This window comes from Helianthus annuus, chromosome 8, assembly GCF_002127325.2.
Source record: "Helianthus annuus cultivar XRQ/B chromosome 8, HanXRQr2.0-SUNRISE, whole genome shotgun sequence".
NCBI lineage: Eukaryota > Viridiplantae > Streptophyta > Magnoliopsida > Asterales > Asteraceae > Helianthus > Helianthus annuus.
Window position 1 is genome coordinate 9,751,534 of NC_035440.2, and position 72,089 is coordinate 9,823,622.

The window sequence follows — 72,089 nt, forward strand, 5'->3', positions numbered from 1 at the left end:
CTCAAGGTTCATGAACGGAACTACACGACGCACGATTTAGAGCTGGGAGCTGTTGTTTTCGCGCTTAAGATATGGCGACACTACCTGTACGGTACCAAGTGCACGATTTACACCGATCACAGGAGTCTCGAGCATATTCTTAAGCAAAAGGATTTGAATATGCGTCAACGGAGATGGGTTGAACTTCTGAACGACTACGAATGCGCCATCAAGTATCATCCAGGCAAGGCCAATGTTGTGGCTGATGCCCTCAGTCGGAAAGACTCTCTACCTAAGCGCGTGCGAGCGCTACAGCTTACCATTCAGTCCAGTCTTCCTGCACAGATACGAGCAGCTCAGATAGAAGCACTAAAACCCGAAAACGTCAAGGCTGAAGCCTTGCGCGGTTCAAGGCAACAAATGGAACAAAAGGAAAACGGCGCCTACTATGTAACGGGGCGTATTTGGGTCCCACTTTATGGCGGTTTACGCGAACTTGTAATGGATGAAGCTCACAAGTCTCGCTACTCGGTACATCCAGGGTCGGATAAAATGCACCACGACATCAGCACTACTTATTGGTGGCCTAGTATGAAGGCCCACATCGCCACCTATGTTGGCAAATGCTTAACCTGTGCGAGAGTCAAGGTTGAATATCAGAAACCAGCTGGTCTACTTCAGCAGCCTAAGATACCACAATGGAAATGGGAAGAAATTTCCATGGATTTTGTTACCGGTCTGCCTAGATCTCAGCGTGGGAACGATACAATATGGGTCATAGTTGATCGACTCACCAAGTCTGCACACTTCCTACCGATCAAGGAAACGGATAAGTTCTCCACTCTCGCAGACGTTTATCTTAAAGAAGTTGTTTCGAGGCACGGAGTGCCCACTTCTATTATTTCGGATCGCGATGCACGATTCACGTCAGAGCTTTGGCAAGCGATGCACAAATCTTTCGGCTCACGATTAGACATGAGCACAGCATATCATCCTCAGACAGATGGGCAGTCTGAGCGAACTATTCAAACTCTAGAAGACATGCTTCGAGCGTGTGTTATCGATTTCGGCAACGGCTGGGAAAAACATCTCCCTCTGGTGGAGTTCTCGTACAATAACAGTTACCATACCAGCATTCAAGCCGCTCCATTCGAGGCATTGTACGGACGTAAATGCCGGTCACCTCTCTGTTGGGCAGAGGTGGGGGATAGTCAGATTACGGGTCCAGATATTGTTGTGGACGCCACAGAAAAGATAGCACAGATACGTCAACGCATGGCGGCAGCACGCGACCGTCAGAAAGCCTACGCGGATAAGCGTAGAAAACCATTGGAATTTGAGGTCGGGGACCGGGTTTTATTGAAAGTTTCACCCTGGAAGGGTGTGGTACGTTTTGGCAAACGGGGCAAACTAAATCCGCGGTACGTCGGACCATTCGAAATTTCAGAAAAGATTGGCAAGGTAGCCTACAAGTTGAACCTACCAGCTGAAGTCGGTGCAGTTCACAATGTATTCCACGTGTCGAATCTGAAGAAATGCCTATCAGATGAGACCCTTATAATTCCTTTTAAGGAACTCACTATCGACGAGCGGTTGCAGTTCGTCGAGGAACCAGTTGAAATCACGGACCGGGATGTTAAGGTCCTCAAACACAAGAGAATCCCTCTTGTTCGAGTTCGTTGGAACTCCCAGCGTGGTCCAGAGTATACCTGGGAACGCGAAGATCAGATGAAAGAAAAGTACCCCCAGCTATTCGAAACCAATGCATCCACTTCTGAGGCTGAAGCTACTACTACTGAATTTCGGGACGAAATTCCAAATCAACGGGGGGATGATGTGACACCCCAGGAAAACCAGTGAACGATACCTAGCTTCCTCAGTAAGTGCGTACCAAATTTCGGGACGAAATTTCTTTTAAGTTGGGGATAATGTGACAACTCGAAATTCCAAGATTTGATTTCATAGGTATTACACGAACATGTATTGACTAATTGCTTAATTGCACATTTGATTGCCATATTGTGAAACTTGTATTATGTGTTAACTAGTTAGTATGATACATGGCCCAACTTTCGAAGGATGTCCCTCGAAACATGATGCATGAATCGAAGGATGTCGAAACACATCCTTCGATCCGAAAGATCATCCTTCGGAATGATGAATCACGAAACATATCCTTCGATATGTTTCGGCCCAGTTATTCTAATGGGCTTGGCCCATTTCTGTGATACGTTTAAATACGTGAATGCATGTTAGACAACAGTTAGTTTCCGGAAAACCCTAGTTCCATTGTGTGTGTTACGGCATATAGCAGGCATATAGCAGACCTACTCTCTGTTCGAAGGAATTCATTCCGTAATCCAGATTTCCGGTTAGTGTGTGGTGTTGTTTACGATGCTTTGATTTCACGATGCTTTGATTCCATGATTTATCTATTGTCTTGCAATCTATCATTGTATGTTAATCGGATATGCATGATTATCGGATCCGTTTTGATGATGTTCAATGATAATATTTTATGAATCGGTTATGATAAACCGGATATGTATGTTAGATAGTTGAACCGAATGATGATTATGTTTACATGACACATAGATGACGATTCGGATTGGTTGATGATTGATTTTGTTACCGTTAAATGATTTCTAGGAATGATAGTAACTGTCGTAGATGATCTTGTGCCTTCTGTGTAATGTAACTGATGTGATGATGATTGTTAATGATGATGACGGCTGTAGATGATTAGGGTTTCTGTTTCTGTGATATTCGTAACTGATGGTGATATACGTAACTGTTGATTGATCGAAAGATGCTTGTAGTCGAAACATAGTTGTGACCGAAAGATATCTGTTGACCGAAAGATATCTGTTGACCGAAAGATATCTGTTGACCGAAAGATATCTGTTGACCGAAAGATATCTGTTGACCGAAAGATACCCGCTGACCGAAAGATATGTGTGTGATCGAAAGATGACATAGGATTCGGAACATAACATTGGCCCGAAGGATAATTGTGGTAATTGTTTCCGAAAGATAATTGTGATTACTGTTGTCGAAAGATAGTGACTGGATTCGAAGGATGTTAGGGATTATGAACATACTTTGACTGATTGAACATATGTTGAATTAATTGTCATGCCATGCTTGGTGGTGAACATATTCGTGTAATACTACGTGTTGTGCCGATATGCAAACTGACTGCTATGTGAACAATTAACTGCATGCGTACAATTTCGAACATGAACTGATTTGTTATACGTGCATACACTAGGACGTGATTAATTACTTGTGAGTGCATAACTTAGCATACCGAGCAAACCAAGGTGAGTTCACACTCCTACTAAGGCATGGGATTCCCGGGTTGTGGGAATGGGTTAAAGGTTGTTATTGAAAGGAACGTACATATGCTTTACTAGACTGTCACCTATCATGTCCTCGGATGTCAGGACGGTTACGTAGGTTGGGATAACACCTACGGGTTCACATGCCATTCTATCCTCGGTTACGAAGGATACGCACGTAAAACCTACGTGTACGCATTACTTACTCCTATCCTCAGGTTACGAAGGATACGTGCGTAAAACCTACGCACACTTTATACACACTTCTGTTCTCGGACGAAGAACAGGGATAATAATACGAACAGTCTAGTGGTCACTTAACATGGGAAGCCCCCACCAGCATAACTTACTATCGGCCCTGTAGAGCCACCTGTTACTTACAGTTACACATTTACTTACTGTGAACTCGCTCAACTAGTTTGTTGACCATTCTGTTACATGCCTTGCAGATCGTTAGGTACTTGGAGCTTGCACTGGAGAAGCGGGTCGTTGTGGACAAGGATTCGTGGTTTCTATGCTGAACTATTATAACATTTGAACTATTTACTAGTGTTGGATTATTACTATGCTTCCGCTACACTTTAAAACAATAACATGTTTTGAACACCTTTTGTATTGAACGGATGGTTTTCTTTTATCTTACTTAATACTATATGCATGTTCAATATGATTGGTGGCTTGATCCTGGTCAGTCACGCTCCCAAGCGGTGATACTCCGCAGGTGGATTTTGGGGGTGTGACAAACACTTAGTCCTCTATTTTAAATACTTTAAATATGTATGAATGTTAACTTGACAAAGTTTTTATAAAGTCGTATTTTTTATATAAAATGCGTATTTTAAATGTTATAATCATGTTATTTAAAGATGGGTCTTACAGTTAAACTTAAACACTAACTATTTTCAGTGTTTATGATAGGCATTCGCAAAGATGAAACCGGACGGACGACCAAGCACGTGAAGAACCGAACACTACTAAACCATAATCTATTCGTAGACGATTCACGGGATAGTTGAAGCATGATCATGCATGGCAAAGTTTTCGGGTTTAAAAGCTTTAATATAGTATAATATAGATCAAGTGTAATAATTCGTTTTGTCGTTTCGTCTAAGTTATTGGTTAACCCAGATGAGTAATTTATTTGTTTAAAAAAATTTGGGACCTAGATATCTGAAATCGTAAAATATTATTGTATTCGGGCAAGAGTGTTACAGTAAAAATTACACTTAATTAAAATGTTTTTTACTACAACTATTATTATTTATATTGTATGTACTTAGTTTTGAAAACCGCGTTTTTAACCCCCATACAGGGCTAGTATACCATTAAAAACAAGTGTATTATCCCTTCAATTTTATAAAAGCTTTTATAAATCATAATTAATTTTTTTGAATGGAAAAGGTTACATTACTGCTTCTTCTAAACTACACCAATAAATACTAGACTACACCCCATACCAGGATTTGAATCCTGGCCTTTTCTCCAAGAGGCAAGAGCCTCTACCACCCAGTTATAGCTCGAATGGCATAAATCTTAATTAATTGGAAGAATTATTATAATTTACAACATACTAAGTGAAATACATGAGATAATGACCCTAAGTTTATCATTAAAAAAGCCTCCCATAATCATATGACGCTGTATTTAAAAATTATGGTCCAATATGGTCCAAATTTTAATTGATCCGAATGTTTTTAAAGGTTATATTAAATAAGACTTCTTCATTTTTTTTTTCTTTAGTTCTTTCTTTTTACAAACTTTATAATCAAGATTGGACTCAAGCTATAAGGATCGACCATCTTACAGCTTTCTTATTTGTATCCGGCAAGAGTCCACTTCCGGCACTCGCGAAGTTGAGTCCGTTGGAGGGGAAAGGCATCCGGCTATCCTTCGCTAACAGTCGGTATACCTCTTGGTATGGCTTTTGGAACTCAATCTCTAAATATTGTGCTGCATAGTATTTGTGATCGCGAGAATTAATAGAAACCATAGAGTATATGTTTAGGTTGTGTAACATTTTCATTTTGTTTTATTCATAATAATAAATGAAAGATTGAAAGATATATGTTTTTTTGCTAGAAAGAGATAAGAGTTACCAATAAAATCCGCAACGGTTCGACCATTGGTGAACCGTCCCGTGGGATGGTTAAAGAAACTCGAACCATAAGGTTTGAAATTGGCTTTAAGTTTGCAATCCTTGAGGTATTGATTGTTACCCGCGTCGAATTGGGAGTCCCCGAACACGAAAACTGACTTGACCTCCGCATCGACCGATGCCAAAGCCGTAAGAAATACACCAAGGAAGATGATCAAATGTGGAAATCTCTCCATCATCCCAATCATACTTTGATACCAATTCTCTTTGTAAAATGGTGTGATTTGAAGCTAAATAGAGCATAAGAAGTTGTGTCAAAAGAATAAAGATGAGAAACAATAAATAAATAAAAGCCACAAAAGAAGTAAACATGCATACATATGATAGAAAGTGACACGGAATGGAACCGAAACGTGAGAAAATTGCAACAAGAGTTTGCCATTATTATCCTAATGCATATGATAAAAAAAGGTAGAGTAAAGATCCCGTATAAAGTATCTTATTGTACAAAATGTAACGTATGAATGACATGTAAAACTAAAAAAATACGGTGGCATTTTCGTAATTATTTTACTCGTAATTACCGTAGAAGATAATTTGTAGAGTAATTACGATACGATCTACAAAATTACCCTATAAGATCATTTTACAAAATTACACTAAGATCGTTTGTAGAGTAATTTTGATAATTACCCTACGAGTAAAATAATTACGAAAATGTCACCGCGTTTTTTTTTACTTTTCCACTCCATTAATACGTTTTGTAAAATAAGATACTATGTATTTGATCTTTTGTCTAAAAAGGTAAATTTAATTCTTTTACATGTGATTGATTATATGAAATAACGGTTATAAAAATAATGAAATATAGGTAGGGGGATGGTTCAAATGAAAACCACTTTTATTGTGAAAACTCGAAAACTAACTAAAAAAAGCCTAAAAAACATACCAATTTTTTTTTCAATTTTTTTATAAAACATCACAGGTTTTTTTATATAAAAAAAAAATTCAAAATTTTTTTTTTGTATTACACATGTGTATGTGTACTACACATGTGCACTAAAAAAAATGTTTTTGTTTTTTTTGAAATTTTTTTATATACTAAAAGTGGCGAAAATTGGTATGCAAAAAAAAATAAAAAATAAAAAATTTTTGTATGTTTTTTTGGCTTTTTTAATTAGTTTTCGAGTTTTTACAATAAATAGTGGTTTTCATTTGAAATAGGTAGGTTATTTTATATAATTAATCAAAGCTTGCGAGTCAAGTTTGTTTAGTTAACTAATTTTTCAATTTGGAGTCCAATTCGTGATAGGATTAAGATAATTTAGTGCATGTCTCTTATGTTTTGAATTTCAAATTGTTAGCATTTGTATTCGAATAGGTTCCTTGTAGAGGGTGCTATATAAACCCTCATCTAGAGCAAGTTCGTGTGTTTAGAGCAAGTTCTACGGTTCATTGTTCTTGGATTGTTTATCGATTTCACTTGTGAAAACATTAAATGATGGTTGATTTCCCTGTTATCGGTGGTGTGAAGAAGTTGAACAAGAAGAACTACAAAACATGGTCAACTTATGAGTTCGTATCTACAAGGTCAGGATCTGCAAGACATTGTTCAACGCATCGAAGCTTTTCAACCAAGGAATGACGTTAATGGAACATTTAACAAGTGGATGATAAAAAGGGTAAATCGATATTCGTATTGAAGACGATGACCGATGTCTAAGGGTCAGTCAAAAATACGAGTAAAAACTTAAACCTAACTACCTTATTACATAGGGTAAGTCGGGTGTCAAACCACGAAGAGTATTGTGAAAAGTGTTGTTGTTTGATTGTTTCTTTACTAATTAATTAAATTACTGAAAACTAAAATTGATTGTTTGAGAGTTAATTGAGAACTAAATTAACTAAACAAACTGGAGTAAAAGTGATTCCTCTAGTATTCAGATTTTCAACAATTCACTAATTCAATTCAGTTTGAGAAATCACATAGACATGACCTGTATAATTCGATTAACTAACTGTGATATGAAAAGATACTTGGCTTGCATTAGCAATGCAAGGCTATCATGAACATATCAGTTTTACAATATCAAACCCTACTCGTTTTCTAATATATCCTAATTGCTAGAAATCTCAGGAATTAGGCTTGTAAACGAACCAAACATTCAGTGAACCGTTCATGAATTGTTCGGCAGGAAATTCGTTCATATTTGTTTATTTAATAAATGAACGAACATGAACAATTTTTTTGTTCATTTAAATAAACGAACAAACATGAACAATGTCCCGTTTGTTGATTTACGTTCATGAACGATCGTTTATGTTCGTTCATTTACGTTCGTTTATGTCTGTTCATTTAAATACGTTCGTTTGTGTTCATTTATATCCATTTGTTTATGTTTATGTTCATCTTTTAAATTTAGTTACTACTAATTAAATTTAAAAATCTACTTAATTTTCTTTATCATCCCAAAACTAGCTTTGACTTTCCGATTTCAAAACTTTCTTTTATATGGTATTAATATATTTGATTTATATTTTCTAATTTAAAAGTATTCTTTTCTATCATATGAAACGTGAATTAAGGTTTACCTATATTTAGGTTATTCTTCTCCTCTACTATTTCTATACAAATCAAAGCCTTGTTCAATTGTGTTTGTTATGATTTGTTATGTTCAATCATGTGTGTTTGTGTGCGTTTATGTTCGTGAACCGTTCGTTTATACTTTTAACGAACGAACATAAACGAACATGAACATGTTCATTTTCTTAACGAACGAACACGAACAAGAAAATCCGTTCATTTAAATGTTCGTGTCCGATCGTTTGTTAGGTTAAAGGTAAATGAACGAACATGAACATGCCTCGTTCGTGTTCGTTCAGTTCATTTACAAGCCTATCAGGAATTGAAAGATAAAAGAAAGGATGTTGATTAAAACTCAACCAATTACAATCAGTTACGAATCACATAGCAAAAAGCATCGAATGCTTAGATTGCTAATCCCAAACATAAAGACAAATTGAATCAGTTCATCTACTTACATAACCCTAGCCCCGGAGGAAACCACAAAGAAATTAGCCGCTTATGCTTGTGAATTGATCATCAATCTTGATGTTGGAAACCTTCAAAAGAAATCCCAAAAATCGTCCTCCTTCCCAAAACTGTTTTCTTCGTAGCTTATTCGTTTCAAGTCCGTTTCCTCACCATTTTCGCCCACGTCTTCGTAATTCAGCCCTCTATCATGCCACATCTCAAGATCTTCAATTCCACTCCATTTGTTTTTCCCATAACATGTCCGATATTCGTGTTTAACCTACAAAACATCGACTTCTCGTAGTTATTCAATTTCACATATTTAAACACATAAATACTCATAAGGTGAATCACTTAAACATGTTAAACACCATTCCAAACCCATTATTAGATGACAAATGGAGAAGAAATTGGAACATATTCAAGACAAGGCGATGCCAAAGGAAGATTGGGATGCCCTGGCAGCCCTCCTCTCCAAGACGAACGACATGAAATTTCAACTCTTTGAGAACAAACTACTACCATAAGTCAGAAATATCTTCTGATTCTGTAATACTTACACAAGGTTAAAACTTTGTGTCGTGAGATTGGAAAGTTTGATCCAGAATCCAGAGTTGGAGATGCAAGAATGAAGTGGATAATAATCCACAGGTTGAAGAACGAGTCAGGAGTTTTGTGTCCGCTATCTGGGGATGGTTGACCCAACCATCTTTATCGGAATTCAAAAACTTGTTAGCCGGACAAGAAGCCTTGGCGAAGAAGATGATTGAAGTTTCAATCTCCACTACTTCAATGACAGAAGAAGAAGCTTTGTGTGCAGGACGAGGCAAAGTTAGGTATCGGTCAAACTAAAACCCAAGCTAAAGAAGTTATGGTGAGCGAAGCCATGAAAAGCCAAAGAGTTGGTCATCCGATGAAGAAGAGCAAAAGAGCTCCAAATCAAGTAGTAAACAGTTCTCTTTTAAGTGTTATAATTGTGGAAGTAAGGGACACATGGCTCAAGATTGTCATTCAGAGCCACAAGAAGAAGGAAACTCTACAGCTGTTCAGAATGAAAAGACATCGAATGTAAAAGCGGTTGTCGCTTAAGTTATCAATGTTGTTGCTTTTACATCCATCACTAACCACGAAGTGTAGAGTCACATGAACAGTAAGACGATAGTAGCTAGACGATGACTATCGGTGATGTTACATCTTTCAAAGATGAAACTCTGGTTTTCGAAGATTAAATTTTCAAACCTGAAAACATGAATATTAACTCGCAAGAGAATGGGTTTCCTAAGGATTTGAGTCAAAATGAAGAAATAGTTTGGATTCGAGATGTGGTAGTCTGGTAGATAATCCTGCTAGGATATTGAAGCAATCGAGATGAGTCAAGGTTTTCTCAATCATGATCGGTTGGTAGCCAAGTTCAAAAATCCTTGGATAATACTCGCAGAAAAGACGAATTGATCAATGAGGAGCATGCAAAGTGAGATGGAGGAACTACGTGTCGTTGATGAGCTGAATATTGATTGCATGCATGTTGGGCTGATTCTTAAAACAACTACACTGCCTAAATACATCTAGCTTAGATGAACGAATTGTTGTGGATGCTATGATGTTTAGTCATGAAGTTAAGAAAGAAAAAGCCTCAACAAAGTACGTAACCAGGGAAGAGCAACTTGTTGTGACAAAAGCAAGTGTGAAAATTAAGCCCAAAGAGATGCAAGTGTTGCGGGGTATGAAAGACTTTGGAGGAACGAGTCACAATCAAGAACTTAAAGGTATGGACGTGAATATAGAATTAAGTGTTAGGAAGAGTGTGGGAATTCTACATTTGAGCCAAAGTCATGAGACGCGACATGTTGCATTTAGTCGCGACTTGCTTCAAGTCGAGGCTCTCCATGTGTTTCACGGCTAAGAACAAGCGAGAGAAGACTAGAAGTCAAGTGAGATGCGAATAGTGAAAAAAGGCACGTGCCGTGACTAAGCAAGATGCGAGATGCGAGATGCGACTGGTATGTTAAGCCGAAGCCTACGGTTTGAGTTACTTGGATACTGTGATGTTGACTATGCTTGAGATCTATTTACTCAACGTTCAACAACCGATTACATTTTCATGGTCGAATCGGGTGCTGATGAAACAATGGTTAACCGGGCAGGGTTAACACACTGATCTCGTCAAGAAGGGTTAATCCCTTCCTCTCGAGGATCGCTGGCTGGATCACCGGTGGTTGATCTCCTGCACAAGGAAACAAGCCGTGACTCGTAACAAGGAGGATGGGGTGGGGGGTGCTCCTTGTTACCACTCTCCGGCGTGAGAATCAGTAGTTTGCTTGAGAAGCAAAGTAAGATAGTAGTAGTAGTGAGAGAGTTGTGAAGAGATACCTCAAACCTGGTTTGGGGTTGGTATTTATAGCCGAGGAGTGAAGGAGGAGGATGATGGATGGACTGACGACGTGCTGCACCTTTGCAGGTGTGTCAGGCTTGTCGGTTGTGGAGGTTACGCCACGTCAGTCCATTGCTTACGTAGCTCTGACAGGTAACTGCCATTGGTGCCACTTGCACTGTGGTGTCAGTCCCACTTGTTGAGTGCATAGGATGCGGTGCAAGCCGCATCGCTGCATGCAGTAACGTCTGAGGTTACCGCGTCTCCTACTTGTGATCAAGAAATACGCGAGATGCGGTGCTGGCCGCATCGTCGTCCGCGGAGACTATTTGCCTGCATCCCTTGTCGTGACGAAAATGCCCATATGGTGCGGTGCGAGCCACACCGTTATGTTCATCTTCTTCTATGCCTAAGGTAAGGCTTCCTTGTATTGATAGAAGTGTTCACTGGACGCGGTGCGAGGCCGCATCGCTGTGAATACTTCCGTTTTCATACACCAGATGTGATGCTATGTCGCATCACTCTACCGTTCTCATGTTCCATGTAAGTCCCCCTTCGTTACTAGATAGATTGGATTCAACCCTTGTGCCGACGCGTTCTCGCATGGGCACAAGTAGGTTGTTAGCTGGTGGGGGTTTTGATAAGGGTAATTGTCACTCGCGGTCGATGCTGACGTGAGATCTGGGACCATACCCCTTCAAGTCCCCCCAGTCTAGTGTTGCTGCCACATACAAGTTGTATGTGGGAGGAGTACTGGACTATGGTGTTTGGAAGGTAGTTTGGAGTCTGGAGAAGATCCTAGACCATGTGTGGTCTTTTCTGTATGTAAATCAAGCTGGAGGTCTGGAAGGGTCATCTGACGCCTCTTCCGTATCGGTGAAGGAATTTCGTCTGATGCGAAATTCTCAGCCGATTTATGTCACCAGGTGGCTTGCCACCTGTTGTTGTGCCGAAGGTCTCTTGGAGACTTTGTTAGTAATGCTGCACAAACTTCGAACCAACCTCTGAGATGGTGGTTTGAAGGTATGCACAGGCTTTCAACCTTTGAGAGGTGGTCTTGTCTTCAAACCAATTGTTTGAATTGGTGCATGAAGAAGAAAAGAAACTTTGGATCAATCTCTGAGATTGGGATCAAAAGTAGTTGATGCTTGTAAGTGCTTTGCTCAAGCTCTATGTTCAGCATCTAGTCATGAGATGACAATCCCTTTTTTGTTGGGTTTTCGTGTTCGTCGTCATAGCTCTCTAGTAACCGCACGTCCTTTGCGGTTACCTCGTTGCGTCATTGTTGGCCATGTTTGGTCGAACAATGTAGATTTGTACTATGGGTAAATAAACATGGTCATAGGCAAGGGTATGCCCACCATTGTTTATTCTATGCAGCCCATAGGCAGGCAAACAAAGTCATAAGCAGACTTGTTACCGCTGTTCGGACGCTTGCTGTTCGACAAGGGCTTGTTTAGAGCGCTTATCTGCGTTCGTTTTGGAGCCACTTACCTTCACGCTCCAATACCGAGTTTGCCTTGAAGTAGCTTCGCTCGGCGATGTGGAGTGAGCTTGGCTCTTCCGTAGCAACCAGTCTGCGGAAGCTATGGTTATGTCCGTAGCTACTCGTGAGTGTCTGCGGTTTTTCATTACCATATTCGCTCGAAGCGGGTGTGTTGCTCGGATGTAGCTCTTGAAGGTTCAGGAGTCACGGTTGCTGATGTGCGCGCGCGTACATTCCCTTCCTTCTTTATGTTAAAGAAGGTGTTCAGGTACCCTCTGCGGTTGTGAACCGGACAGGAGGGATTTGAAGCTTGAAGAGAATGAAGGCGATGCGGTTTACCTGTGTCTGAGATGCGGTTCAGTCCAAAGAACAGCGCTGGTTCTGAGCATCTGACACACCTGAACGGGCTCGTGTGTGTCATGTCCGCATATTCCACGTGTGCTCGTGGGTAGTGCGGATAGGTATTATACCCCCTTATAGTGTAGAGATATATATTTTTACCTATTTTTAGGGGTATGTTAAAAAACGACATGCGGTATGGGTTATGGTGCGGTATACCAGAGAAACCGCATGCCGCTTATTGTTGGATAATGTAGTCGTTTTTTCTTGCCTACGTGGCTGATCTCACGTGTGAGTTGGTGGAAGTTGGTGAGATCTTTCTGGCATGTGCTGAAATGAAAGGACATTTGCACTGCCCGAGGCATTAAATGCACTATAGCAAGGAGTGTAAACGTCTCCTATGTCAGGCGCATGGGCGGCCACGCGCGCGTGATAACCGTCAGCGAAAACGGCGCTTGACACGTGGTGTCGTGCCATTCGCTCTTTTTGAACGTGATGATTCGTTTTCTCCCTCCGCATTAATTGCGATGGGTATATAAGGGGAAACCGTTCGTGGTTTCCCCTCACTTGTTCGAAATTTCAAAAATTTGCCGGTGAGAGAAAACTTGTTCTTTGTCTTCTCCGACGATATTTCTTGAAGTTCCGGTGAGGTTTCTAGTTTTTCCACTCACGTTCTTTCATTTCTTCGATATTTTATGATGGCTGAACCATCAAATCCACACAATGTGGAGGGTGAAAACCCAGAGCCATCCTCGCCGGTGGCGGCGGAGGAGGAGGAGATAACCGCCGGTGGCGGGTTACCGGCGTTAAAGTGGACCAGGAAGAGCTTTGATCGTCTGATGCTGGATGTTCAAATGCCTCCTGAATATGGGGCCTGTTACACATCGGAGGGTGACACCGGTGCCGATGCTCCGGCCGGTTACGTGACCATGTGGGCAGATTTTTTCGGTGACTGTAATCTCCGGTTACCTTTGACTGTTTTTGTTGTCGAGGTTTTGGAGTGGTACAAGGTCCACATTTCTCAACTGAGTCCGCTTGGTATGATCCGGATTCGAAATTTTGAATTCACCTTTCGTGCTCTTGGCATAGAGCCTACCGTTGGAGATTTCCGACGGTTTTATCAAATGACGTGCTCCTTGGGGTTCTTTTCTTTCCGTCAGCGAGAGGGTAGTCCCAAGCTGATGACTCCTCCCAAGGGGATGACGATGTGGAAAAAGAAGTTCTTCTACATCAAGGCTGCTACCATTGTTGCAAAGATGACGTTTCGGAACGTGACCAAGACGATCATAGCAGAGACCATTGGGGTCCCCAGTTTGAAGACGGTGGGGTGGTTTCCGCAGTTGCAGACCATTGAGTCTGTGAAGTTGACCAACACCCAGTTGTGGGTGTTGCACATGATGTTGACACGGAGGAATAAGAAGTCAAAACCCGTGGTGCGGGAGAAAAGTGGTGGTACGTACTTGTCATTTGTTTAACTTGCTAATCCCCGTATGCGTTATTGATTTGTGCGTTTGCTATCAGAGGAGGCTCCTGTATGGAGGATGTTTGCCCCGGACTTCCAGGGTCAGGTGGAAAAAGTTGTTTGTGCGGATGGCGAGGAGGAGTTTAATGTTATCATTCGAGATAACTTCCGGGTGCCTACTGAAGCCGCATTAGCAGTTGAGTTGCCGCGGGGCAAAGGTATGTTTTATGAATCCTTTATTCTTGTGATAACAATAATGGTTGCACTGACTCACCTCTTGCATGGTTTTCATGCAGGTGATCTTGGGGCCTTAGGGGACCCTGATGCGAAGGGTGTGCCTAAGAGGCAGACGGTGAAAGGCGTGCGCTTTCGCCAAAAGAAAATATTGGAGGTCCCTGTTGTGCCTCATTTGGTACCGCAGGCGGCAGGTATCTCTCACTCTTCTTTTCGTAGATACTTGGATTATGTGATAGTATCTGATACCCTTGAGGGTTTGGGTACAGCTGCGGGCTCGCAGTCTAGTGCTGGGAAAAGGCCAGTAGAAGAGACGGCTGCTGGTGCCGGTGGACCGAAACGTCGGAGGTTGCAGTCTAAGAGGACTGTTCTGACATCGAAGAAACCTGCGGTTACTGTTGGTAAGTTTTGTTTAGCTGGTCTCAAGTGTGATGTATAACATGTGTTTTGACAGCTATTTGATTTTGTTTTGCAGAGCTTCAAGATAAGGATTTCTCTATCTTTGATGCTCCAGAGTCACCCCCGCATGATGCGGGTGCGGGTGTGACTGAGGAACCTTCGACACCTCCTGTCAAGGTGGTGCCCGAGTCAACCGTGCGGAAGGAGGGTACCGCAGAGAAGGTTGCGACCCAGATATTCGATACCGTTGACTCGTCCAACAATCTGATCTCTCCCAATGAGGGAGATAATTTGAGTGTGCGGTTTACTGATTCTGGGAAGCAACAGTCTGATGCAGAACCGCAACAAACTGGTGCTGAAGCGCGGCAGCATGATGTTGAGCCGCAGAAGTCTCCTGCTGGTGAGAAGGGTACCGGTTCGTCTGCCGGTGGTGCGGGTTATGATGGGCCTCCAATTCAGCCTGGGGAGTCTGAATTGGAGTATTACTACCGCACTTATACCCAGGGTCGAAGCACTGTGTATCACCGACCCCCCTGGACTGTTATGCAGGGGGATGATATTTCCAACGACCCTTCGGCATGTAAGGAGATTCTGGGTGGTCTGGGCACCCCCTTCGAAGTTGAACGTGCCCGTTCCGCACCTCGTGAGCTGCGTATAAACCAGCTCTCAACAATGTTAATAGGATCTTCCATTGTGGCGAATGCCATTTTGGAAGATTACAAGGTGTTGGGCCGCCGCGAGGAAGAAGCTGCTCGCATGCGGGCTGAAGCGGAAAAGTTGGTCGAGGCTGCTCGTGCGGGTGCGGAGCAGCTTGAGAAGGATAGAGCTGCTTTTGAGAAGCAGAAGCAGACCGCGGAGTGGGCTGCCACTGCTCAGCTGAAACAGGTTCGTACTCTTGCCAAACTCCTTTCTGATGAACGCAAGAGTTGGAACGAAAAGTTGTCCAATGAGCGTAAGAAGTGGAATGAATCTTGGGCTAAGCAGAATGACACTCTGTTTCGTGCTCGGCAGGAGTTAACGAATGCCAAGGCAGCGAACGTTGCCTTGGGCAAGGAAAAAGCTGCAGCTGAGGCCATTGCGGTTAAAGCGCAGCAGGCGAAGCCCGAGGCCCTAAAGGCGCTTGAAGAGGCCAAGGAAGCCGGGGCGCGTGCTGCAAAGGCCCTTGAAGAAGCCGCAGAGAAGGAGAGCCGTTCTTCTAAGGCTCTTGAAGAGGCGAATGCGGAGCGCATTCGTTTGGATAAAGTTGTTGCCAGCCTTCAGGTATGTTTCGTTACTTCTGTTGTATATTTCCTTCATTGTTTTGAAAATGTATATCGAGTAAACTGTTTTCTGTTTTTTGACAGGCTGAGGTTCAGGCCCGGGAGGTCACGGTTACATACCTTACTGCCCGCGTGTCGGTTGCGGAGGATCAGGCTGATGCCGCTGTTGAGGCCAAGGATGCCTTGGTGTCCTCTTTTGACCAGCTGAAGGCTGACCGTGAGTGGTTGCGGACTCACGGTATCGCGCGTGTAAGTATCCGTTGCCTTTATATTTGCTTGGATTATCATCCGAGACTTATGATCTTTTTGTTGCAGATTGTTGAGGCTATCATGGATGCCCCTGAGACCGCAGCTGGCTTGGACTTGGTCAAGCAGCGTGCTCGTGACGCTGGTTTTAAAGCTTGTTACAACCGCTGTATTTCCCATATGAACGTCATGTCTATAGGCGGTGATATCGAAGAGCGATCCGGCTTTCGGGACGTGGATACCGAGTCGCTTCTTAAAGCGGTCGAAGTCTCCTTTTATGATACGTCCCTTGCCTGTGTAGAGGAATTGGACAATTGTTTGGAGGCTGCGGACTATGTTGATCGCCTGCGGAGGCTTTATCCGGATGCGGAAGAGGAAGATCCCGCTGGTGGTGCCGGAGGAGATGCGGGAACCAGCGGTACAAAATAGGGTTTAGGTTGGCTAGTGTGCCTCCCTTTTGTTTTCCTCTTGTATAGAATAGGAACTTTATGTAAATTCATTAAGCATCACGTGGGTGCTTGAATTTTTTGAATATAAAGTTTTTTGTTCAGTTTGTACAAGTGTTTTTAATTCTTGCATGTCTGAACGTATGTATGCGTAACTTTACCCATTTGTGAATGGGGTCAAGTATACTCCATACTTTTGTCGTACGAGTACGCGTCAATTCTGTTATTTACCGCGTTAGGGTTTTAGAATTGTGTAAGCTTTGTAAAAGCTTATATATCCGGAACTCTACCCATTTGTGAATGGGGTCAAGTGTACTCCATACCTTTGTCGTATGAGTACGCGTCAATTCTCTTATTTACCGCGTTAGGGTTTTAGAATTGTGTAAGCTTTGTAAAAGCTTATATATCCGGAACTCTACCCATTTGTGAATGGGGTCAAGTGTACTCCATACCTTTGTCGTATGAGTACGCGTCAATTCCATTGTTTGCCTTTTTGGGCTCAGGAATTGTGTTAAGTGTTAAAAAAAAACTTGTTTATCCGGCCGGATAAATATGCAAGTCTTTTTGCCTTCTGCTGGCCTATTACAATATTTGTGTGTGGTTACCACTTTGTATGGGTATCGCGAATGAAGATTTTGCCAATCTGTTTTCGGGATACCGCAAAGTGGAACACGCATTTGTAATAGTAGTAACAAACAATAATGTATAAAATTGCTTATTTATTTATTTGCAAATGGCCTGCGGCCCGATAGGTTACATAGAGAAATGTAAGAACATGGCTTACATATAACAGCGTCGAAGTTGTTGTGCATTCCATGTTCGTGCGATAGGTTCGCCTTCTAGCGTTTGTAATTTGTACGCGCCTTTCCCTAAGACCTCTTTGATGAGGTAGGGTCCTTCCCACTTGGGGGCGAGTTTGCCTGGGCGCTCGGCATTAGATGCCTCATTGTCGCGTAGGACGTAGTCTCCTGGGTTGAAAGTACAAACGCGGACGCGCGTGTTGTAGTACTTTTCAAGTTTGGATTTATATTTGGCCTCGTTGATGGCAGCGTTTTCGCGCCTTTCTTCCAAGAGGTCCAAATCGATCCTGCGTTCCATGTTGTTGTCTAGTTTTTCAATAGCCAACATTCTAGGAGAGGGGAGACCTACTTCTGCGGGGATCACCGCTTCTGAACCGTAGACTAGGCTGAAGGGTGTTTCCCCATTGCTTGTTTTTGGGCTTGTACGGTGAGCCCATAAGATACTTGGGAGTTCATCGACCCAGCCACGCCTGGCCGTTCCCAACCGCGCCTTGATCCCTTCGACTAGGCTTTTATTGATACTCTCAACTTGGCCGTTCCCTTGCGGGTGTGCGACTGATGAGAATATGTGCTCAATATGTACTAGCCATTTTTGAAATTCGTCGGCAACGAAATTGGTGCCGTTATCGGTGACAATGCACATTGGTAAACCGAAACGGCAGATGATGTGTTCCCAAATGAACTTTCTTGTTATCATAGCGGTGGTTGAGGCGAGCGGTTTTACTTCTACCCATTTTGTGAAGTAATCGACCGCTACTATGATAAATTTAACCGCACCCGGAGCGTCAGGGAAGGGTCCCACCACGTCAATTGCCCATTTCTGAAAGGGCCATGCGGTTGTGACGGGGACTAAGTTGTTCTTTGGCCGCAAGGTTTTTGGAGCATGACGTTGACAGTCAATGCATTTGCGCAACTCTTTGACGGCGTCCAGGTGCATGCCGGGCCAGTAGTACCCGGCATTCATGATTTTGGCCACTACCATGCGTGGTCCAGCATGTATGCCACATATGCCCTCGTGTATCTCTCGGATGAGGTATGTGGCGTCCTACGGGTTGACGCATCGCAGGAGTGGCCCGAGGTATGGCTTTCGGTATAAGATACCGTCTCCCATTTGATAATGGCACGCTTTGTATTGTAGCTTGCGTGCCTCTGATTTGCTTTCGGGAGTCACACCTGATTGTAGATATGCGATAATAGGTGTCATCCATGATGTTGTACCGTATTGAATGACATTGACTTGGCGTAGGAGTACCGAGGGATTTTGCAGAATTTCGATGCGTATCTCCTTTGCCAAGTGTTGGAAGCTGGTAGATGCAAGTTTTGATAGTGCATCTGCAGACTTGTTTTCGCTTCGATTAATATGGCGAATATTGAACGAAGCGAATTTGGATATTAGTTGCAGGGCTTGCTCGAGGTAGAGGATCATGATATCCCCTTTTGCGGCGTAGTCGCCGCGTATTTGGCCTGCAACTAACAAAGAGTCGACGTGTGCTTCCAGGTGTTGCACGCCGATTTTGACTGCTAAACGTAGCCCCGCTAACAGGGCCTCATATTCTGCCTCGTTGTTTGTGCTTCTGAAATCGAGGCGGATTGCATATGTAAGCTCTTGGCCGTCAGGGCTGACGAGTCGCAGACCTGCACCCGCACCTTCCTCGTTAGAGGCACCATCGGTGAATAGTGCCCATGTTTCTGAGGAGGATGGCGTTGGTGCAGGAGTTTGCGCTTCTTCGCATTCTTGGGTGCGATTCACCGGTACTTCGGCGGCGAAATCAGCTAAGATCTGGCCTTTAATCGCGGGGCGCGGTTTATAGTGTATCGTGTGCGCGCCCAGCTCGATTGCCCATTTTGCTAATCTCCCAGAGATGTCGGGTTTGGATAGGATCGGGCCGATCCTGTAATTGGTTAGCACTGTAATGACGTGGTTTACGAAGTAGCGTCGTAACCGTCTTGAAGCGTGCACTAATGCTAGCACCAATTTTTCCATTATTGAGTATCTCGTCTCTGGGTCGTTGAGCATCTTGCTAATGTAATAGATGGGTGTTTGAACCCCCTGTCGCTCCACTATCAGTACCGCACCCACCGCGTTGTCCGCGGCGGATAGGTATTGTAACGCCCGGCTATTTTGTACTTTCCATTTATAGGAAATTTGATTCTTAATTCTATTTTTGGAAACTTTGTATTCTTGTAATCGTTTCTTTCCTTGTAATCTTTATCAAATCGAGACTTGGATCATTAATGAAGCTTATATTTTGTTACATCTATGTTAAACGCATTCTATGTATACTTGTATGTTCGATTTGGTGAATCAGTCTATGTTTAATCGTGATTCTTGGAACTATGTGCGAAACTTGTAATTAAACTAAACTTATGCATTGAACGTGTTTTGAACGAGAACGATACTTGGTTATGACATTTATACGCTTAAACATACTTCGGTTATGATCATCATGCTTAACTACACCTTAAACTATGCTTTTACATCAAAACAAGTCCCTAAACTATCAAATATGCACCTAAAGGGATCAATTACAAACTTCAGGGGCTAAAGTGTAACAAAAACAAAAGTCGGACAACCACACCCGTCGCGCGACGCGAGGGTGCTAGGCGTCACGCGACGCCCTTGTTTCGGCAGAATGTGTTTTCTTGAGCTGATTGTGCACGAAATCCCATTAACCTAAACCACCCAATCACCTTTAATCCACCTCTAATCACCTCCAATCACCTTCTAACTCCTCCATTATAAATACCCACCTTCTCCAACCCATTTGACACTTTCACAACTCTCTAATCTTCACTAAACTACTCTCTAATCAGCTGAGAATCTGAGTTTTGGACAGATTCGTGAAGACTTACAAAAGTGAGTGCAACTTGCTCATTTCTCAACCAAATCACTTGGTTCTTCTTCCTATTGCTTTGTTATTTCCTTGGGTTTGAATCCTTGGTTTTTCCTTGGAAGAATCAGGCTTGGATTTGCCCTAAAATGGACTAAAACTTTCTGTTTTGTTTCAAACTTATGCAAACTTCATCTAACTTGTGTGAAACACATCTCAAACCAATGTCCTAATGCTTACAACCCCTCTCATGGTTGGTTAAGCTTAAAAACATGGTTGAGACATCTAGATCAGAGGTTAAAACCTCATAAACTTTCTGTTTTAATTAGGGTTTTACCCACAAGTAGTGTTCAAGTGTGAAGCTTGATGTATGTGTGATGGTTGGATTAGCTTGGGCTATCCTTCATAAGAATCCACTCATTACTTGATGTTTTACTATAGATTAGTTGTTGTTTATACCTTGATACTTGTATGTTCATGACCCTCCTTGTCGTTTATAACAACAAGTGTAGTGGTGAACAATAGAGGTGCCTAAATGGAAGCTTGTTCTTCCTACCTCATGTATGTATTCTATGACACAAAGAGGTACCTAAATGGAGACATTAATCTCCTACCTCATGCTTGAATCTTAAGACTTGTAAAACTATATAATATCTAAGTTATTCTATACGTATACATCTAAGTAACTAAGACTTGATGATGACTTAATAGTTATTTGTTAAGTGGACGTTACATCATCTATGACCATGCCCTTGTTACGACTCTAATGGATCTTAGAATCCATGAAATCATACCAACTCTTTTGAGTTTCAATAGTGTCAAGAACAAGAGTTATGTGTACAAGATGATTATTTTCACCTATGTTACTTTCTTTATATTTTAAACTCCGAATCTATAATCTTCTGTATACGCCAAACTCACACACCTACGTTTCCTTGTGTAGAAGGACAAGGTGCTCCAAACTAACTCATCTACAAACTTGCTCTCGGAACTTCAAGTCACCACTTGTAAACCGTGAGTATACTCGAACCCATTTCTACTTTTAACACTTTGGGTGCAACATGTATTCTATATTAAACGCACACGACACTTGAAACTTATTTGAAACTTACTCTATCCATTTAAACATGAAACATGAAACTTGTGAATCTTGAGACTTTGTGCCATGTGAACGTTTAATTCTTGTGTGTAGTTCCGCCTTAACAATAGTAGCGCTATAGGAGTAATGCACCTCCCCGTTAGTCTTTGGGGTATTGTTAGGAGGAGACATATCAACCTCCCGTTAAACTTTGGGTTAGGTACTTTAAACGCATTGGGAAACTTGGGCTATCACTTGGACTACGTAAACTAGCACGTTGAAACTATTTTGTTATGTTCATGTTGGATATGAGTTTTTATTCTATTATGCTATGTAAACAAACTTGTATACTCGCTCTTTGCTTTCGCATTGAAACTCTATTTTAATACATGTTGCAGGTTGATTATTGAAGTATGGATGATGCATGAAACAAGTTTAGGGTGGACTAGATACACACCTAGATTAATCTATCATTTTGTTTGTTATGTTATGTTATGAAACAAAGTTGTTATTTCCTTTTGAATTATGTATGACATTTAGTTTTGAAATGAAATTTGAATTTAAATTAATTATTGTCACATAGTGTTACGACGTTTTGAGCAATCTACACACTTCGTCTCATCCCGATGTTTCCGCCATCGGTTGGGGTGTGACAGATTGGTATCAGAGCCATAACTATAGGGAATTAGGAAAAATTGCCATGCTTTTGCCCTAATCTATAGTTCTAGGAATTTTGCCTCTTATTTATTGTTTAAAACTTTGTACCCTACCATGCATGCTTCCTAGCTACACTCCTTGTTATTAAACTTATGCGCCTTTCCTAAGGCTAACACGAATACACTTATGCTATTTTTATACTCTTGTAACACCAACGAGAAGAATTTACCAAAATAGGCGTGAAACCCACAATTTGGTAAACGACTCTCATTCTACCTTTAATCTATTTTGCATGAAATTTCACCATTAAGCTAGGAGTGACATCCACAACTTAATGGTAATTTCCATTTCAACTCTAGTGGACCCTCGTCAAAGTGTCAAAATTTTATTTTGATCGACGAGTACCAACCACATTTAGGGTACGAAATCGTCAAGTTAGGGGTGAAACCCGCATCTTGTCAATTAAGTCCCATTCCTTGATTTTTCTTCTCGCCAAAGTCCCGAATGTTTCAATCATTTAGAGATGTGTAGTAACCGGAAGGGTAAGATACCGTTAATCGCTTCTCGACGAGAGTATCTTACTTATAGGCCAAAGCACAATATCTCTAATTCGAAAGAACTTTCGACCCACTTTGGAATAGTCGACGTTTCTCTACCCGAAACACTCCAATGTTTTATTGAGCCTCTCTTTTATGTATCTCAATTTATATATGATTTTTTTTATACTTGAACGTTCGTTCATTTCAAAATGTCGTTTTAATCATTTCGCACGTTATCGCAATCACAAACAATAATAATCCCTCGTGAACAAACTAAATTTACAATGCTTTCGTTTATTCATGTTATGCTATGTGGAATTCATGACTATGCTATATGAAACGTTTAAACTTTTATGCTATGAAAATCAACTTGAAACTTTATGCTATGTGACCCTTTATGCTATGTGATCAATTTCGTTTTCATAAACAAACATTATGACCAAGTCTCACTCATTTCGTTCTTTAAATCTTAGATGTCTTCTCGTCTCTCCAACGCGTCTAAGAAGTCAAAGTCTCGCTCCACCAAGAAGATGATGGCTTTCATGGCCGATCAATTCGCTCGCGTCGTCCCAAAAGTCATTTCCGAGATTCGTGCATCTGAAACTCCTCACTCTTCCGTCGACTCTAAGGTCGAGATACGCAAGCCCGCCTCGTTCAACTTTAAGCATTTTTCTTCGTGCAATCCCAAGCCATTTACTGGCAATGATGGGGTGACCGCTATGCTTGAGTGGTTTGACAGCATAGAGGTCACATTCATCAATAGCGATTGCCCTGACGAACTCAAGACACGTAGCGCAACCGGGGTATTCCAAGCCCGCGCTCTTGAGTGGTGGTCAAATGAAAGAAACATACGTTCAAACGAGTTGGCTTATGCGTTGACCTGGGAGGAGACTAAGGCCCTAATGATGGATGAGTTTTGTCCTCCGCATGAGCAAAGAAAGTTAGAGGAAGAATTCTGGGTATTAAAACAGATTGGTGATGACAACCTAGCTTACACCACCCGTTTCAAGCAACTTAGTTTCATTGTCCCTCACCTTGTTTCAACCCCTGATCGCAAGAAAAGCAAGTATATCAATGGTTTACCCCCTAGTATGCGTGACACAATCGAGGCAGCCAAACTCGATAGCATCGAAGACATTTACCGTTTGGCCGCGTCTTTGAACAACAATCGCGTTCGCGATAAGCAAGCCGCAAACCCCGTTTCTTCTAAGCCAGCCCATCAAATTACCCAACAATCGAATAATAATAGGGGAAAGAAGCGAAAGCAATCAAACCCCGTTTGTAACGCGATTGTGCCGCCTGTTAACCCAAATCCTGTTGCTCCTGTTGATGCCCCCAAGCCGTACACTGGGATTCACCCCAAGTGTGCCACTTGTAACTTCCATCATCCCGCTAATGCTAGGTGTCGTCGTTGTGAAAATTGCAACCGTTATGGTCATACCATCAACTATTGTCGCCAAGGGCAGCCAGCTCAACCAGTTCAGCCAGCGCAACCAGCTCAACAAGCTCCACCTGCTCCCCAAAACGCAAGACCCGCTAGGGCATGTTTCAAATGTGGGGATGTTAATCATCTTCGTCCCCAATGCCCTCAATGGATCCAAGAGCAGCAGCAGCCTCCTCGTGGACGCGTCTTCAACCTAAACGCAAATCAAGCACGCAACGACAATGATGTCGTTAACGGTACGTTTCTTGTTAACCATCTTTATGCTTCGATACTATTTGATACTGGTGCGGACAAAAGCTTTGTGTCCTTAGAATTCGAATCATTGTTAAAATGTGCACGCTCTAAGCTACCTAAGTCGTTTTCCGTTGAAGTCGCCAATGGCAAGTCTATCCTAGTCGATTCCATTCTCCTCGATTGTCGTCTTATTCTTAACGAGCACGTTTTCTCTATCGATCTCATACCCATGCAACTGGGTAGTTTCGACGTCATCATAGGCATGGATTGGTTACAAAAGAATCATGCTGAAATCGCTTGTCACGAGAAATTCGTTCGCTTACCTCTTCCCTCTGGTGATGTTTTACACGTTTATGGAGACCGACCTTCAAGGGGACTGAAGTTGATGTCCTGCACACAAGCAAACAAGTACTTACGCAAACAGTACTTTGCCTTTTTAGCCCACGTTGTGGAAGAAAAAGGCAAGGGAAAGAGCCTAAGTGATGTTTCAGTTGTGCGCGATTTCCCTGACGTCTTCCCTGAAGATTTGCCCGGTCCTCCTCCTCATCGATCCGTTGATTTTCGTATTGATCTCGTACCTGGCGCAACTCCTGTGGCCAAGGCTCCTTATCGTCTTGCACCTTCCGAGATGCAAGAATTATCTTCGCAACTTCAAGAACTCCTCGAGAAGGGTTTTATTCGTCCAAGTACCTCTCCTTGGGGTGCTCCCGTGCTCTTCGTTAAAAAGAAAGATGGTTCCTTTCGCATGTGTATCGATTATCGTGAGCTCAACAAACTCACCGTCAAGAATCGTTACCCTCTTCCGCGTATCGACGACCTCTTTGATCAACTCCAAGGCGCTACCTGCTTCTCCAAAATCGATCTTCGTTCTGGTTATCACCAACTTCGAGTCCTCGAAGAGGACGTTCCCAAAACCGCTTTTCGTACTCGCTATGGACATTACGAGTTCGTGGTTATGCCTTTTGGCTTAACCAACGCACCCGCTGTGTTCATGGACCTCATGAATCGTGTTTGTAAACCTTACTTGGATCGCTTCGTAATCGTCTTTATTGACGATATCCTCATTTATTCTAAATCTCGAGCCGATCATGAGCGTCATCTTCGTCTTATACTCGAACTCTTGCGTAGTGAACGTTTATACGCTAAGTTCTCTAAATGCGAGTTTTGGATCAAAGAAGTTCAATTCCTTGGGCACGTTGTTAGTGAAAAAGGAATTCATGTCGACCCATCAAAAATCGAAGCTGTGAAGAATTGGACCGCGCCTAAATCTCCTTCTGAAATCCGTTCTTTCTTAGGATTGGCGGGTTATTACCGTCGATTCATCTCGAATTTTTCAAAGATCGCCGTTCCTCTCACTTCGTTGACTCAAAAGGAGAAACCTTTTGCTTGGGGTCCTGAGCAAGAGGAATCTTTTCAAACTCTCAAGGACTTGCTTTGCAACGCTCCTATTCTCGCTCTCCCTGATGGGAATGATGATTTCGTGGTGTATTGTGATGCATCAAATCGTGGTCTTGGTTGTGTGCTCATGCAACGAGACAAAGTCATCGCTTACGCCTCTCGCCAACTCAAAATACATGAGAAAAATTATACAACCCACGACCTCGAGCTTGGCGCAGTTGTTTTTGTGTTAAAGATTTGGCGACACTACCTATATGGTACTAAGTGTGTGGTTTTCACTGACCATAAGAGCCTGCAACACATCTTTGACCAAAAAGAACTCAATATGCGACAGCAACTTGCATCGCCTGATTTTTAGCTGACCCAAGTTGGCGTTGGCCTTGGATCACTGGCTTAATACCTGGCAAGGTATTCAAGTGATGTTGCGCAATATCACGTGGGACCCCGGTCATCTCTGCAGGTGTCCACGCGAAGATGTCTTGGTTCCTGAAGAGAAGCTGCTTCAGGTGCGCTTTGGTGGTCGGGGACAAGGCGTGACCCAATGTGACCTTTTGTTCTGGGTATCTCGCGTTGAGAACCCATTTTTCTGGTTGGTCGTTGGGAGTGGGCCTTACGACCTTGGTCGGACGTACTTCGTCCGACATCATGACGTCCCTGCGGGCATAGATTATCGCGACCCCCGATTCGGTTGGGAAACCGACCGCAGAGTGGGAGACGGATGTAATCATATTGAAATCTCCTTGGGATTCTCTCCCGAGGAGTACGTCATATCTGGAGGTGTGAGGTAAAACCATGAAGTTTACCTCTTCTGTCCTCGTGCGATTTCCGTTGGAAAGACGCACAGGAAAAGTAATTTGGCCCATGGGAAAGACAGTTTCCCCTGCGAACCCAGCCAATGGGTAATCTACTGCTTGCAACCGATCTTTGTCCTCCTGGTCGAACTGGTTGAAGCATTGTTCGTAGATTATATCAGAAGTACTGCCCGGGTCAATGAATAGACGCTCGGTGCAGTAGTGTGCCAGTTGGCCTGAAATAACGACGGCGCGCCTATCGCGCGGTCCGCCTCGGACTTTTGGAAAGACGACTTGCTCGTCTTTCCAGTCACATTCCGGCCTTCTCGCCGCTTTGCGCGGGCTGCCTTTGCCTCCGTGGATCATGTGGGTGGAAGCCACGTACATGGTTCTCTTCCCGGAGGAGGTACCTTCGCCATGAGGGGTGATGCGCTTGGTGGGTTTTTGCCCACCTGGCAAAAGGTGTTGCAGTTTCCCCTCCTTTAAGGCCCGCTCAATCTCCAGCCGGAGACTGATGCAGTTGTTGGTGGTGTGGCCCGAGTCCTTGTGGTACTCACAGTAGAGTGTGAGGTCCTGATTTTTCTTGGACTTCATTGGTTGGGTCGGTCGCAAGAACTGTGGGTCCGCAAGGAGGACCTCACTTGGCGACATGGTGATCTCGGTCTAGTTGCGGTCCCGAGAATCTTTTTTTGATGCCCGACTGTCTCGGGCGGGGTTGTAGTTCCTTGGGTCGAACGTGTTGGTTCGCGGGAAATACGGTTTGGAAATATCACGATTTCCCACGTCCCGGTTGCGTTTATTGTTACGCTTGGACCCTTGGTGGGACGTTTTGGCTTGGGGCTTTGCCTTTGCCACGTGCGGTTCAAGTGACCGCTGTGTCTGGGCGTATGTCTTGACCGCGGTCATAACATCCTCCCATTTTTTGGGCAGGCCCTCCTTGCCAGAGATGGTCATGATCATCTCTCTGTCTTTGACGGCCCGGATGAAGTGGTTTCGTGCCATCTGGTCTGCCACGTCACCTATCTCCAGGCACTCTTTATTGTAACGGACGACGAATGCCTCGAGGGATTCGTCGTCCCTTGGCCAGATGTTCACGACGTCCAACGAATCATGTTCGTGGCGTCGCTGCTGGCTAAAATGGGCGAGGAACTTGGTACGCAAGTCCTCGAATGAATCCAGTGATCCCACTGGCAAAGAATCGAACCATGCCCTGGCCAGGCCCGTAAGGGTCTGGGGGAAAAAATTACACCAAGTGGGTTCATCCCACTGGCCGTTGATGCCCGCGCCCATGAAGATGTTCATGTGGTCGTCCGGGTCGGTCGAACCACTGTATTTCCCAACGTTGAATGGGAACTTTGTCGTGGTGACATGGGCGTTGGCGATCCGCGTGCCGAACTTGGAATTTTCGGCCGCTGCCTTTGGTCTGTATGGTTCATTCGCAGGGCGCTTAGCCGCCCTGAGGTATGTGTTGTGGGGGTGACTGGGAGGAACGTAATTGCGTCCTCCCGGTCTGCTGCTGGTGTCGTGTGAATCCCCGCGGTAGGTACAGTCATCAGGGTCGGTATGACCGTACCCTTCGGTGTATGGTTGTGGCCCAATCGGCTCTGAATGCCTGGGCCGCGTCGGGAGGTTGATCGCCTCCTGTCCTCGCCATGGGGGCCAAGGCGGGTATGCACTGGTCCTCTGGTGTGGGACCCGTATGAGGAATCGTCCTCGTTGAGGGTGTGGACCGAATAGTAAGACGATCCGCGGTCTTCACGTCGGCTTCTTGAAGCCGGGCGTGAATGTATCCTGCCGTCGTATTGTAAAATACGCTCAGCCGGGGTGTGCGGTGCTGGGGTAGGCCCAGCTTGTATATTCGCTTCCGTACAAGCGCGGTTGTATGCTGCTGTCAGCAGGGCTGCCTGCTGCTCGTACCAAGTATGAACGGTCATGCCTGGTGGGATCACAGATGCGAACTGTGATAAGTCATGTCCAAACATAAAGGAGGGACTCCTTTGTGTGGACGTGCCGATGTGTCCGGGTTGGGAGGTCGAGGCATTGACCCCTACCGGAGGTGGGATTGAGGGATTTGGGTTATCCGCAGTGTTGTTTTGGTGATCAGTCATGATCTTGAGAGAGGGAAAAGGATAGATGAGAAAATGCTAAGAGTAGCGGTGGGCGCCAATGATGAAACAATGGTTAACCGGGCAGGGTTAACACACTGATCTCGTCAAGAAGGGTTAATCCCTTCCTCTCGAGGATCGCTGGCTGGATCACCGGTGGTTGATCTCCTGCACAAGGAAACAAGCCGTGACTCGTAACAAGGAGGATGGGGTGGGGGGTGCTCCTTGTTACCACTCTCCGGCGTGAGAATCAGTAGTTTGCTTGAGAAGCAAAGTAAGATAGTAGTAGTAGTGAGAGAGTTGTGAAGAGATACCTCAAACCTGGTTTGGGGTTGGTATTTATAGCCGAGGAGTGAAGGAGGAGGATGATGGATGGACTGACGACGTGCTGCACCTTTGCAGGTGTGTCAGGCTTGTCGGTTGTGGAGGTTACGCCACGTCAGTCCATTGCTTACGTAGCTCTGACAGGTAACTGCCATTGGTGCCACTTGCACTGTGGTGTCAGTCCCACTTGTTGAGTGCATAGGATGCGGTGCAAGCCGCATCGCTGCATGCGGTAACGTCTGAGGTTACCGCGTCTCCTACTTGTGATCAAGAAATACGCGAGATGCGGTGCTGGCCGCATCGTCGTCCGCGGAGACTATTTGCCTGCATCCCTTGTCGTGACGAAAATGCCCATATGGTGCGGTGCGAGCCGCACCGTTATGTTCATCTTCTTCTATGCCTAAGGTAAGGCTTCCTTGTATTGATAGAAGTGTTCACTGGACGCGGTGCGAGGCCGCATCGCTGTGAATACTTCCGTTTTCATACACCAGATGTGATGCTATGTCGCATCACTCTACCGTTCTCATGTTCCATGTAAGTCCTCCTTCGTTACTAGATAGATTGGATTCAACCCTTGTGCCGACGCGTTCTCGCATGGGCACAAGTAGGTTGTTAGCTGGTGGGGGTTTTGATAAGGGTAATGGTCACTCGCGGTCGATGCTGACGCGAGATCTGGGACCATATCCCTTCAGGTGCATACATGTTCACCAAGACTTTATTAATTGTGAAGATACGAGAACTGTGTGAGAGTAATGGCATAAATAATGTAGTGTTTGAAATCAACATCGACTTAAGAAGATACGAGCAGCGGCTAGAAAGAACGAAGGTCGCGGCTGCCAGTCGAGAAGATGCGAGCCACGATTGGAAGCAGCATTAGATACAACATGATACGAGTTGAGGATCAGTTGGAGAGAAAGGGCATGGGTTATTACGAATTAACACTTGGAGCCAAACCGGAGTTAGGGATTATCCACCCAAACCAACGTTGGGTGGATGCGACATGGTGTGAGTCGCGACTAGATGCCTTTCAGTCGTGATTGAGTGGTGTAGTCAAGTTGTTTGGTCACAACTCATGGAAGTTGCCTAGGCCTCATTGAGCTTGAGTCAAATCTAATGGATGTTGCTGAGATGCTTATGGTGATGACAAGTCGAAGCTGAGATGCGATTCGAGCTAAGTCAACACTAGGATGCGGCTGAAAGATATTGAACAAAAGTTTGCGAGTCAAGTTTGCTTAATTGACTAAGGGTAAGGGGTTGTTTGTTTGCCTCTTAATCAGGCTCTTAATGATTCAGACCTCTTACTGGTTCAGCACTTAATGGTTCAGACTGTTTGTTTTGCGAGCAAATGTCTAAATGGTTCAGACATTTGCCTCTGAATGGTTAAGCATTATACTGAGTCTAGATGGTTAAGACATCTAATCTGAATTGGTCAGACATTTGCCTCTGAACAGTTAAGCATTAAATTGGCTCTTAATGGTTCAGACCTCTTACTGGTTCACACTTAATGGTTAGACCTCTTACTGGTTCATCACTTAATCATTCAGAAGTTGCCAAACAACCTCTAAGTTTTGAGCTTGTCCTGACATGGCTTTATTTGTGAAGCATATGGTTTTCGAACTATTTTGTGAAGTGTTTATAATGTATGAGCTCGCTAGTTGAGTAATCATTTCAGCATGTATTTAAGGAAGGTAAAGAAAATTTGGGGCTGTTTGGCAACTTCTGGACGGTTAAGTGTTGAACTAGTAAGAGGTCTGAACCATTAAGTGTTGAACCAGTAAGAGGTCTGAACCATTAAGAGGCAGTATAATGCTTAACCGTTCAGAGGCAAATGTCTGACCAATTCAGATTAGAGCTCTTAACTATTCAGACTCAGTATAATGCTTAACCATTCAGAGGCAAATGTCTAAACCATTCAGACATCTGCTCGCAAAACAAACAGTCTCAACCATTAAGTGCTAAACCAGTAAGAGGTCTGAACCATTAAGAGTCTCATTAAGAGGTAAACAAACAACCCCTTAATTATAGTAAAAGCGGTAGGGATTTGCCTGGTAATGAGAAGAGAAATTTAAGACTTTCTATAGAATTTTGATTAGATTATTAATAAAAGGTGTTTTTTTTCTACTTGAAGATGTAAAGATTTTAGCCTCGTGCCCTCATATTTGTAATAGTTTGAAACTAGGTTAATGCCCGCGCGATGCGTGGCTTCATCCAAAACCATATTATTTACTTGAAATATAACATTTTGTACAAACGCATACATTAGAAGAAAAAAAACATAAAACTATTCAAATGCCGGAAAAAACTTCCTTGTAGACTACATTTGTTGTTTTACTCGTTACATTCCCATTTTTGTCTAGTATAAGCAGAAAGATCCAAAGCTCCCCCTGGAGTCATGACAGCTGGCATGGTGGAGGAACCCCTCTTCGTGCTACAATTGGACTGTAACTGCTAAATTTAAAAAACGAAAAACAATTGATGAACCAAACACTCTAAACCACCCTAAAATTCCATTTTTTATGTGCATATTTCTAAAAGAACTATTGCTTCTATTTTATGTGCTACTTCATCATAAAACATATTAAACACGAGAGCCACGTCGACTTGTTTTGTAAATAAGCCATGTCCAGACCAAGCCAAGCGAAGCTATAAAAATCAAGATATTACCTTTAAAAAGTGGTAGAAGCCATTATTCAGTTCCGCACCAGCATCCATCGGCATAAAACATCATTCTTTAAGTACATCTTCACCTACATACAAAACCCTATACACATTAAAATATATATATATATATATATATATATATATATATATATATATATATATATATATCAATGTAAATCGGCAAGCAGATAAAAAATTAAACATAAAACGCTAAAATCGGTTTGCATATTACTTATTCTTTGTAGTTGGATCACTTGTAAATGAACTGAGCCGCATCGACTTGTTTTGTAAATAAGACATGTCCAGACCAATGCCAGCGAAGCTATAAAAAGCAAGATATTACCTTTAAAAAGAGTTAAAAGTCATTATTCAGTGCCGCACCAACATCCATCGGCATAAAACATCATTCTTTAAGTCCATCTTCACCTGCATTTCCATTTTTCGTTAGATAAGAAAAAGTTAAAAAACACAATAAATATGGAAACAATAAACTTGAAGCAAATTGACCACCCTTTGCTAGAGTAACTGCACCAGTTCTTCAATAGTCTTTATGAAGTTCCTTGAGTTGTTGATTGGCTTGGCTTGCTTGTTTCTTTGACAACAACATCATACTTCTCAACTTCCTTTTTCTTACTTTCAAGCACTACCATCTGCACAAGTAATTACCAATTTAAAAATATGTTGTTCTTCATGTTTAAGAAGAGCATCAATTAACAAATTATTTATTTAAAAAAAATCTCTGGGCATATGAAGAAGTTTGTAATGCTTGATAAATTGTTCATAAAAAATATTAATTAATAATCTTTAAACTATGTTAATAAAATCAAAGATTTCAAAAAATTGTGTCAATATTTAAAAAAAGAAACATAATTCTTGAAACTTTGCTCATCATTTCTTATTTCAGATTCTTGAGAACACTAAACCCTTTTCAGTTCAATATGTATGATAATAACAGTGATGATAATAAATATCAACAAAGGTCCTATCTTTTTTCCCAGTAAACTGCAAACTGATTCATGATTCCACAGAACGCAACAATTCTAGGAAAATAATAAAAAAATACTAATTAAATTGAAGATCTTTAAAGATTATATGGTAATTATAACAAAAAGCAACAATTCTAGAAAAAAATACTAATTAAATTGAAGATCTTTGAAGATTGTATAGTAATTAGGCTATAGGGTGTGGTCACACCATGACCCTCCACGTCAGTGTCATGTCATCCACCTCTAATCCACCATCCAAAACCACTACCATAAGGGTATGGTCATGACCCAAACCACTATACCCTTATTTATTAGTTTATCTTTGTCTAAAAAAAAGAAAATGATTTCTTGAAAAATAGAAAGAAGGACCATGGTTGCCATGGTTTAATCCATGCAAACCATGGTGGATCAAGCAAGGGGTGGTGTAGTCTTTTATTCATGTTCCTAGATGGCGAATCATGTCCCAACCATGACCTCCACACCCTTTAGCCTTATAAAATCAAATATTGCAAGAAATTGTGTCAATATTTAAAAAAAAAAAGGAATCCTAATTCTTGAAACAAACTTTGGTCATCATTTCCTATTACAAATTCTTGAAAACACTAATCACTTTTCAGTTCAATCTGTATGACTATAACCCCACAAAATGTTATACATATAAAAAGACTAATGATGATAAATATTAACAAAAATCCTATCTTTTTTGCCAGTAAATAGCAAGATCACCAAAAAGTTGCAACTTTTGAAAAATCACAAAGAATTCAAATCCAAATAGAAACTAATTAAAAGGGGTCTCGTAATATTGCATCTTATACACATATTCAAACATATTTCAACAACAACTTCAGCATCTTAATCTAAAACACAAAAGATTTCAATAAAGCATTCTGTCACACCCCGATTTCCACGTGTATCACCGGTGGGCCCGGTGGGGGATTACCGTGACGTAGTTGGCAACAATATAGTCAAACCACACAATTATATGAATGCACAGCGGAAGCATAAAGATAAGTATAATTCAACCTTTGATTGTAATATTGAATGTATCACAAATAGTCGAATGGTATCCGCAGGGGATCAAAATAATAATAAAAATATTGTTCAACAGACAAGGCATCAAAGCTTGCGAGACTTCTTAAGATGCCAAGGAGCTATAACCAGCCGATTACGTGTAGTACCTGCACTCAATCTTTTTGGGAAAATACGTCAGTTTACATTGGTAAATACATTCAACCGACACTTTTGTAAAATGTTTATTAAAATTGATTTGAATGCACAAGGCACAAACTCTTTTATAACTTGGGAGAATTATTTAATATTATAATCTTGTGAACGAATTACATGTTCCTTCTTTGCGTTCAGTAGCCCAGATCTAGTCCGGGTTAAAGATCAATAGACACACCACATTACGTAAAACCGAGGTGGGTAAACCAACGGTTACGTCTTTTATTAATATAGACATAATGCCGGGTGTACGCCTACACCCGGATGTCGAGGTCGTGGCCATTTCGTAAAATGATGCCTAGGATATCCGGGACATGGTCATTAACCCCCCAAAGGCTTTTAAGTAACAAAACTGTTTAAACGAGCCGATCAAATTATTCAATTAATCACCAAACGATGGAAGATTTGATGCTCGATCAAGCGGTATTTTATATACACCGTAACCCAAGCCCGTAATACGGAAAATAAGTTAAAAGTATTTACCTTTGCAAGTATTGTCCTTAATTGATTAAATCACAGATATCTTTTACTAGGCTCCTATTCTGGAACGAAGGTTTTAAAATAACCTATTAGAATCCTAACGGGTCTTTATATTAGCCGTAGCCTAGACCGGTCAGTTTCAAAGGATAGATACGGTTTAATCGCGTGAAAGGCGAAAACCGAGAATGGAATGTGATTCTGACCCAACAAGTTCGAAGACTTGTTTTATATGGGTTTAATATTCACACTCTGGATTTTGGGGTCAAAATAATATGGTTTGACCCGTATCGGCTAATTTATGTAAACTAGTTACATAAGCCGAACCGTGCGCGCAATAGGCGCAACGGGTAACCGTAAGAGTCCTACACTTGTTTCCCAAGTCAATATGCCTTAAAGAGGTTGTGGTATCAGTAGGATACCTTCCGTGATGCCCGTAACGAGTTTAAGTTCATTATACGCCCCGTGGTGGTTTTTCGGTCATTTTAAAGACTTTTAAAAGGGTTTTAGAGTTCTACAGGAAATCTGAGTTTCCCGTTCAGTTTATAAAGTCCAAAATACTTTATCTATTATTTACAATCAGTAGCAACTGGAATCGGGTCAAAAGACCTTGTAGAACTCAAGTTTTGGCCGAAAAGGGCATATTCGGTATTTACCGAACCGTAGCCATAACCGCAGGTTATGAGCAGGTTAAAATTAATTAAAGATCTTTAAAAATCACAAAATATTATTTTACAATAGTGAGTAAAAGGTTTGGTGACGAAATCTTGGTTTAGGTAGGCGTTATGCTAATCGCGCCGTTTATTACAAAAGTTTCTTTTAATTGCGCTATTTAGCATAACTCCTATTCTAGACCTCGGATTGGCGTGAAACTTTAGGGACATGCTTAGAATTTAGGAAGCAAGGTTATGGTCCCTTCACGTGTCCGAAATACTCTTTTTATTTTGAAAAGAGCGTTACGGTCAACTTTTAAGCAATTAACGGAAATGCGTAAAAGACTCGGACAAACAACGAACCGGTCACAGAGGGTGATACCATCACGTGACCTGGTCCTAAGAGAGTCCTAAGGCATATCTATATTGCACTAAAACGGGTCAGAACTGAAGTCAAAGCAAAAGTCAAACTTCTGCGACATTCGGCTCCGAACCGGGTCAATATAGCAAATGGCCGTATCAAACGAGTTTAGATAAGTTTATATACTTAATATCATGTTTTATAAGTGTTCAAACAGGTTTCATATCATCTATATTACAGATTATGCAAGAATCGCAAAAATGGCTTTCTGTTGACTTTTTAAGTATACGTCTGACTCGACATTTGAACTAGTTAGAGTGGTGATCAGAGGGAACCCTTTTAGGGGTTTATTACCCACATAAATACCAACACATAACTACTTTTGATTCGACAATTCACTGGACCATTCGTGATTTATCGCAAAGTCAATCGTTAGTTACGACGGATTGACTTTTAGGCTAAACTAAGCAATAACAAAGCCATAGAAGGTTTGGCATACTTACAGAGACTTGTGCATGACTTAGGAATGTTAGAAGAAAGCTTGTGATCTCCAGGAATGATCAGAAGATGTGTTTTGAGGTGTGTTTCATTTGTGAACCAAGCATGCCCTTTTATAGCAAAGTTTGGTGCACAAGATCATCACAACACATCCTACATTGCTCATGGATGATCAACAAGTGTCCTGAGGTGCTAGGGGTCAAGTAGAAGGCGCCCATGCTTCATTGATTGCTCACAAGTTCGTCTACAAGCCAAATCATTGAAGCTGCCCATGTTTTCTGTTACTGTGTGTCCCACGCGGCCCGCGTTAAAGGTTCATGCATCTTGGTCGCGGGTCGCCTGAGTTCTCATAACAGAACGCGTAATGGTAGAAGGCTCGCGGCCCGCATCAACTTACTCATGACTTTTACGCGGCCCGCGTTAGGTCTAAATTTCTGGATTTTTGAATCTTTTATAATCATTGCCAAAATCTTTGTAATTAATAACGAAATCTTTGGTAATTATTAACCTGACCTTTCGGGTTTGAAGGGGTAACTTTGCGATTTGGCCCTTGATTATTTACAACTAAGGGCCTCGTGTTATTTACCCGCATAGTTAAGTCCCCCGTTAGTTTGTTAGTTATCCGGAAAGCCTTAACTTTCATTGTTGACGCTTTTAACCCCTCTCATACGAATTTGATCATAATTTTCTCGTTTTAAAACGGAACTTCGCGGAATTTTTATAGTACATTCTAGTGAGCGTATTTTACTGTTACAAAGCCTCGGGTACGTCAAAGGGTCACTCAGAGGTATAATTAAACATGTTGACACAGTTAACCCCTGTAGCTTGTAATTTCTCACTTTCTTCCGCGTTTCGCTACCGTACGATCCATGATTTATTCGTTTGCAGGTACGAGCATGGTTTAGGGTTACTATACAGTATACTTACCCTTGGTTTACATTTATAACCCTCGAATTTACATACTTTCAAGGTTTGTCAACTTTAGTCCTTTATTTATTATTAAACGCCACGTGTAAACTCAAGACACGTGTCAATACATTATTGGACACAAAATTTCGAGGTGTTACATCCTCACCCCCTTAAAATAAATCTCGACCCGAGATTTACTCGAACAAATAAGGGTATTTTTCTTTCATCGTGGATTCAACTTCCCACGTGAATTCGGGACCTCTCCGGGCATCCCATTTGACCTTTACTATCGGTACATGCTTTCTTCGAAGCTTTTTCACCTGTCAGTCTTCAATCGACAAGGGCTTCTCCACAAACTTCAAGCTCTCATCTATATGCACATCTGTGTGTGGGATCACCAATGATTCATCAGCGAAACACTTCTTTAGATTGCAGATGTGGAACACGTTGTGAATTCCATTGAGCTCTTCTGGTAAGTTCAATTTATAGGCAACCGACCCGACACGTTCGATAACCTCGAAAGGTCCTATGTATCTCGGGCTCAGTTTGCCCTTCTTACCGAAGCGCATCACCCCCTTCCAGGCTGATACTTTTAGTAACACTTTTTCACCTACCTCGAAGTGAAAGTCCTTACGTTTTGGGTCAGCGTAACTTTTCTGCCTATCACGGGCAGCCTTGAGACGTTCCCGAATCTGGACAATCTTGTCCGTTGTTTCGAAAACTATCTCTGGTCCTGATAATTGGACCTCTCCTACTTCCGCCCAACACACAGGCAATCTACACTTTCTACCGTATAATGCCTCGAAAGGCGCAGCCTTTATGCTGGTATGGTAGCTATTGTTGTAGGAGAATTCGATTAGGGGTAGGTTCTTATCCCAACTAACACCTAAATCGATAGCACATGCCCGTAGCATGTCTTCCAACGTTTGAATAGTACGCTCACTCTGACCGTCTGTCTGAGGATGGTAAGCTGTACTAAAATTCAAGCGTGTGCCCAAAGATTGTTGGAAACTCTTCCAGAAATGCGATGTGTATCTAGTATCTCGATCGGAGATAATAGACACAGGTATGCCATGTAAGGCTACAATCTTATCAACATACAGCTGGGCTAAGGTGTCGGAGCTATAAGTCTCCTTTATGGGTAAGAAATGAGCTGACTTAGTCAGTCTATCGACTATAACCCATATTGTGTCATTTCCCTTGCTCGTCCTGGGTAACTTGGTGATAAAATCCATAGTTACACACTCCCACTTCCATTCAGGAAGCTCAGGCTGTTGTAACAAGCCAGATGGCTTTTGATGCTCAGCCTTGACTTGCGCACAAGTTAAGCATTTGGCTACATAAGCGGCTACAGACTTTTTCAAGCCTATCCACCAATAATTTGCCTTTAAGTCCTGATACATTTTATCTGCTCCAGGATGGACAGAATATTTGGAACTATGCGCTTCCTGGAGGATAACATCTCGTAGTCCTCCATAAATAGGAACCCATATTCGTCCATTCAATCGCAAAATTCCATCCTTGCTAAGAGTTAACTGCTCCTCAGTTACTCCTAACTTTTCCTTAGGATAGTTAGCTTCCAACACAGCTTCTCTCTGTGCAGCTAACACCCTTTCAATCAGATTATTCTTTACTTCAATGCTCTTGGCATTGATGCGGATGGGTTTCATCCTTTCTTTCCGGCTTAGGGCATCAGCGACTACATTCGCCTTGCCGGGATGGTATCTGACCTCACAATCATAATCATTTAAGGTCTCCATCCAACGGCGTTGCCTCATGTTTAGCTCCTTCTGATTGAACAAATGTTGAAGGCTCTTGTGATCTGAATAGATCACAAACTTGATTCCGTATAGATAATGCCTCCACAGTTTTAGTGCAAACACAACGGCACCCAACTCCAAGTCATGGGTGGTGTAATTCTTTTCGTGCACCTTTAACTGTCTCGAAGCATAGGCAATCACTTTGCCTTTCTGCATGAGCACACACCCCATGCCAGTGTGTGACGCGTCGCAGTAAACTACGAACTCTTCTGTACCTTCCGGTAGCGTCAACACAGGGGCGTTGCTCAGCTTTTGCTTTAGGATATCAAAGGATTCTTGCTGCTTAGGGCCCCAAACAAATTTTATCTTCTTCTTGGTTAGAGAAGTTAAGGGCGCAGCAATCCTTGAGAAATTTTCAATGAATCTTCTGTAGTATCCTGCTAACCCCAGGAAACTACGGATCTCTGTGGGCGTCTTTGGCTCTTGCCAATTCATGACCGCCTCTACCTTAGCGGGATCCACCTGGATACCACGCTCGCTTATGACATGTCCAAGAAATTGGACTTCTCGTAGCCAGAATTCGCATTTAGAGAATTTGGCATAGAGTTTCTCGCGATGCAGCAATCTGAGAATACATGGTAGGTGTTTCTCATGGTCAGCTTTGTTCTTTGAATAGATAAGAATGTCGTCGATGAATACGATGACGAATTTGTCTAAGTACGGCTTGCAGACGCGATTCATGAGATCCATGAACGCAGCCGGTGCATTTGTGAGCCCAAAAGGCATCACTAGGAACTCGTAGTGACCGTAGCGAGTCCTAAATGCTGTTTTGTGTACGTCCTCATCTCTGACTTTCAGCTGATGGTAGCCCGACCTCAAGTCGATCTTTGAGAAATAAGTAGCCCCTTGTAATTGATCAAACAAGTCGTCGATCCTTGGCAATGGGTATCTATTCTTTATCGTGACCTTATTAAGTTCACGATAGTCGATGCATAGACGCATTGATCCGTCCTTTTTCTTAATGAACAGGACAGGTGCTCCCCATGGAGACGAACTAGGTTTGATGAAACCTTTAGCCAGTAGTTCATCCAGCTGGGTCCTTAATTCCTTCATTTCAGTTGGTGCTAGTCTGTAGGGTGCTCTAGCAATGGGAGCCGCTCCAGGAATGATATCTATCCTGAATTCCACTTGCCTAACGGGTGGCAACCCAGGTAGATCTTCGGGGGAAACTTCTGGATACTCCGAAATGACAGGAATGTCCTCTATCTTTGGTTTGGGCTCTTCTATTATTACCTGTGCCATGTAGATGACACAGCCTCTTTTTAAACATCTAGAAGCCTTGAGCATAGTTACATCCTCGGGCAATCCATACTGCGTATCTCCTTGAATGGTAAGCGATTCACCACTCGGAGTCTTTAGCACTATTTGTTTTCTGTTGCAGACGATCTGGGCCTGGTTGTGGGATAACCAGTCCATGCCCAGAACGATGTCAAAACCAGCCAGTTTGAAGGGAAGTAGAGATAGAGGAAAAGAGTGGTTCTTAATGGATATTTCACATCCATCTAGAATAGTGGAGACGGTTTCTACTGTGCCGTCTGCTAGCTCTACTTCGTATTTCACATTTAGGGTTTTGATAGGCATATTTAGCAATTTGCGAAATTTTTGGTCTACAAAGGACTTATCAGCGCCTGAATCGAACAGTACTCTTGCAAAGATATTATTTACTAGAAAAGTACCTGTGATTATGTTGTCGTCTTGCAAAGCTTCCTTCACATCCATCTTGAAGACCCTAGCGTTATTCTTTTTGGTTTCTTCTGTCTTCTTGGCGAATTTAGGGCAGTTACTTTTAATGTGCCCCTTTTCACTGCAGTTGTAGCAGGTCGCGTCTTTTATCTTCTTGCAGTCCACAGTCTTGTGGTCTTTGGACTTGCACAGTCCACAAGTATACGACTTCGACTGGGACTGTGAGTTTGACCCGAGCCTACACTTACCAAAGCGATGCTTCTGGCAGTTTTTGCACTTGGGCTTCTCTCCCGATTGTTCGACTCGGTCCCTCTCTTGCCATCACCGTTCCCACGGTGTTTCTTGCCCGACCTTCGTGAGGTATCGTCCTCACGCTTCCTCTTCTCGGCCTCTTTGTTCCTCAGCGATCTCAATCGGACCGCGTCCATTGTGAGGGACAAAGAGAGGTCAGTTACAGACCTGAAGGTCGTTGGCCGAGAGGCCTTCACACTTGCCTTTATCGCGGGTTCTAACCCCCCGATAAAACGAGCGATCCTCCTTGGTTCCGGGGTTACCAGATATGGAACCAATCGAGACATCATGTTGAAGCTCGTTAAGTAGTCCTGGCAGTCTAGGTTTGTCATCACCAATGACACAAAATCGGACTCTATCTTCTCCACCTCATGTTGAGGGCAGTAATTTTCTTTGATGAGAGAAACGAATTCCTCCCACGTCATGCTGTATAGCACAGTCTTTCCCGAGGCTTGAACCAACGCCCTCCACCAAGCCAGGGCCTCGCCCTTAAACGATTGCGACACAAACTTCACTACGTCCCTTTTCGCACAGCCACTGATGTCCACCACAGTGTCCATCTCATCCAGCCACGTCATACATTCGACGGCACCTTTCTCCCCTGTGAAGTCTCGGGGTTTACAAGACACAAAGTACTTGTATGTGCAGCCCCTGGCACGGGAAGCATCAGTATACTCCCTTTCACGACGAACACTATTTTCGTTTGACGAGTGATTGTCGTCGTCCTCTTGGGCTTGGACGAGTGGTTATCGTCGTCCTTCTTGGGCTTGGATAGTGGTTTGCTGTGGGATTTTGAGTGTGTCTTCGGCTTAGAGGGTGGTTTGGACATGGTCCTGCTTCGAGATTCGGTATATTGTCGATCTAGAGCTGCCTGAACAGCGTTGTCGACAAGAGCCTTTAGTTGAGCGCCCGTTAAATGCACTTGGGCATTATCATAATCATCTTCACTCGTATGGCTATTTTCTCCATTGGGATTCGCCATAATAGCTTGTATCTGCTGCAGAAGATAATGAAAATTCTATTCAGGAGTTTATTATTGAATTGTCTTTCATGGCAATTCATTTACCATGGTAACGAAGACCATATCTGGTTAATTTGTTACCCACTTTTCATTTTAGGATTTGAACATACTTATCCTAATTACAATATAACATTGTTAGTGGCATAAAAGCCTAGTCACGAGGACATTATTATAATATTAGCCGAGATTTCAGAGAATCAAGGTATGAAGGTTTGAACCGTAGTTCTTTTACCCCCTTCTGACAGGGAGTCATAGACCACCACTGTCTTTTGTCTTATTATGACAACAATTATGGCCCGTAGGCACTACATCACTAATGGATGTTTGATAAGGTTGGCCCGTAGGCACTACATCGCTAATGGATGTTTAATAAGTGATCATCTTCATTGATGATTTAACCCATGATTTATTATATCATTGATTTGGGCTTTGGAATCCTTTAAAGGATTTTTGTATAAGAATGACGTGTGCGATTTTAACAAATCACACCTGCCATGATTGTTAACATGCTTACAGAGGTTAACAGGGAATCTGAATCTTTTAATTAGGTCTTACCATCTTGGCCGGATCTTAAAAGACACCTGGCTAGGTTTCACTCTTAAGATTCTTTACTTAGGCAGATCAAATTAAAAGGAATGATTTTGATTTATTTCATATATAGTAATAACAAAATGAAATTCATAACATAACATTCCAAAACTTCAATACGATTTACACGCTGCCCTAAACGAGACTTTTAAACAAGTACATACCTACATAGAGGTTAAAATAAGAGACAAGTCCACGCAGGGACTAATACAAGATAGATGTCCGTGCAGGGACTAAAAGATAAGTCCACGTAGGGACTGAAATACGATAAATGTCCACGCAGGGACTAAATTGTAAGTACAACAATCCATAAGGAGACTAAGGGTCTCGTTTCTTCTTCTTGCCCTTCAGTAGGTTTGCCAAGCCCTTGAGGAATCCTCGGTGGCTCTTACGTTCTTCCTCGAAGTCTCTTTCCACACGGCTCAAACGGTGGAGTATTTCTTCTTGTTCAGGTGGGGAAAAACGTGGTTGTGGCGCCGGTTGCGGAACTGGAGGTCTACGAGGTGCTGGATACCTATGAGCTGAGTAGTCCGGTATCCCCATGTTTCCAAAAGCTCCGTCTGGATAGCGGGCATTATACCTAGCCGCTACCACATATGGGTCGCGCTCATAGTTGTAATTGTATTGTGCGTGCGACGATGGTTCGAACGGGTTGTATGCCGTTGGGCCCGTGTACGCAGGTATTGGGTGGTCATACCCAAACGGTGGCGAAGATGGTGCAACTGGTGCGGAGTTCGCCTCCTGTACTGGACTTGCAGGTCCTTCTTCTGGTAGTGGCGGGTAGTGGCTACTACTAGAGTGTCGAGGGGTGCTGAAGTGGAAATCCCCTCCTCGTGTGGACATACGAGCATTTGTCCTTCTACGCCTTGGCGGATCAGGCATTACTGGTTGTACCGGTGGCGGAAGTGGTGGCGTAACTGCCACGAAGCGTGGATCCTCGGAGGGATCTTACGGGTGTTGCGGCTGGTGTTGTGATGTCTGATGAGATGGTGTATAGTACCACTCATGTCGGTCGAACAACGCTTGGAAGCTATCTGGGCCTTGATAAGGTGTCCCATGAAAAGAAGACCCATCGGAGATCTCGATAGGATGGGTGGGCGTACCACGAGCAGGTTCTATTGGATCCGTGTCCTCATCCATATGGTCTTCGGAGAAGTGATCCTGTGGTCCTAACGGAACAAAGCCTGCGGGCTCCTGAATGTAGTCAGCTGGGTTAAACTGACCTCTGAAGTATGGAGTAGGATCGTCAAAATTACGGTGCGATACCGAACGTTGTAGAGGTATGTAGGAGGGTTGAGGGTTGTTGGGATCATTCTCGGAATCTGGCCCGAACGAGTGACGGTACGATGGCGTCGAGCTGTGCGAGATGGAATGCCTCGCAGGTTCGAAAAGGTTTCTCCGTCTTTGCGGTTCTTCACTCCTTGTGGTTGAAGGAGCTCGCGTATTTGAAGGTCCAGCTTCGTGATCGTTGTGAGTAACGATCTCTCCTCTGCCTCTGCCTCTTCTTCCTCTTCCTCGGAAAATTACAGGTGCCATATTTCCTGCTTTCAAAACTATTAAAAATCACAATAACAATAAAAGACAACTGGAATAAAGAATTCGAATTTGTCCTATGTTCTTGTCTAGACTCAAGTATGTGCAATTGTGTCACTGAGATTAAACACATTAGGATAGTGTTTAATTCACTCAATGTTGGCTCTGATACCAACCTGTCACACCCCGATTTCAACGTGTATCACCGGTGGGCCCGGTGGGGGATTACCGTGACGTAGTTGGCAACAATATAGTCAAACCACACAATTATATGAATGCACAGCGGAAGCATAAAGATAAATATAATTCAACCTTTGATTGTAAGATCGAATGTATCACAAATAGTCGAATGGTATCCGCAGGGGATCAAAATAATAATAAAAATATTGTTCAACAGACAAGGCATCAAAGCTTGCGAGACTTCTTAAGATGCCAAGGAGCTATAACCAGCCGATTACGTGTAGTACCTGCACTCAATCTTTTTGGGAAAATACGTCAGTTTACACTGGTAAATACATTCAACCGACACTTTTGTAAAATGTTTATTAAAATTGATTTGAATGCACAAGGCACAAACTCTTTTATAACTTGGGAGAATTATTTAATATTATAATCTTGTGAACGAATTACATGTTCCTTCTTTGCGATCAGTAGCCCGGATCTAGTCCGGGTTAAAGATCAATAGACACACCACATTGCGTAAACCGAGGTGGGTAAACCAACGGTTACGTCTTTTATTAATATAGACATAATGCCAGGTGTACGCCTACACCCGGATGTCGAGGTCGTGGCCATTTCGTAAAATGATGCCTAGGATATCCGGGACATGGTCATTAACCCCCCAAAGGCTTTTAAGTAACAAAACTGTTTAAACGAGCCGATTAAATTATTCAATTAACCACCAAACGATGGAAGATTTGATGCTCGATCAAGCGGTATTTTATATATACCGTAACCCAAGCCCGTAATACGGAAAATAAGTTAAAAGTATTTACCTTTGCAAGTATTGTCCTTAATTGATTAAATCACAGATATCTTTTACTGGGCTCCTATTCTGGAACGAAGGTTTTAAAATAACCTATTAGAATCCTAACGGGTCTTTATATTAGCCGTAGCCTAGACCGGTCAGTTTCAAAGGATAGATACGGTTTAATCGCGTGAAAGGCGAAAACCGAGAATGGAATGTGATTCTGACCCAACAAGTTCGAAGACTTGTTTTATATGGGTTTAATATTCACACTCTGGATTTTGGGGTCAAAATAATATGGTTTGACCCGTATCGGCTAATTTATGTAAACTAGTTACATAAGCCGAACCGTGCGCGCAATAGGCGCAACGGGTAACCGTAAGAGTCCTACACTTGTTTCCCAAGTCAATATGCCTTAAAGAGGTTGTGGTATCAGTAGGATACCTTCCGTGATGCCCGTAACGAGTTTAAGTTCATTATACGCCCCGTAGTGGTTTTTCGGTCATTTTAAAGACTTTTAAAAGGGTTTTAGAGTTCTACAGGAAATCTGAGTTTCCCGTTCAGTTTATAAAGTCCAAAATACTTTATCTATTATTTACAATCAGTAGCAACTGGAATCGGGTCAAAAGACCTTGTAGAACTCAAGTTTTGGCCGAAAAGGGCATATTCGGTATTTACCGAACCGTAGCCATAACCGCAGGTTATGAGCAGGTTAAAATTAATTAAAGATCTTTAAAAATCCCAAAATATTATTTTACAACAGTGAGTAAAAGGTTTGGTGACGAAATCTTGGTTTAGGTAGGCGTTATGCTAATCGCGCCGTTTATTACAAAAGTTTCTTTTAATTGCGCTATTTAGCATAACTCCTATTCTAGACCTCGGATTGGCGTGAAACTTTAGGGACATGCTTAGAATTTAGGAAGCAAGGTTATGGTCCCTTCACGTGTCCGAAATACTCGTTTTATTTTGAAAAGGGCGTTACGGTCAACTTTTAAGCAATTAACGGAAATGCGTAAAAGACTCGGACAAACAACGAACCGGTCACAGAGGGTGATACCATCACGTGACCTGGTCCTAAGAGAGTCCTAAGGCATATCTATATTGCACTAAAACGGGTTAGAACTGAAGTCAAAGCAAAAGTCAAACTTCTGCGACATTCGGCTCCGAACCGGGTCAATATAGCAAATGGCCGAATCAAACGAGTTTAGACAAGTTTATATACTTAATATCATGTTTTATAAGTGTTCAAACAGGTTTCATATCATCTATATTACAGATTATGCAAGAATCGCAAAAATGGCTTTCTGTTGACTTTTTAAGTATACGTTTGACTCGACATTTGAACTAGTTAGAGTGGTGATCAGAGGGAACCCTTTTAGGGGTTTATTACCCACATAAATACCAACACATAACTACTTTTGATTCGACAATTCACTGGACCATTCGTGATTTATCGCAAAGTCAATCGTTAGTTACGACGGATTGACTTTTAGGCTAAACTAAGCAATAACAAAGCCATAGAAGGTTTGGCATACTTACAGAGACTTGTGCACAACTTAGGAATGTTAGAAGAAAGCTTGTGAGCTCTAGGAATGATCAGAAGATGTGTTTTGAGGTGTGTTTCATTTGTGAACCAAGCATGCCCTTTTATAGCAAAGTTTGGTGCACAAGATCATCACAACACATCCTACATTGCTCATGGATGATCAACAAGTGTCCTGAGGTGCTAGGGGTCAAGTAGAGGGCGCCCATGCTTCATTGATTGCTCACAAGTTCGTCTACAAGCCAAATCATTGAAGCTGCCCATGTTTTCTGTTACTGTGTGTCCCACGCGGCCCGCGTTAAAGGTTCATGCATCTTGGTCGCGGGTCGCCTGAGTTCTCATAACAGAACGCGTAATGGTAGAAGGCTCGCGGCCCGCATCAACTTACTCATGATTTTTACGCGGCCCGCGTTAGGTCTAAATTTCTGGATTTTTGAATCTTTTATAATCATTGCCAAAATCTTTGTAATTAATAACGAAATCTTTGGTAATTATTAACCTAACCTTTCGGGTTTGAAGGGGTAACTTTGCGATTTGGCCCTTGATTATTTACAACTAAGGGCCTCGTGTTATTTACCCGCATAATTAAGTCCCCGGTTAGTTTATTAGTTATCCGGAAAGCCTTAACTTTCATTGTTGACGCTTTTAACCCCTCTCATACGAATTTGATCATAATTTTCTCGTTTTAAAACGGAACTTCGCGGAATTTTTATAGTACATTCTAGTAAGCGTATTTTACTGTTACAAAGCCTCGGGTACGTCAAAGGGTCACTCAGAGGTATAATTAAACATGTTGACACAGTTAACCCCTGTAGCTTGTAATCTCTCACTTTCTTCCGCGTTTCGCTACCGTACGATCCATGATTTATTCGTTTGCAGGTACGGGCATCGTTTAGGGTTACTATACAGTATACTTACCCTTGGTTGACATTTATAACCCTCGAATTTACATACTTTCAAGGTTTGTCAACTTTAGTCCTTTATTTATTATTAAACGCCACGTGTAAACTCAAGACACGTGTCAATACATTATTGGACACAAAATTTCGAGGTGTTACACATTCACCAAAAAGCTAAACTAAGTTCACGTATTCAGTTTCACACAATAAGCATCATCTGGGTTCTCGGCCAAAACAAATTCAGCCATCATCGACCTTTACCTAAATCAGTCTATTAAAACCCTAAGAAAAAAAGCATAAGTTAATCGATCTTCAAATCATGTAAAATAAAACCTAACGAACATAATCGTTCACAAAACAACATCAACAATGTCGATTAAGACTCAAGGAAATTACCGTAGAGTGGAAATCCTTCAAATCCGTCGACCGTCGCTCCAGTTGAATGACTGATGAAGGTTGTCGGCGATGGTGTTGAGAGAGAGGGGCAGAGGAATTTTATGTTTAGGGTTTTTTGATAGGAAATATGAATGAGAGAATGAGAGAATGAGAGAGAGAGAGAGAGAGAGAGAGTATAATGAAGCGTACAATAGAAGCCTTCTTCAATCCTGGCCTTAGAGCAATGCCACATATATGCTTATGTGGCTGCTTATTTGGCATCAACCATAGGGTGACATGTGTCCCCAATGGTTTGCTTTATTAGAGGTATAGATGTGTAAATCTAACCTAAGTGTCACACCTGGCAAAAATGTAATAATTGGTCTAAATGAAACTAATGAATTATTATGAGTAAAAATCACGTACAGATTGAGTAATCATACAAAACATATGAATGATGTGGAAAAGTAAAAAAGCATGATGCCATTCGTAGTTATTCTATTCGTATGTTAATTATCAAAATTACTCTACAAGTGCATCAAACAACATAAAATTCAAAATTACCCTACGAGTTCATCAAAATAACATAACATACACAATTACTCTACAAGTTTATTAAACAACATACAATTCAAAATTACTATACAAGTGCATCAAGTAACTAGTCATTTAAAATTACTCTACAACTGCATCATAATTACTTTACTAGTTCATCATTAATACACTAGTAAAAGATATAATTCAAAATTACTTTACAAATGCATCAAAAAACTAGTCATTAAAAAAAATTCTAGTCATTCAAAATTACTTTACAAGTGTATCATAATTACTCTAATAGTTCATCAAAATAACATAACATACACAATTACTCTACAAGTTTATCAAACAACATACAATTCAAAAGTACTTTACAAATGCATCATAATTACTCTACCAGTTCATAAAAAAAAATAAACAGGCACATTCACTCTACAAGTTCATCAAACAACACAAAATTTAAAATTACTCTACAACTGGATTATAATTACTCTACTAGTTCATCAAGATAATTACTTTACGAATAGAATAATTACGAAAATGTCACCGCGTTCTTTTTACTTTTCCACGTCATTCGTACGTTTTGTACGATAACCGTATTTGTATTTGATCTTTTGTTGGATTATTTGTGTGATAAATTGCATTTACACCCTTTAAGTTTCAAAAAAAAATTAGGCGTTATTCTTTAAGTAACGAAATTACAACACATATCCTTTATATTTTAATTTTTTTATAGCAGATATCCTTTATGTTTTACTTTTCTTTACAGCAGATGTCCTTTACTTTTATAATCTTTTTGGGAAAAAGGACACTGTTTGTAAAGAAATTAGAACATAAAGGACATCCGCTGCGTTAGTTAAAAGACAACGTCTGAAATTTTGCTGAAACTTAAAAGGACGTAAAACGCAATTTGTATAGATTTCAATAAATTAACTTTATTATATAAAATAGAGTAAATTACAAAAATCATCCTTTATGTTTATACCAGATTGCAAACTATGTTCTTTGTCTTCAAAAATTACAAAAAAATGTACTCATGTTTGCAAACTCTTGCACGTTACGTCCTTTAGCCATAACTTAGTTAGTTTTAATGGTTAAATCTGACCAAATGAACCCCACATGAGGGTATTTTGGTCATTTTACCATATATACTTAAATAAATAAACATAAACAAAACTTATAAACTCTCTCTCTCTCTCTCTCTCTCTCTCTACAAACTCTCTCCATCTCTATACAAACTGTAAGGACCTGCACGAAATTGTCCTAAAACACTCCGTAAGTGAAAACCCGGACCACTAAAGCCCTAAATTCCATGAAAAATCAAGAAAATCAAAATTTATTCGTTGGTCGCGGGTCGCGTAAGAGTTAAGCAATTCTTACGCGGGGTGCGACAGCTTTGAAAATCTCCGGATAAGCCTTAGGCCACGTGTCAGACACGTGGCAGACCTACGCCATGACACGGCAGCCCTAGCCGTAGCTAGGTTGGCCCATGCGGGCCGCGTAGGATGCTCTTCGAGTTTACGCGGGCCGCGACAGACTCAAAAATTTGCTATAAATTGGACATTGCATGGCCTTTCTTCTGTGTTCGAATTTCACTTTCAAAATGTCAAAATTCTGCTTATATACAAGTGTTTAAGGGTCGAAACGCTGCTACGATTACGGGGTAATAAATCGATCACTGCTACGATACAATGTCCGATCGATTGAAACCGATCCGATGGATGTTTAAGTGTTGCCTGAATTCGGGCTATACTTTGTCATTCGTCGTGAGGGTTTTGATTTCGTGAACTTATCGTAAATGTTGTATTAAGTTACTAACCTAGTTTCGTTTGCATTATTTAACTTGGTTACCAGGCTTAATCGGTAGGCAAAATCTGTCCAGTTAAACTTGCAATGTGAGTCATTCTCTTTTTACCAAATTGTTTCCAAAACCCTTTTTATTTTCAAAGTTATAATTACAGGGATTAAGTCTTTGTAGTCTTTAATTACAGCCAGTATGTGGGGTTCTGTATACATTACTTGATAACCGTCACCATTGGACAACAGGTTAGCCAATGGGTGATATGACCATAGTCACAGATACGGTCGAGTGACAAATACCGTTGGGTAGTTGATTGATATATAAACATTGTAATCGCTCTTAATACTGTAAATTATAACAATGTGTCGTTTTGTACCAATTGAATGACTCGCCAGTATTTCCCCGCTGATAAAATCTTTTTAAACATGTTTCAGGTGATTTACTGTGAACAAGGAAAAGTGCCGTGTAGCACTACCAGCTTGGATAAAGTGGCTCAGTAAATAAATAAAAATGTTTTTGTAACCAAGGGATTTCCCAGTGGAATTCCTTTATTGTAAATTACGGGGTTCGTCCCGAAATTTGAAATAAAATAAATGGGTGTTTTCAGTTTAAACGATCTTGTTAAAATTTCTGCTGCCTAATTAAACACCAATACCACGAGTTTCTGTCCCGCGACTTCTGAACCGGGTAAAACCGGGTCAGGGGCCGTGACAGAAAAAGGTGGTATCAGAGCCACTGATTTAAGCCAATTAAGTATTTAGAAATACTTAATTTTCAGATTGCCATTCTGTGATTCTGTGAAAATTTAATTTAACAAATAAAATTTTAATTTAAATTTTGTGTGTTTCTTCATGTGTGCTAACAGCATAAATGAACTGTCGGAGGCACTCCGAAACTTTACAATCCATACCACCGATATGGATACTACAGGAACCCAGTCAGGGTATCAGCGGATACCGAGGAGCCACTAGTGTTTCAGGCCCAGCCACAGGAGAAACCAAAACCCAAAAAGAGAAGAAGGTTGTTGGATTGGAAACGAGGACGCAATAAGAAACCCGTTGCCCAACGGGTAAAGAAAACGGAGGATCCAAAGGGAAAGGGAAAGGAAGTTGGGGAGAGTTCCGGTCAAGCCCAGGAGATGCCACATTGGGAAGAACTTGATAGGAAACTGGCGAATTGTGACCTCATCGGACCTGCTGACGAAACCCTTTTCAATTTCCCCGCCCAATCTGAACTTTCAATTAATTTGGAACCTGCTATTCCGGACCCTATTGTCAATCCCCAACCTTTTACAAGGCAGTTGGAAGAATGGTGGACGAGCGACTAGCATTTTCAGAATTTCATGAATAACCCCAATGTTTACTTTCCCCAGTTTGATCCTGAACCTGCACCATTCCCACCTATGAGCGCGGAACGTTGCCGAATTACGCCGCTACGGCGAGGAACTGCTGGATGCGGGGAATCGGATTCGCGAAGTGGGGGAAAACATCACATGGAAGTACGACGAGAGGGAGCGTCGTTTCTGAAAAACCAGTTGACTGAAGTTAAAAAGTTTTTGTATAATAATAATAATAATAATAATAATAATAATAATAATAATATGTGAAAAAAGCATAATATATAATAATAATAATAATATAGTATTGTACAACAATAACTAAAATAAGACTTTTGTAAAATAGATAGTGTGTATTGATGCATACTATTATAAAAATATATGTCGCAAGGTCGACGATTTTGGCTATATGTGTTGATTTAATTGTGTTGTGAGTACCATGTTGTGTTTAATTGTTATCCAATGTGTGACAATAATTTATATATATCTTGTTAATTATTCAGATGGAAAACACAATAAACCAACCGGCAACCGAAATTAACCAATCTGAACAACACAATGAGGATCATTTTCTTAATAGGCAAGATATAGAAAATATCGTTGCTCAGGGAATAGCCAATGCTATTCCAGCAATTGTTGCTGCCGTTAAGAATCCTGCTGAACCTTCCCAAGCCAACCATAGTAAACGCACTCACGACGATAATTTTAGTAACAGTGTAAATGGAGGCGGCAATAATGACAATAATGTGGTTCAAGCCCCAATACTTAAGAAAATGAAAGTTGCAACACCTGGTTGCACTTATAAAGAATTTCTTGCCTGTAAGCCAGTGGAATTTGCAGGCAATGAAGGGGCGACTGCCGCACTGCGTTGGTTAGAAAAGACCGAAGCAGTAATCAAAATAAGTAAATGCGAAGAGGAAGACAAGGTTATGTACGCATCCCACCTTTTCAAAGAAGAGGCGTTAGAATGGTGGAACACGGTGCTGCAAGCCAAGGGAAGTGACGTGGCTTATGTCATGAGTTGGGAGGAATTTAAGGGTTTGGTGGAAAGAAATTTTTGTCCCGACTATGAAAAGGAACAAATGACGAATAAGTTCCTGAACCACCGGATGGTGGATGTTGACTGTCGAGGGTATACTAGAATTGTACCAACTCTGGCCTCGCCAGAACATGTGCTTATTTCTCGCTATATTTGGGGACTAATTAGCGAAATTCGTGATATAGTCAAAGCTGCGAGGCCTTGCACAATTGACGATGCTGTCGAACTGGCCAACACCTTGAATGACGGACTGATGCGCACGAGAGAAGAAAACAGGAAAAAGGAATTGGCCCAAAAGATTACCTAAGGATTTCGTTGGGGTAATAATAGTAGTAATTTCAAGAAAAGGGAACTGGGCAATCTTCCACACCTCCATTCTGCAGAAACTGTCGAAAGAAATATTTTGGTAAATGTCAAGAGAAGTGTAATTTCTGCAAGGCACCGGGGCACCGAGAGGAGGAGTGCAGGAAGAAATCAACGATTTGCTTCAATTGCAGAGAAGCTAGGCATTTTAGACCAGAATGCCCAAAATTGGTCAAACCAGCTAATAATAAGGCCAAACCTGCTGAAGGAACTAATAAGAAGAATGCAAGAGCCTTCCAGCTGACTACCCAGGAAGCAGATCTGATTCCAGATGTGATAGCTGGTACGTTTCTAGTACATGACGTTTACGCCAAAGTATTATTTGACTCTGGTGCAAACCAAAGTTTTATAAATACTTCATTTTGCCAAGCTCTTAAGCAACCTCTAACCAAACTTAGGCAGATTTATACGGTGGAAACGGCAGATGGAAATTCTGTTAATATAGATAAGGTTCTGCAAGAAGGAAAGATAGAACTTTCAGGCCATAAATTTTCTGCAAACCTTCTACCTATAAAATTAGCAAGATTCGATGTTGTATTAGGAATGGATTAGTTAGTAGCCAACCATGCTCGAATCCTCTGTGATAAGAATTCCATAGAAATTCATACACCCGCAGGGGAAGTAATTGTGGTTACAGGAGATAAGCCACGTAAACCAATGAAATTCATTTCAGTAATGAAAGTTGCTACTTATAAACGAAAACAAGGAATAGTGTATATGATTTCGGTAATTATTAACAATAAAGGTGATGAACTTAAGGAAATCCCAGTAGTATCAGAATACCCTGATGTATTTCCAGAAGAGCTACCTGGATTACCACCAGATAAGGAAGTAGAGTTTAGAATTCATCTGATTCCTAGAACTACACCAATAGCTAAGGCACCTTATCGATTAGCACCCACAGAAATGTTAGAACTAAAGAAACAGTTAGATGAATTGCTAGGCAAAGGATTCATACAACCTAGTTCATCCCCTTGGGGAGCACCAGTGTTATTCGTGAAAAAGAAGGATGGTTCAATGCGGATGTGTATTGATTATAGGGAATTGAATAAAGTTACAATTAAGAATCGATACCCATTACCTAGGATTGATGATCTTTTTGATCAACTTTAGGGAGCTAGATACTTCTCTAAGATAGATTTGCGCTCCGGATACCATCAGCTGAAGGTACAGGAAGAAGACATACCTAAAACTGCTTTCAGGACTAGGTATGGTCACTACGAGTTTACAGTCATGCCATTTGGACTAACGAATGCTCCTGCAGCATTTATGGACATGATGAATAGGATCTGTAAGCCGGTGGATAAATTCGTAATTGTCTTCATTGACGATATACTTATTTATTCTGAAAGCTAGGACAAGCATCGTGAGCACCTACATGCACTCTTAACTTTGTTAAGGAAGGAAAAGCTTTACGCCAAATTTTCGAAGTGTGAATTTTGGCTACAAGAAGTGCAATTTTTAGGACATATGGTGAATCACGAAGGCATTCACGTAGATCCCTCTAAGATAGAAGCAATCACAAATTGGAAGGTCCCGCAATCAGCTACCGAAGTTAGAAGTTTTCTGGGATTAGCTGGATACTATAGGCGCTTCATTAAAGATTTTTCTAAAATAGTTGTTCCATTAACTAAGCTAACGTATAAAACAGTTAAGTTTGAATGGGGACCTAAGCAAGAAGAGGCCTTTAGGATCTTAAAGCAAAAGTTAACAAATGCCCTAATTCTTGCTTTACCAGAAGGGACAGAAGATTTTGAAGTTTATTATGATGCTTCTAAGCTAGGATTGGGTTGTGTGCTAATGCAACGCAAAAAGGTAATTGCGTATGCCTCAAGGCAGTTGAAAAGGCACGAGGCAAATTATACGACTCACGACTTAGAATTAGGAGCAATAATTTTTGCCCTTAAAATTTAGAGACATTATCTGTACGGAAGTAAGTTTACTGTCTACACAGATCATAAAAGTTTAAAATACATATTTGGGCAAAAAGAATTAAACATGAGGCAAAGATGATGGATGGAAATTCTGAGTGACTTCGACTGTGATATTCTATATCACGAAGGAAAGGCAAATGTAGTAGCAGATGCCCTAAGTCGTAAGTACCATGAGAAGCAAAGGCGAGTTCGTGCTCTTAGATTAAATCTCCAATTAGACTTGATGGAACAACTGAAAAACGTCCAGGAAACATCAATCAAGGATGATGCTGAAGGAATGAAAGGAAGGATAACGGAATAAGAACAAGGAGCTGATGGAATTTGGAGATTCCATAAGGCAAGAATTTGGGTACCTAGGCAAGGAAACTTAAGAGATAAGAATCTAGAGGAAGCCCATAAATCTAGGTATACGATGCACCCGATAATAACAAGATGTATCAAGATTTGAGGAACAACTTCTGGTGGATAGGAATGAAGAAGGATATAGCTAGATACGTTTCTAAGTGCCTAACTTGTTCACAAGTTAAGGCAGAACACCAGAAACCTTCAGGGTTACTTCAACAATTAGAATTGTCTGTATGGAAGTGAGAACTAATAACAATGGACTTTGTTACTAAGTTACCCAAAACCAGGAAAGGTAACGATGCAATCTGGGTGATTGTAGATCGATTAACCAAATTAGCTCATTTCCTGCCAATGAAGGAGACCTTTGGCATGGAAAGATTAGCAAAGTTGTACGTAGGTGAGGTAGTATCTTTACATGGAGTCCCACTCTCCATTGTGTCAGATAGGGATAGTCGTTTCACTTCGCATTTTTGGACAAGTTTCCAAGAAACAATGGGGACACGACTAAATTTAAGTACTGCATACCATCCCCAAACAGATGGATAAAGTGAAAGAACGATTCAAACCCTTGAAGACATGCTCAGAGCATGTGTAATCGACTTCGGTGGAAACTGGGATGATCATTTACCCCTAATAGAATTCTCATATAAAAATAGTTATCACACAAGCATCAATGTTGCCCCGTTCGAAGCACTGTATGGACGAAAGTGTCGAACTCCCGTATGCTGGGCAGAAATAGGAGAAAGTCAATTATCAGGTCCCGAGATTGTACAGGAAACACCGACAAGATAACTCAAATCAAGGAAAGACTAAAAACGGCTCGAGATCGCCAGAAGAGTTATGCCGACAATCGACGTAAGCCGCTAGAATTCCAAGTTGGAGACAAGGTACTCTTAAAAGTTTCTACTTGGAAAGGAGTGGTTCGATTTGGTAAGAAAGGAAAGTTAAGTCCAAGGTACATAGGACCATTCACAGTTACCCAACGAATAGGACCAGTTGCTTATAAATTACAACTACCAAAAGAATTAGTCGGGGTACATGATGTGTTTCATGTATCTAATCTCAAGAAGTGTTTGTCTGATAAATCACTGGTAGTACCTCTTCAAGACATAGAGGTGAATGAAAAATTAAAATTTGTTGAGAAACCGCTTCAAATTGAAGACAGAAAGGTCAAGTTCCTCAAACATAAGAGATTGGTGCTAGTCAAGGTAAAGTGGGATTCGAAAAGAGGACCTGAATATACATGGGAGTTGGAATCGGAAATGAAGCGAAAATATCCTCACTTATTCCAGTAAATCTCGAGGACGAGATTTTAAATAAGGTGGGGAGGATGTAAGGACCTGCACGAAATTGTCCTAAAACACTCCGTAAGTGAAAACCCAGACCACTAAAGCCCTAAATTCCATGAAAAATCAAGAAAATCAAAATTTATTGGTTGGTCGCGGGTCGCGTAAGAGTTAAGCAATTCTTACGCGGGGCGCGACAGCTTTGAAAATCTCCGGATAAGCTTTAGGGCCACGTGTTAGACACGTGGCAGACCTACGCCATGACACGGCAGCCCTAGCCGTAGCTAGGGTGGCCCTCGCGGGCCACGTAGGATGCTCTTCGAGTTTACGCGGGCCGCGACAGACTCAAAAATTTGCTATAAATTGGACGTTGCATGGCCTTTCTTCTGTGTTCGAATTTCACTTTCAAAACGTCAAAATTCTGCTTATATGCGAGTGTTTAAGGGTCGAAACGCTGCTACGATTATGGGGTAATAACTCGATCACTGCTACGATACAATGTCCGATCGATTGAAACCGATCCGATGGATGTTTAAGTGCTACCTGAATTCGGGCTATACTTTGTCATTCGTCGTGAGGGTTTTGATTTCGTGAACTTATCGTAAATGTTGTATTAAGTTACTAACCTAGTTTCGTTTGCATTATTTAACTGGGTTACCAGGCTTAATCAGTAGGCAAAATCTGTCCAGTTAAACTTGCAATGTGAGTCATTCTCTTTTTACCAAAATGTTTCCAAACTATTCATTTTCAAAGTTATAATTACAGGGATTAAGTCTTTGTAGTCTTCAATTACAGCCAGTATGTGGGGTTTTGTATACATTACTTGATAACCGTCACTATTGGACAACGGGTTAGCCAATGGGTGATATGACCATAGTCACAGATACGGTCGAGTGACAAATACCGTTGGGTAGTTGATTGATATATAAACATTGTAATCGCTCTTAATACTGTAAATTATAACAATATGTCGGTTTGTACCAATTGAATAGTCGCCAGTATTTCCCCGCTGATAAAATCTTTTTAAACATGTTTCAAGTGATTTACTGTGAACAAGGAAAAGTGCCGTGTAGTACTACTAGCTTGGATAAAGTGGCTCAGTAAATAAACAAACATGTTTTTGTAACCAAGGAATTTCCCAGTGGAATTCCTTTATTGTAAATTACGGGGTTTGTCCCGAAATTTGAAATAAAATAAATGGGTATTTTCAGTTTAAACGATCTTGTTAAAATTCCGATGCCTAATTAAACACCAATACCACGGATTTCTGTCCCGCGACTTCTGAACCGGGTAAAACCGGGTCAGGGGCCGTGACACAAACTCTCTCTACAATCTGGTTGTGCAGCACCTCCATCGAATCACCACCACCATCACACACCCACCACCATCGCTACACCACTCTCTCTACAAACACTCTTTCTCTCCATTTCCCTTTCTCTCTCTCTACAAGATCTAGTAAGTATTCAGAACTAAATCTCTCAAATCGAATTAGAAATCAGATATAAATCTCTCAAATCGAACTACACACAGATTCAAAATCAGATCTGAATATAAACAACACGTAGATTCATCGATGTTAGGGCAGCCTCTGCGCTGTTCCTTCTCGACATTAAAAATTCCAAAGTTGTGGTGTTGCGATGGTGGTGGTAAGAGGATTTTTAGGGGTTTTAGGCTGTGTGGGGTGATGGTGAGGTGACAGTTGTGGTGGTGGTGGGTAGGTAGTGGTGGCTAATGGTGGAGGTTGAAGAGATGTTGGTGGCTAGGGGTGGTGTTGTTTGGTGGTTGTAAGACAGAGATAATATGCGTGTGTTTTAGATATATATATATATATATATATATATAATATGTTTTATTATTTTTATGTTTGTTTACTTGAGTAAATAAATAAAGATGGTAACGGGTCAAAAGACTAATTTGCCTTTATATGAGGTCTTTTTGGTCAGATTTAACCATAAAACTTAACTGATTGAGTTAGGTTCAAAGGAATAATGTGAAAGAGTTTTGTAAACATCGAGTACGTTTTTTATACTTTTTGAAAATAAAGAACATAGTTTCTAATTTAATGTAAATATAAAAGATGATTTTTGTAATTTACTCTATAAAATAATAAGACGTTTTGGAGATCATAAGCAAGTGTTTGGATATCATATCTAAATTTAGAAAGACAAACTTGTTTACAAGTTATGTTTATCTTTCATGAGGGGATATACTATCCAGGTCATGCTAAGACCATGTATAGTGGGAGGGGGAACACTTTTGGGCGTTTTGCTTTGTGACGGTTCAGTCAGCATAGCATTGTGGGGCATTATTTTGAAAGGGGGTGGGGCTTGAAATCTTGTGGAGCATTATATTCTAATAGAATAAATAAAAAATAAAAATAAAAACCATAAAAAATGCTATTGACCAAAGATAAAGTTCAAGGCGTTAAAAAAATAAAAAAAAAACACGCTTCACCCATTTTAAAAAAAAAAAAAAAAGAAAACGCCACAGGGGTGGTTACCGGGCGTGTTTGGGCTTTTTTTTAGGAAAAAGGCCAAAAAACCCTACTACGGGTGATCTAAAAGCCTGAAAATTGTGTCATGGTAGAAAAAGAGAATTTGTCAATGGCAAGACTTAAAAAGGGGTGTTTAAAATTACTTATTACAACAATTTTATACATCTTTGAAGCTATCCTCAAAGGAACTCCTGTAATCCACAACAGAAAATTTAGGTACGAAGGTAGTTCCGTTGCCTAAATTGATGGTAGATAAGCCCAAACTCGATAGGAAAACCAAAATATCTGGCAATAGTGGCTATATGGTTATTCGCGAATCAGGTATGATACGAGAATTAAATTAAATTAAGTTTAATTTTTTGTGTAAGTTTGAGACAAGTCTTTCTATACTAATAAACAAAAATCCTTTTTGGACACTTGTCATTCTCTGGTAATTTCTCACCCTTATTTTCTTATTTATCTCTTTTATTAAATAATAATAATAATATTAAACATCAATTTAACTAAATCTATTTATCTCTTTTGTTTAATTGATTTGTTTTTTAACTCTAAAGTTTTAATCTTTGGCAATTTAAGTCTAAAGTTTCAATCTTTGTTATTTTAGCTCCTTTGATTAATTTGATTTTTCACTTCTAATTCAAAAGTTTTCATCTTTTGCAATTTAATCTTTTAATTTTTTTTACTTTCAATCCAAAACTTTTCATCTTTTGCAATTTAATCTCAACATTTATTTTTACTTTCAACTTTAGTCTCTTATATACTTTTCGTCTTTCATAAGTTCTCCGTTTAACGTGTCGTTCTAAATTTCCGACTTAACATGCCGCAACGTGCGTGTGGGATTCAACGTTTTTCGTCTATTTTTTCTGTTTCTTTAATTTTTTTTACTTTCAATCCAAAACTTTTCATCTTTTGCAATTTAATCTCAATATTTTTTTTTTTACTTTCAACTTTAGTCTCTTATATACTTTTCGTCTTTCATAAGTTCTCCGTTTAACGTGTCGTTCTAAATTTCCGACTTAACACGCCGCAACGTGCGCGTGGGATTCAACGTTTTTTCGTCTATTTTTTTCTGTTTTTTTAAATTTTTTTACTTTCAATCCAAAACTTTTCATCTTTTGCAATTTAATCTCAACATTTTTTTTACTTTCAACTTTAGTCTCTTATATACTTTTCATCTTTCATAAGTTCTCTGTTTAACGTGTCGTTCTAAATTTCCGACTTAACACGCTGCAACGTGCGTGTGGGATTCAATGTTTTTTTCATCTATTTTTTCCTGTTTGACATTTCCGTCGCAGCGCGTCTATTTTTCCCCATTTGATAGGTCTGTCGCAACGTGCGAGTCAGATATCGACTTAGTTATTTTTTTCTCGGTTTTACACACAGGCTCGTGGTCATGTGAGAAATATATGCCTTTCATCTAACATGATATATAGCTATTGAATCCCCCGCCGCATTGCGACAGGTGGTAAATCTAGTATAGTATTATGTATGTGTTACCTATCTGATTAATTTGATTACATGAGACTAGTTTTGTATCTGTCTACCCGACTGACAACCGAATATTTCAATATATTATTAATCATATAGAAATATGATAAATAATGTTTCAAAGTTGTCATCTATGATAACTTTATAAAACCGTCAAATTTCAATATATTATTAATCATATAGAAATATAATAAATAATGTTTCAAAGTTATCATCCATGGTAACTTTATAAAACCGGCAACTTATAAGCACAGCACAACTGTTGCATGCAACCAACAAGTTCAAAAACGTTGTACATATGCTATCAAAGTCATGATATTAGATCTCCACGACTTTGGTTATCCCCGCCATAAACCATACAAATAAAATGCTCAGGAGTAAACTACAATTTTACCTCATGAAGATATAGCCCATTGGCACCCTTACCCCTACCACGAAATTTTTGCTGTCTAACCCCCCAACAAATGCGAAACACTGCAATCTTGGACCTTCTTAACGGTCAACGGTTGTTTGACTATTATAGGTAAGGGTGTTTTTGTAATCTCTCCTTATTATTATTATTAATTAATTAATTAATTAATTAATTAATCAACCATCTAGAATACACAACCCCATCACAAACATCAATGTTATAGCCCACTGCCCGTGAATCCCTACCATTCCGACAATAATAGCCACACCGGCGATGAAATTGGTACGCCCCCACAACTTCTTCTACCCTCTGAACCCCTCTCAATCTCACAACCAAACCCTTCCCTCTTTACCCTCTGTTCATCTCCAGCCAACGTGAACGGTGACGGCTAGGGTTCCGCCACACCATGCGGGTGGTGAAAGGTGATGGTTTCGCGGCGGTTGAGTGTCACCGGAGTTCCACTGGGTGATGAAAGGTAATGGTCGTGTGAGATTTGTGGGTTTAATTTTGTTAATTTTTGGGTTTAATTTGGGTTTCAAAATTGTGGGTGTGGTGAATTTGGGTTTTAAAAAATCTTGAATTGAAGGGGTGGGGGTTACAGTTGTGATGATTTGGGTTACATTTATGGTTTTAATTTTGATAATTATGGGGGAATCTGGAACAAAATCCATGATTTTTTTAGTAATGAATCAAATTTGTGAGTTGATGGTGGCGGTGGTGAGAAAGGGGAAGGAGGTGGTGGCTGAGTTGATGGTGGCGGTGGTCAGAAGAGGTGAAGGAGGTGGTGGTGGAGTTGATGGTGGCGGTGGTCAGAAGGGGGTAGGAGTTGGTGGTGGAGTTGACGGCGACGGTGGTTAGAAGGGGGAAGGAATTGGTGGTGCAGTTGACAGTGTTGGTGGTCAAAAGGGGGAAGGTGGTGGTGACTGGTGGAGTTGATAGTGGCGGTGGTTTTAGAGAGAGAGAGGTTTATACATATCTGAAAGGTCTCTTGTTTTTGAAATATTGAATTTCTACTGGTAATAGCTTTTGATACATATCAATTTGTTTTTCATTTGCTGGTAGATTTGAGTTGTTTGTTTTGAGAGTATGAATCTGGGAATGGTTTGTAAATATTGGAATGAAGAATGAACTGATGATGATAAACTTGATGTAATGGATTTCTAAATATTGGTAATGAATTTGGTTGATTCTTGATTTTTTATATAATTTTAATAATATGGGGAGAAAAACGACTTTTCACACATTATTAGCAGTCAAACAAACGTTGACTTGATAGAGTTGGGTGCCAGGGGGTAAGATTGCAGCGTTTCGCATTTGTTGGGGGGTGGTTAGACAACAAAAATTTCATGATAGGGGGTAAGGGTGTCAATGGGCTATATCTTCAGAGGGTAAAATTGTAGTTTACTCTATCAAAACCGGCAACTTATAAGCATAACACAACTGTTGCATGCAACCAACAATTTCACAAACGTTGTACATATGCTATCAAAGTCATGATGTTAGATCTCTACGACTTTGGACCTTTGGTTATCCCCGCCATAAACCATACAAATAAAATGCTCAGATATCATTTATTTACATTAAACGTTTTATATAAACGAAAAAAATGAAATAAACTAGCCCAAAAATTAGAATCATATATGTAAATCACTGTTTATAGTAGCCATTGGCAAAGACAAAACTTTAAAAACATTTTGGTTTGGGGATTGATGAAACAACGGTTAACCGGGCAGGGTTAACACACTGATCTCGTCAAGAAGGGTTAATCCCTTCCTCTCGAGGATCGCTGGCTAGATCACCGGTGGGTTGATCTCCTGCACAAGGAAACAAACCGTGACTCGTAACAAGGAGGATGGGGTGGGGGTGCTCCTTGTTACCACTCTCCGGCGTGAGAATCAGTAATCTGCTTGGGAAGCAAAGTATGATAGTAGTAGTAGTGAGAGAGTTGTGAAGAGATACCTCAAACCTGGTTTGGGGTTGGTATTTATAGCCGAGGAGTGAAGGAGGAGGATGATAGACAGACTGACGACGTGCTGCACCTTTGCAGGTGTGTCAGGCTTGTCGGGTGCGGAGGTTACGCCACGTCAGTCTGTTACTTACGTAGCCCTGACAGATGACTGTCATTGGTGCTACTTGCACTGTGGTGTCAGTCCCACTTGTTGGGCGTATAGGATGCGGTGCGAGCCGCATCCCTGCCTGCGGTAACATCTGATGTTACCGCGTCCCTTGCTTGTGATCAAGAAATACGCGAGACGCGGTGCCAGCCGCATCGTCGCCTGTGGTGACTGTTGCTGTAGTCCAGCTTCCTTGTATTGATAGAAGTGTTCACTGGACGCGGTGCCAGGCCGCATCGCTGTGAATACTTCCGTTTTCATACACCAGATGTGATGCTATGTCGCATCACTCTACCGTTCTAATATTCTCAGCCTCGGGTTGGGTGCCACCTGTTGGTGTGTCGAACCAACCTGAGACCTTGCTGGGCGTATGCACAAACTTCGAACCAATCTCTGAGATGGTGGTTGAAGGTGTGCACAAACGTCGAACCAACCTTTGAAGTGGTGAATGAAGAAGAGAGTTTTCTGATGTCATGATTGGACATCAAATGATGATCCCTTTTGTGGGGTGTTCATGTTCTTCCAATTAGCTCTCTAGTAACCGCACGTCCTTTGCGGTTACCTCGTTGCTTGACATTGTTGGCCACGGTTGTGGGAACAACGTTGAGTACTTGCGTCATTGTTGGCCGTGTTTGGTCGAACAATGTGATTCTGGATAATGGTCAAATAAACATGGTCATAGGCATGGTAATGCCCACCATTGTTTATTCTATCCATCTTACAAGTAGGGTAACAAAGTCATAAGCAGACTTGTTACCGCTTGTTCGATCGCTTGTTATTCGACGAGATCTCGTATGATCATTGGGGATCTCGTCCGCATCTCTTCCTTAGGCACCTTCCTTCACGCTCCAATACCGAGGAGTTTTCCTTGAAGTAGTTTCGTTCCTCGATGTGAAGACTTAGTTGTGGCTCTTCCGTAGCAACCGTTTGTGGAAGCTATGGTTGTGTCCGCAGCAACTCATGAGTGTCTACGGTTTTGTCACCCCATATTCGCTTGAAACGGGTGTGTTGCTCGGATGTGGCTCTTGAAGGATCAGGAGTCAGGGTTGCTGATGTGCATACGCGTACATTCCCTTCCTTCTTCTCGTTAAAGAAGTTGTTTATGCACCCTATGTGGTTGTGAACCGGACAGGAGGGATTTGAAACTTGAAGAGAATGAAGGCAATGCGGTTTACCTGTTTCTGAGATTGATCGATGTCGAAAGGTCGGTCAAAAACAAGTTTAAAAATTGGTCCTAAGTACCTTTACTAGCAAGGGTAAGTAGGGTCGTCTCCACAGGGAATATGTGGTTAGTGTTGATTGTAGAAACCTAGATTAACTAGAAGTAAGAAAAACTATTGCTTTAATTGCGTTTTAAGATTTTTGATCGAGAAGAATTAAGAAAGTTATCAATTTTAGAGAAAAGCAACCCCCTCCGGATTTCCGGTTCAATGATTCACCCAAACCTGTTTAATTAGATAGATACCAAAAGGTCTTGTTAACGGTTTAGTTTGATTGATAATCAAAGACAAGTTTTTAATAATAACCTATGCAATTTAATTACCAAATCATAAGTGCCAAGAACCCACCCAATAACCAAACTACTCACGATGCAAGAAAACCGAATGCGAATGGTAAAAGATGAATAATTGCAACACTCACAATTCTTTTAAACAAACTAAACCACAAGTATTCTTCAAGTTATGAAAAACAATCCAAAGAACTAAATAAACAAGGTTTGAGTTTCACATACATGAACCATCCACCCGGAGGTGGTCACAAAAGAATCTAGCCACTCATAGTCATGATTTGATCTTCTTGGTTGTCTTGGATGTTTGATTGCATGAAAGATTGATGAAAATTGAGGTTGGGAACTCCAAAATTCGTCCTTGGGAAGTGGAAAACGGCTAGGGTTCGTGTAAATCTCGTTTTGGGGTTGAAGATATCTTAAAATAAAGTGAAATCCTGAATTTTCGCGTGACTGTCTGCTGGCAGCGCAAGGTTGCGCCCCCCCTGGCACAAGGTTGCGCCCCTGACTGATTAGCATCTGTATTGCGCCCAAACTGACACCAAGTTGCGCCAAACTGGTTTCTTCTTGCGCCAAGTACTGTTTTCTCACCATTTTTCGCATTTTTCAACTCTCAACTTGTGTGTAAGCTTCTAACCTTCATAAATCTTCCCGAAAACATCCCGTTTAGCTTCAATATCTATCCGTTAAGCTTTGGGTACCTACAAATAGAAACACACTCAAAGTAACCATGTTTTATGATGATAAACACTTAAAACCTTATATTTACACATGTTAAAACACGGTTATTTACCCTTCTATCAGAGATGCGGTTCAGTCCAAAGAACAACGCTGGTTCTGAGTATCTGACACACCTGTACGGGCTCGTATGTGTCATCTCCGCATATTCCACGTGTGCTCGTGGGTATGTGCGGACATGTTTATACCCCTTAACCATGGAAAGATATAATTTTTTGGCTATTTTATGGGGTATGTAAAAAATGACATGCGGTATGGGTTATGGTGCGGTATACCAGAAAAAACCGCATGCCGCTTATAATTTGGATAATGTAGTCGCTTTTTGTTTGCATGCGGGGCTGATCACACGTGTGAGTTGGTGGAAGTTGGTGAGATCTTTCAGGCATGTGCTGAAATGAAAGGACAGTTGCACTGCCCGAGGCATTAAATGCACTGTAGCAAGGAGTGTAAACGTCTCTCTTGTCAGGCGCGTGGGCGGCCACGCGCGCGTGATAACCGTCAGCGGAACTGTGGGTGTACACGTGTTGCCGCATAATTGGTTCTTTTCGAACGTGATGATTCGCTTTCTCCCTCCGCATTAATTGCGATGGGTATATAAGGGGAAACCGTTCGTGGTTTCCCCTCACTTGTTCAAAATTTCAAAAATTTTCAGTGAGAGAAACAGTTTCCTCTTGTCTTCTCCGATAAGATTTTCTGAAATTCCGGTGAGGTGATTTGAGTTTTTCCACTCACGTTCTTCCGTTTCTTCGATATTTCTGATGGCTGAACCATCAAGTCCGCACAATGTGGAGGGTGAAAACCCTGAACAGCCAGTTGTGGCGGCTGATGAAGATGAAGATGATGATGGTGGTGCCGTCGGTGGTGGTTTACCGGTATTGAAGTGGACAATAGGTGGTTTTAAAAACCTGATGACCACCATTCATATGGCCGACGACTGGAAGGCTACTTACCCACAAGAGGGGGACACCGGTGCCGATGCTCCGGCCGGTTATATTACCATGTGGGCAGATTTTTTCACTGAAGGCAACCTTCGGTTGCCGGTGACGGTGTTTGTTGCGGAGGTGTTGGAGTACTATCATCTCCATATCTCCCAACTTAGACCATTTGGGATGTTCCGAATCAGGAACTTTGAGTATACCTTTCGTGCTCATGGCTTGCCCATTACTGTTGAGAATTTCCGGCGGTTTTACCAGTTAACGGTGAACACCGGATTTTTCTCTTTTAATCAACGGCATGGGAGTTTGAAGCTGATGACACCCCCTAAGGGTGTGACCGGCTGGAAGAAGAAATTCTTTTACGTCAAAGCCTGTGCGGTCTACGCCCATATGACTTTTCGGGACGTAAATGTGGGTGTTACGGATGTGGATATTCCTGTTGCCACCGCAAAGACTGTAGATTGGTTCTCTAGGCTGCGGCCTATTGAACTCAAGAAGCTGGACAACAACCAGTTGTGGGTGTTGCGGATGATGCTCAGCAGGCCAGATAGGAAGGCAAGGCCCGTTCTTCGGGAAAAGAGTGGTGGTAAGCTTGTTACTCTTGATTATTTTCCTTGCTTCATTATCCTTTTAGTAATGTGCATGCGTTGTATCAGTGGATGCGGTTGGCTTGTGGAGGATGTTTGAGCCCGATTTCGAGGGCAAAGTTGAGCTGATTCCGGTTGAGTTACGGGAAGGTTTTAATCTAGAAATTGTTGGCAACTTCCGCGTACCCAAACGTGATGTGCTGAAGGCACCCGTGCCAGAAGGCGAAAAAGGTATTTTCTAAGTTGTACTTGTTTTCCAAGTTCACCCTTGTAATTTGTTTGCTTGATTTCTCCAATGCAACTATCCTTGCGGACTTGGGGAAGTTTGAAAAGCGCATCCCCAAGAAGCATGTGGAGAGGAAGCAGGTGAAGAAAACCACGCGGGGTTGTGGTAAGGAGAAAGCTGAGGGCTCAGTTGCCCCTCTTCCGGTGTCTCAGGCCGCAGGTACCTATCGATCTTGTTATCGCAGATATACCGATTACGTGGTAGTATCTGATACCCTTGAGGGTTTGGGTGTTCTAGGTAGTGGTGCGGCTGCGAGTGGGACTGCTACGGGGCCTCCCGTTGTTGGTAAGAAGAGAGAACCAGAGCAAAAGGCTGCTGGTGGTGGTGAACTGAAGCGTCGGAAGCTGCAGTCTAAAAGGGCTGCTCCGGCGCAAAAGAAACCTGCGGTCGCTGCTGGTGAGTATAACTTTTTTCATTGTTTTGCATGCACAACTTGTTGGATTAATAGTTATTGCTTTCTTTGCCTTGCAGAACCACAAGATGCGGGATTTTCTTTTTTTGATTTCCCTTTGTCTCCCTCGCATACCGCTGCTGTGGATGCGGGGGTGCCAAAGGAGCCTGCGGTGCCAAAGGAGCCTGCGGCACCTTTTGTTGAGGTGATTCCTGATCCCACCGTGCAGGTGGAGAAGACGGTGGAGAAGACTGTTTCCTAGATATTTGATACTGTGGATTCCTCCAACAATCTGATCAGCCCAAATGATGGCGATGGATTGGACTTGAGGTTTTCGGATGCTGGGAAACAGAAGTCGGATGCTGAGCCGCAGAAAACTGATGCTGAGCCGCAGAAATCTTTTGCTGGTGAGAAGGTTACCGGTTCTTCTTCCGGTGGTGCGGGTTATGATGGGCCTCCGATTCAGCCTGGGGAGTCTGAATTGGAGTATTATTACCGTACCTATACACAGGATCGAAGTACAGTTTATCACCGACCCCCCTGGACGATTATGCAGGGGGATGATATTTCCAACGATCCTTCCGCGTGCAAGGAGATTCTGGGTGGTCTGGGCACCCCATTTGAAACTGAACGTGCCCGTGCCACACCCCGTGAGCTGCGTATCAACCAACTTTCTACGATGTTAGTAGGAAGTTCCATTGTGGCGAATGCCATTTTGGAAGATTACAAGGTGCTTGGCCGCAGGGAAGAAGAAGCTGCTCGTTTGCGGGCCGAAGCGGAAGAGTTGGTGAAGGCTGCACGTGCGGGTGCGGAGCAGCTTGAAAGAGATAGAGCTGCTTTTGATAAGCAGAAAAAGACTGCAGAGTGGGCTGCAACTGTTGAGCTGAAACAGGTTCGTACTCTTGCCAAGTTACTTTCTGATGAACGCAAGAGTTGGAACGAAAAGTTTTCAATGAGCGCAAGAAGTGGAACGAATCTTGGGCTAAGCAGAATGATAATCTGTTTCGTGCTCGTCGGGAGTTGACGAATGCCAAGGCAGCGAACGCTGCTTTGGGCAAAGAGAAGGCTGCAGCTGAGGTGGTTGCGGTTAAAGCCCAACAGGCGGAGGCCCGGGCTGTAAAGGCGCTTGAAGAGGCCAAGGAAGCGGGGGCTCGTGCTGCAAAGGCCCTTGAGGAGGTCAAAGAGAGGGAGAGTCGCTCTTCTAAAGCTCTTGAAGAGGCAAATGCTGAGCGCACCCGTTTGAATCAAGTGGTTTCCAGCCTTCAGGTACGATTCGTTATTCCTGTTGTATTTTTCTTTCCGCCTTTTGAGAATGTTTACTGATTTTGTGAACTGTTTTTTGCTCTTTGAAATGCTGAAGTTCAGACCCGGGAGGTCGCGGTTACAGACCTCACAGCCCGCGTGACTGTAGCGGAAGAGCGGGCTAATGCTGCTGTTGAGGCCAGAGATGCTCTGACTTCTTCGTTTAACCAACTTGAGGCTGATCGTGAGTGGATGCGGTGTCACGACATTGCACGTGTAAGTACTCCATGCCTTTGTGTTTACTTGGATTAGCATGTGAGTCTAATCATTCTTTTATTGCAGATTGTTCAGGCTATCATGGATGCACCTGAAACCGCAACTGGTTTGGACTTGGTCAAGGAACGTGCCCGCGATGCCGGTTTTAAAGCTGGTTACAGCCGTTGTATCGGTCACATAAACGTCATGTCTAAAGGCGGTTATACTGAAGAGCGGTCCGGGTTTCGTGACGTGGACACCGAAGCGCTCCTTAAGGCGGCTGTTGCCTCCTTTTATGATAAATCCCTCTCTTGCGTGGAGAAGCTGGACGAATGTTTAGAGGCTACGGATTATGTAGACCGGTTGCGGATGCTGTATGCCGATGCAGAAGAGGAGAATCCTGCTGGTGGCGGCCAAGATGGCGCGGGTACCAGTGGTTCAAAATAGGGTTTAGGTTGGCCTGTGTGCCCCTTTTTTGTTTTCCTATTGTATATGTGGGAAACTTTGTGTAAATCCATCTATGCACCGCGTGGGTGCCTGAATTTTTTTTGAATATAAAGTTTGTTGTTCAATTTGGACAAGTGTTTTTACTTCTTGCATGATTGAACGTGTGTATGCGGGACTCTACCCATTGTGAATGGGGTTGAGTATACTCCATACCGTTGCCGTAGGAGTATGCGTCAATTCCATTGTATGCCTGATTAGGGTTAGAAATTGTGTAAGTTTTGTAAAAACTTGTTCGGAGCTCTACCCATTGTGAATGGGGTTGAGTATACTCCATACCGTTGTCGTATGAGTATGCGTCAATTCCATTGTTTACCTTATTAGGGTTTAGGAATTGTGTAAGTTTTGTAAAAACTTGTCTATCCAGCCGGGTAGACACTTGATATTCTGCCTTTTGCTGGCCTATTACAATATTTGTGTGTGGTTGGCACTTTGTGTGGGTATCGCGAATGAAGATTTTGCCAATCTGTTTTTACGGATACCACAAAGTGGAACACGCATTTGTAATAGTAGTAACAAACAATATTGCATTGAATTGCTCGTTTATTTAATTGCAAATGGCCTGCGGCCCGATAGGTTACATGAAAATGTAAAAACATGGCTTACATGTAACAGCGTCTAAGCTGTTGTGCATTCCATGGACGTGCTATAGGTTCGCCTTCTAACGTTTGTAATTTATACGCCCCTTTGCCCAAGACCTCGTTGATGAGGTAGGGTCCTTCCCACTTTGGGGCAAGTTTCCCTGGGCGTTTAGCATTAGATGCCTCGTTGTCGCGGAGTACATAGTCTCCTAGGTTGAAAGTACAAACGCGGACGCGTAAGTTGTAGTACTTTTCAAGTTTGGATTTGTACTTGGCCTCGTTGATGGCCGCGTTTTCACGTCTTTCTTCCAAGAGGTCCAAGTCAATCCTGCGTTCCATACTGTTGTCTATTTTTTCAATAGCCAACATTCTGGGAGAAGGGATGCCTACTTCCGCGGGGATCACCGCCTCTGAGCCATAGACCAGGCTGAAAGGTGTCTCCCCGTTGCTTGTTTTTGGGCTTGTGCGGTGGGCCCATAAGATGCTTGGGAGTTTATCGACCCAGCCACGTCTGGCTGTTCCCAACCTTGCTTTGATGCCCTCAACTAGACTTTTATTGATACTCTCGACTTGGCCATTCCCTTGCGGGTGTGCCACGGATGAGAATATGTGCTCAATATGTAGTTCTTCTAGCCATTTTTAGAATTCGTCGGCAGCAAAGTTGGTGCCGTTATCGGTGACGATGCACATTGGTAGACCGAAACGGCAGATGATGTGTTCCCATATGAATTTTCTTGTTATCATAGCAGTGGTCGAGGCGAGCGGTTTTGCCTCTTCCCATTTTGTGAAGTAATCAACCGCGACTATGATAAATTTGACCGGATCTGGTGCGTCAGGGAAAGGTCTCACAACGTCGATTGCCCATTTCTGAAAGGGCCATGCGGTGGTGACCGGGACCAGGTTGTTCTTGGGGCGCAAAGTTTTTGGAGCATGTCATTGACAGTTAATACATTTGCGCAACTCTTTGACGACGTCCAGGTGCATGCCGGGCCAGTAATACCCAGCATTCATGATTTTGGCCACTACCATGCGTGGTCCTGCGTGTATGCCGCACATACCCTCGTGTATCTCTCTGATGAGGTATGTGGCATCCTGGGGGTTGACGCATCGTAGGAGTGGCCCTAGGTATGATTTGCGGTATAAGATACCGTCTCCCATTTGATAATGGCATGCTTTGTATTGTAGCTTGCGTGCCTCTGACTTGCTTTCGGGAGTCACACCTGATTGCAAATATGCAATAATTGGTGCCATCCAAGATGTTGTGCCGTATTGGATGACGTTACCTGGCGCAGGGGTACTGAAGGATTTTGTAGAATTGCGATGCGTATCTCCTTTGCCAGGTGTTGGAAGCTGGTGGATGCAAGTTTTGAGAGTGCATCCACGGATTTGTTTTCACTTCTGTTAATATGTCGGATATTAAATGAAGTGAACTTTGATGTTAGTTGCAGAGCTTGCTCGAGGTAGAGGATCATGATATCCCCCTTTGCGTCATAGTCGCCGCGTATCTGTCCTGCAACCAACAAAGAGTCGACGTGTGCTTCCAGATGTTGCACGCCGAGTTTGACTGCTAAACGTAGTCCTGCCAGTAGGGCCTCATATTCTGCCTCGTTATTTGTGCTTTTGAAATCGAGGCGGATTGCATATGTAAGTTCTTGGCCATCAGGGCTGACGAGTCGCAGACCTGCGCCTGCGCCTTCCTCGTTGGAGGCACCATCAGTAAAGAGTGCCCAAATCTCCGAGGAAGCTGGTGTTGGTGTAGGATTTTGTGCTGCTTCGCATTCTTGAATGCGATCGGCCGGTACCTCGGTGGCGAAATCAGCTAAGACTTGGCCTTTAATCACGGGGCGCGGTTTATAGTTCAGCGTGTGCGCGCCCAGCTCAATTGCCCATTTTGCTAACCTCCCAGAAATGTCAGGTTTGGATAGAATCGGACCGATCCTGTAATTGGTTAGCACCATGATGACATGGTTTGCGAAGTATCGTCGCAACCGTCTTGATACGTGTATTAGAGCTAATACCAATTTCTCCATTATTGAATATCGTGTTTCTGGGTCGTTGAGCATATTGCTGATGTAATAGATGGGCGTTTGAACTCCCTCCCACTCCACTATCAGTACCGCACCTACTGCGTTGTCTGCGGCAGATAGGTATAGTATGAGTGGTTCATCCTTGCGTGGTGCGGTTAAAGTTGGGAGTTGCATCAAACACTCCTTCATTTCTCGGAAAGCGTTCTCCGCCTCTGCGGTCCACTAGAATTGTTCTTTCTTTAAACAGTTCCGCAGGGTCTTGATGAAGGGATAGGACTTAGCTGCATGGTTGGCTAAGAATCTATTTAGTGCGGCTGGACGGTTGCATTTCTTTCATCGTTGAAGGCGATGGCATGCGCTCGACCGCCTGAACTTTCTCCGGGTTTACCTTGAATCCATCTTTAGTCACGATGAACCCAAGGAATTTGCCTTCTTCCATTCCAAACGAACATTTCCCTGGATTGAGCTTTATGTTAACGCTTCGCAGAGTCTGGAATGTTCTTTCG

General features: G+C 42.0%; 1 long non-coding RNA gene across 2 annotated transcripts; it reads right to left on the reverse strand.

The window, feature by feature from the left end:
* Positions 1 to 31,151: 31,151 nt before the first annotated feature.
* Positions 31,152 to 47,497, reverse strand: LOC110870808. 2 transcript variants are annotated; one of them, XR_002553253.2, is made up of 5 exons: positions 47,403 to 47,497; positions 32,064 to 32,203; positions 31,897 to 31,979; positions 31,557 to 31,639; positions 31,152 to 31,337 (listed from the first exon to the last, which is right to left on the reverse strand). It is a non-coding gene; the product is annotated as an uncharacterized LOC110870808 (long non-coding RNA). The 2 variants fall into 2 exon arrangements; XR_004864629.1 differs by having other exon boundaries at positions 31,152 to 31,340.
* Positions 47,498 to 72,089: the final 24,592 nt, after the last annotated feature.